General features: G+C 48.7%; 2 protein-coding genes across 9 annotated transcripts in view; both read left to right on the plus strand.

The window, feature by feature from the left end:
- The first annotated feature begins 842 nt into the window (after window positions 1-842).
- On the plus strand, window positions 843-36096 carry ACVR2B (activin A receptor type 2B). Of its 4 annotated transcripts, XM_027088200.1 has the most exons (11): window positions 855-1326; window positions 19394-19601; window positions 19911-20020; window positions 20175-20326; window positions 20409-20552; window positions 21049-21192; window positions 21516-21664; window positions 23104-23218; window positions 23859-23997; window positions 24091-24221; window positions 25805-36096. In XM_027088200.1, the coding sequence occupies exons 1-11, from the start codon at window positions 1275-1277 to the stop codon at window positions 25997-25999; spliced, it is 1539 nt and encodes a 512-aa protein (XP_026944001.1). In that variant the 5' UTR covers window positions 855-1274; the 3' UTR covers window positions 26000-36096. The 4 variants fall into 4 exon arrangements, with proteins under 4 accessions (XP_026943998.1, XP_026944000.1, XP_026943999.1 ...); XM_027088199.1 differs by lacking the exon at window positions 25805-36096 and having other exon boundaries at window positions 848-1326; window positions 24091-24819; XM_027088198.1 differs by having other exon boundaries at window positions 849-1326; window positions 19394-20020.
- A 3290-nt stretch (window positions 36097-39386) lies between these two features.
- The window catches only part of EXOG (exo/endonuclease G), a 30587-nt gene continuing 316 nt past the window's right edge, over window positions 39387-69657 (plus strand). Inside the window, exons 1-7 of one of the 5 annotated variants that reach the window (XR_003429043.1) lie at window positions 39387-39577; window positions 41385-41534; window positions 47034-47173; window positions 48673-48749; window positions 49575-49689; window positions 59992-61167; window positions 62054-62349. Coding sequence is in view for 4 of the 5 variants with exons in the window: in XM_027088368.1 (XP_026944169.1) it covers window positions 39415-39577; window positions 41385-41534; window positions 47034-47173; window positions 48673-48749; window positions 49575-49689; window positions 59992-60453 (1107 nt within the window). In the remaining variant the exon portion in view is untranslated. Of the gene's footprint in view, window positions 39578-41384; window positions 41535-47033; window positions 47174-48672; window positions 48750-49574; window positions 49690-59991; window positions 62350-69657 lie in introns of those variants that run through there. The other 4 variants (XM_027088369.1, XM_027088370.1, XM_027088368.1 and 1 more) reach the window with 4 other exon arrangements.

Genomic DNA, 69657 nt, shown 5'->3' on the forward strand with positions numbered 1-69657 from the left:
CGGAGGAATCTGAGACAGAGAACAACAGGCCCCCAAGGAGGAAGCTGGGGAGTGAAGAGGATAGCCGAGACATTCGCTAGACAAGTTCAACTGCGGGGACCAGAGGCAACTGAGAAGTTTTGAAGGTGCAGAGTGCAGGGGTGGGGAGGGCAGGTGGATGGCAGTGCTTAGAACATTTGGGGTAAGGGTAAAGAAGAAAGTTGCTATAGGCCTTTTTCCACCTGCTGCTGCTCTGCGGGGCGGGGCTCGCACCCTCTCTCACTTGGATGGGTCCAATTCCAAGATCCCCAGCTGTGCCTTTGTGTGTGTGTGGGCGGGCGGGGGGTTGGGTTGCAGACGTGGGGGACCACTTGTCATTTCAGAGAAATCAGACTTTTTTCTGCCGAGTAGTTCATCCATCAATAAAGCACGACTCCTGTGGTTCACTGTGACCTCCATCTCAGGTGGGGAAACGGTGGCGTAGAGGGGAATTCAGGCCAGAGTCCGGGGGCAGCCCAGCACTCAGGGGTCGCACGGCAGGCTGCGTTCGGGAGCTTGGGCTCCATCCAGTGCGCGAAGCAAGAATCCCGGTGCCGCGGCCCCGGGGTCCCGGGGTCCCGGGGTCCCGGAGTCCCGGGCCCAAACCGCGATCTCTGCCAGCTCGCCCTGCCTCGCCCTCCAGTCCTGCGGTTTGCACGCGCCTCGGGAACGGCGCGGGCGTGGGGCGGGGCCTCCGTGTTGTTGTTTCTCTGGGGCCCCGCCCCTGAGGGGGGCGCGGACCACGCGGCCGGAGGGCCCGCCTCCCACCCCCTCCCCTCCCAGCTCGCCCGCCTCTTTGTATCCAACATCCGGGTTTCCCCGCTGGCTCGGCTCCGCGGCCGCGGCTCAGGAGCCATTTTGGACTCAGTTCAGCTCCCCTCCCCCCACCCCTCCCCCCGTTCATGGCCCCTCCGGACTCGGCCCCTGCGCCCCGGGCCCGGGCCCAGCCCCGCCGCGCTATGCCTGAGTCGGGCGCGCCCCGGCCTGCGCCCCGCCGCCGCCCCCCGGCCCACGCGTCGCCCCGGAGCCCGGGCCGAAGCCTGCGTCGTCCGCAGTGGCCCTGAGCCCGGCCCCGCCGTCCGGCCCTTGGAGCCTGCACGCTGCCCCGGGACGAAGGCTCGGGAAGCGCGCGGGGAACAAGACCGAAGGAAGGAGCGGGAAGAAGAGCGCAGCCGCCGCCGGGCCCTGCGCGCCCCGGGAGCGCCGCGCGGCCCTGCCCGCGGGCTCCGGGTGTCCGCGGGGCGGCGCCGCGGAACATGACGGCGCCCTGGGCGGCCCTCGCCCTCCTCTGGGGATCGCTGTGCGCCGGTAAGGACGGGGCGCGGCGTGGGGGGCGCGGGGCGGCTTCTGGCGCCGTGCGGTGTTTACCAACAAAGGGCGGGCCCGCGGCCTCCTCGCCTCACCACCTGCACCCAGCTTGCATCTCCCGGGGCGGGGACGGGGGGCGCGCGGGGCGCCCTGCTAGCTGATCTTGGGGGGATGATCTTGCCTGTGCGGCGGCCTGCGGGGCTCCGGTTCGCGGAGGCGACCCCAGGGTCGGGGTTCAGGCTACACAGGTGCGTGGAACCGAGAGAGAGTGAGAGAAAATCCCAAGCATGAGGAAGGTGGTCAAGCGGGGCAGGCAGATCTAATACGGGGGGTAGCGGGACTGTAGGTGCAGCAGCGGCTGGGGGCAGGATTGCTTGACCCTCAGAGCCACTAGGTGTAGCGAAGCGACGCGGGCCGCTTCACACAGCCCGGAGGAGTCACTTGCACCCCATCCCACCAGCGTCTGCGTGGTATTCCCCCGGAGGCGCGCCGTTGGCGCCGGCTCCTACCTGCGCCCGCTTTCCCTGCGGCGCCCGGGGACGCGAGGTGCGGCCACCCCGAGGGACTGCTTTGTTTTGGACTCCTGGGAGGGGAGGTGGGGCGAGAAGACAAACCAACAGGTCCCTATTCGTTCTGGCCACCGGGAAGCACGTGGCGGGGGTGGGTGACCCTCGCGGCCAGCGCTCGGCTCGCGTGAGGGTGTTTGAGGGTGTGTGGTTGCGGGTGTATAAAGCGGAGTTCCGCCGGGAGACCGCTTTTCCCCCAGGCCGAACCACTGATTTTCCTCTTCTAGCGGTGCTGGGACGCGCCCTGCTCCAGTGTGCGCGCAGGGACGGGCTCCGCGCTCGGCTTCGGACGGCTCCGGGTAGCCCTGGGAAGCGTGGGGAGCCGCGCATTAAAGCTCCAGGGAGAAGCCCGGGGCGGTCTCAGAGGCCGGTGTGCTGCAGCCCGGGAGCCTGGTCCTGCGCGTCTTTGTTCCCAGCCCCCATTACACTTGCAGCGCGGGTCCCCAGACGCCCGCGGTGGCAGCAGCGTAGAGTCTGGGAAACCCGCGAAGGGCGGGGCCGGGCGTGCAGGGGCGGGGCTGGGATCCCCCGGCTGCTGAGTGGGTGGGGAACGCGCATCTCCAGCTCATCCCCACTCCCACTCTACGCGCCTCCTTTGCAGTGTAGCAGGGTTTAGCTGTCGGCACCGAAGGCAAGTGAGTTCTCCGAGTGGGGCTTTGGAGCTGCGTAGCCTGAGTGCAGGGACCAAAGGATAGAGACCCCCTTAGTGGTACCTGGGCACAATATGGAAAGGGTGTCATGGATCTTTTGGAGACATTTCCTTTGTCGTAGATGCCGAGAGTTGGTGGTGTTGAACCTGTTCCTTTCTCTGCCTTTTAAGTGCTGCTTTGAGCTGCTTTTCCCCAAGAATGAGATCTCTGAAGTGAAAGGAAGGCATTGGCCTCTAGAGGGAAGGGCTGCAGCCTGACGACTTACTAGGCACGCAGCAGCTCACCTGACTGTCTGTGGATCCCTCCTGTAGGTGCTGGGCTTTTCCAAGACCATGTCTGCAGAGGGGGCCTCCTCCCAGGACAAGGACAGCCTCAGACCAAAACCCTCTCCCTAATTATCGCTGTCTGGCTTGGCCAGTCTCAGGTCCCTCCCTGATTATGCGGGCCAGGGCCAGGGTGGGATTGGACCCCTGGAAGGACTGTATTTCCCTTCTCTTCCCTGGCTTGGGCAGTGCTCAGCAGTGCATCTTGCAACGTGGGGCAGCCAGAGTTAGGACAGAGTCCACCAACCTGTGTTCCTGCCCTGGAGGAAAGTGGGGGTCACTGGGTGTTTCTAGTGGTGACACCAGCCAGTCCTTTGGTGGCCACTGCCCTGACTTGTGAAGAACTATGGGAAGAGCCTCGACAAGCCCAGGTGGGAGCAGAGCTGGCCCTCCTGTTCCTTTGACTTCCTTGATACCCTTCCTTCAAGTTCCTGGCTTGCTGTTTAGAAGTACCACCACTCCCTGCAGCACACAGTGCCCTTGTAGAAGGAGGATCTAGAACAGCACTGTCCAACGGAAATATAGTGTGAACCACACATATAACTTTAAATTTTTCTGGTATTTATGTTAATAAAAGGAAAAAGAAACAGGTGTGTCTTAGTCTCCTTGGGCTGACTGTGTGACTTAAACAACAACTCATTTTCTCACAGTCTGGAGGCTGGAAGTCTGAGGTCAGTGTACCAGCATGGTCAGGTTTTGGTGAGGGTCCTCTTCCTGGCTTGCAGATGGCTGCCTTCTCACTGCATCCTCACATGGGCTTACCTGGTGCTTGGGGTGGGGAGGTGGGGGGTTTGTGGGGTATTTTTTCCTCTTCCACTAACCCCATCATGGGGGCTGCACCCTCATGAACCAGTCTAACCCTTTGCAAAGGCCCCGTCTCCAAATACCATCGCATTGGGCATTAGGGTTTCAACGTACGAATTTTGAGGGGACGCATTCAGTCCGTGACAAGGTCAAATTAACTTTAATGGTATATTTTATTTAACCTAATGTATATAAAATAATCATTTCAACTTGTAATCAATATTAAAACAGACATTCTCCAATTTTTGTACTGTCATAAAAATCCACTCTGTATTTTATACTTACAGAGTATCCCAATTCAGACTTTGCACATCTCAGATGCTCAGTAGTCTCATTTGGCTAGTGGCTACCGTGTTGGATGGTGCAGGCCTAAAAGAAGAGGCAGAATTGATGCTGCAATAATGGTCCAGGGTACTTGTTACAAGATCAGTGTTAGTTAGTTTTGCACGTCTTCTGTATTCTGTGCCTGGCCCAGTGTCCTTGGGAAACAAGTCATCTGGCTCTTGCCTTGCAGTGGATATCCCAGACACACATCTGTGTATCCCGCAAGAACTCCTGACATCTGTCTCTGTACTTGAGGTTTAGATCAGGGCCTGTGGGTTGGAGAGTGTTCTGAGTGAAATGTCAGGAGCCGCTGGCTGGGGAGGAGGACCTGATTCCTGTCTGTCACATTGGGAAGTGCAGGCCTTGACTGCTCCAAGCTGTCCTCATAGGTGGGCTTCTCTCTGACTCAAAGATACTGTCCATTTCCTCAGGGGAGAAGTGTGTGTGGAATGAGTGAAGTGACCCTCAGGCCCAGTGTAGTGGTAGGTGTCAAGGATACGGACCACAGAGTCATGGGCTGTTGGTGCCCTTCCCCAGGGAAGGGTGTCCTCTGCTACCTGTCCTTGTACCTACTAAGAATTCCAGACTCTGCCCTGTCTGGCTGGCTGGGCTGCCCTTTGGGAGGAGTGGGCACCGTCCTCAGCTCTTAGAGATGCTTCCAAGGTAGATGAGGTAAGAAACTCACCCAGACTCCCTGGCTCTCCACCTGGGTGAGGACATAAGATCTGGAACCCCATGGCCTCCCACAGCTTGGGTGGGCTGCTGTGGTGCACTGCTCTGCAGGGTCTTTCTGGGCATCTTAATTCCCAAATAGCACCTGGACTTCCCCTGGCGCTTCGCCTAAGGAACTTCCTTTCTAGGGAGCCCAGTGAAGAGTGCCCGTCCTACACCATGGGCCCCTTTGAGAATCTCATGAAAGCTGTGGACCCTTCCCCCGCAGAAAACAAATGCAAATAAGAAAGAGAACCCATGTGAGAGTATGTGCATACGTTGTGCACACTCGCTGTTTGTACTGATACCAGCTAATTATGGCCCCCTGGATTGGACTCCGTGAAGGCCTGTCTGCCCTGGCTGCCCTGCCCATTGTACCAGTCCTGGCCGGGGGCTATGCACTGGGCAAGTTCCCACACTGCTGCCTCCACCTACCCTGTTCTAGCCACTGGGCATGACTTCTCCTTTACTTCTGCCTTTTGTGACCCTGCCCAGTGTTCACATGCCACCCCTGATCCACCCCCCACCCCCACCCCTTCCTTCAGGAAGCCCTCCCCTGAGTGCCTGTGTACTGCTACCTGGGAGCTTAGGGTAGTGCAAGTGAGGACCAAGAGACATCAGGTCAGAGTTTAGATCTACTTGCAGATACTGACCTGTTACCAGGGCCTGGGATCTGGCGGCTTAGGTCGGGGGGAGCTGGTCTGGGTAATACTTTTGAGAACGACACTGGGTAGACAGCCCTCAGGCAGGATCCTGGCTGGATAGACCTCATTCTAGAGCAGCGTTTCTACACCTTGACACTGTTGACAGTTTGGACCCCATGATTCTTTGGTGTGTGTGTGTGGGGGGGTGGAGGGCATCTTGTGCATTGTAGGATGTTTAGCAGTATCCCTTGGCCTCTACCCGCTAAATGCTAGTAGCACTTCCAATCGCGAAAACCGAAAATGCTCTGAGTGGAGGGGGCACAGATCACCTGATTGAGAACCTGATCTAGAATGTTCTCATGCCTTTAAAGGGACAGAGTTGTGGGCGGTGGGGTTAATGGCTAATACCACCCCCCGCCGCACACCGCCCCCCCCCCATCGGATTCAGGGTGGGAGGTTGGATTCTCAAAACCTAGGAGATTCCTGCTTCAGCCTCAGGGTTTGGTTCGAACTCGTGGTTTGGGAGTCCTGCTGGCCACCGAGGAAAGAATCCTGGCGTCCTTGAGTTTTCTCAGAAGTGGTTCGGGTTTCAGGGAGGCGGCGATTGTGGGTGGCCGGGCAGCCTGCCTGCCGCCCCCGCCCACCACCCTGACCGAGCCGCCAGGTTTGCAGCGCGCCTCGCCCGAGGGACCGGGGCCTCTGCGCCGCGCGGCGCCCCTGTGCGCGCACCTGGCAGCCGACGTGGGCCTAGCGGAGCGCCGGGCATGCCCTCCCCGGCGAGCCCAGCAAGCGGGCTGGCTGCCGGGCGCCCTGGGGAGGCGGCGCCGCCCTGGGCCTGGAGCTCCGAGCCCGTGGACCCTGGGGCGGGGGCGCCGCCTCTCCCCAAAGGTACGAGTGCGCGGCTCCACCCTGGCCGCGGGGAGGTGCGGTAGACTGCACGGCGGGAGACGGGACTGCGCCCGCACCGCGCGCGGGCCCAGACCCCGGGGTTGATCTCTACCGGCGCCTGTTGGTTGTGCTTGGCAGGCTGGCAGCCCGGCAGCCCGTGTTTGTCCTCCGCTCCTCCCCCCACCTACTCGTGGCTCGGCTGGGGAGCTTTATGGGGTCTCCTCTCTGATCTTGAACTCGGCAAAACACAGCTTGCTGAACTGGCAACGGATTACAGACGCTTCTTAGAGTAGGAGGAAGCACTCCCAAAGCTTCAGTTTCCAAGTTCTCCATGTCGCTGGTGTGTGAAGTGCTTATTTTAAAGGTTTTTTGTTTGTTTGTTTGTTTGTTTGCTGGGGTTGAGACTCTGCTTCCATCTCTTGGAGTCTTTCCAAAGTGGACTTTGTTGCCATCTCAGGATTCTTTATTTTTTTTCCCTTCCCTTCCACTCTGTCACCTGTTCTTTGTTCCGGAATAGACACCCACCCCCTTGTTTGGAGCTTCCTTTTTGGCCTTTCTCCACCAGACTCAGAGGCCTGCCATCCCAGCCCCAGAGGTGCCTGGTCCTTGAGGTCCTGGTGGTGCTGCTCCTGGAGGCCTAGGTTGTTGGGTGGGGGCGGGGATGGGGGAGAGTAGAGTCCGCTGCCCTCTTCTGAGTCTGTTTTTAAAGTTTCTCAGTGCTGTTTTTGTCTGAGACAATGGTAGGTACTGGAAACCAACTGGTAATGCAGGCCGAGGTTGTTTGGGGGTCAGCTGTGCCTCCCCTGGCCCAGGATCAGTCATGGTTTCCCGCATTTGGACAGCCCCATGCCTTGCCCTGGTTATCCCAGTCTGGCTATACACATACATGCACCTTTTTCAAACTCTCTCAGGGACTGGCAGCCCTAGCTGGGTGTTTTCATTCATGGGCACGTGATTGCTGGGACTGGGGGTTGGAAAGGAAGCCTGCCCCAGTGGGTGCATGTGAGTCCTCCTCCCAGGGGCCTTCTAGGGGCTGGGCCTGCCACTCAGTGGGACTTCTCTGCCTGGTTTCTGGGCTGGAGCTGAGGCGTTCTGTGAGGTGAGCGCATGTTCTTGTTTGCAAACGTTTCTCTACCGACTATTTCAGTTCCACTCTGACAACCAAGGAGGCTAAAATTAGTTCCGGGGAAGGAAAAGGAAGGCTGCTTGGAAACCCAAGCCCTTGGCTGGAGGATGGAGGAGGCTGCTTCCTGGGGCTTGGGCCCAGCATTTCGGAAGATGTGACCAGACAGCTGTTGTCTGTCCATCTGAGGAGAGGGAGGGGCCCCTGCTTACCTCCTAGACCTGAACCAGTGAAAACAGGAGGCTGACTTGGAAGCTGACGCTCTTGAGTGTTGATGCCAGGATGTTTTTTCCTTCTGGCTTGCAGTGGTGCCCAGTGTTTTTAGGTATGAGGACAATGCCTCTTAATGTCCAGTGTCATTGACGGTCCTCCTTCCCCCTTCCCCCTCATTGATTCAGAAAGCATGCATGAGTTCTCAGAGCCTTGGGCTGGCAATCGTGGGTTAAGAAACCCTTACTTTATATCCTGTTTGGGAATTTCCTTTTTACCCAAGTTTTACATTCCCTTCAGGTGCTCACAAGCCAGGCAGACCAGGGCCTTCCTTGGAACTGCTGGCTTGGGTGGGAGTGTGGGTGGGAATTGGAGGAGAGCCCTGTGGTCCAGGCCTCATAAGTAGAGCCCTTTGTGCCCTGGGGGCAGAGGAGATCAGGGTTCATCTGCAGCTGGGGCTTAGAAAATAGAGGGGCAGAGAAGTTAGGTGAATTCTGGTTTCCCTTCCCACCTGGCTGGCCCCTCCTGTGAACCCGCTACCTGAGAGTGGGTCCTGCAGGACTATGTGGGGGAGGAGAGCCAGGGCAATGCGGTCCTGTCTCCCCTACCCTGAAAAACCCCTCCCAAGTCTGCCCTCATCCAGGGGTCTCCTGGTTAGCCACCCTGACATATAGTTGAGTGGTGGTCACATTGGCCATAACTTCTTTTCCCATTTAAAATTTTATTAATTTTTAGTTTTACAAGTAATACATACGGATTCAGTTGCAGAAATTTAGATATTACAGATAAAACCGGGGTGTCTTTTACCAGCCTGGTCCGCCATCTGAGTCCTCCTCCAGAAGTGAGCCTTCTCAGGTTGGTGGATATCTCCTAGACGTTTGACATATGTATCTATAGAAGTACTTAGAGAAATAAAGCTTTTTTTTTTTAACCTAAAATGGTATTACTCTTTTTCAAATACTTAGCTGAAATATAAAATATGTATAGGATAGCGTAATTATCATAAGTGACATCTTGAGGAATTTTCACAAACTGAATATGCTGATATAATCAGCATTCAGATCGAGAATCAGAAATTTACTGCCCTCTCCCCAAGCAAGCCCTCTCTTGCTCCATTCCAGTCTCTACCCCTAAACCCCTAAGGGTAACCACTATCCCGACTTCTAACAGCATATGTTATTTTGGCCTGTCATTGTGCTTTAAATGAATGGAACGTTACAGGATGAACTGCTTTATGTCCATCTTTTGCTCACCATGTTTTGTGACTTGCGTCCGTGTTCTCGCGTGTCATGGCCTTTTTCTTTTAGCTGTGCCGTGCAGCATGTGGGATCTTAGTTCCCCCAACCAGAGGTTGAACCCATGAACCCTGCATTGGAAGTGCAGAGTCTTAACCACTGGACTGCCAGGGAAGTCCCTGTCATGGCTTTTTAAACTCAGAGATCTGTTCTGGCAATCTTGTTAATGTATATGGATCTACCTCAGTCTTTTTATTTATTTATTTACTTTTATTTATTTATTTTTGGCCCGCTGGGTCTTCATTGCTGCTCTTGGACTTCCTCTAGTTGCGGTGAGCGGGGGCTACTCTTCGTTGCGGTGCACTGGCTTCTCATTGCCGTGGCTTCTCTTGTTGCGGAGCACAGGCTCTAGGCACGTGGGCTAAAGTAGTTGTGGCATGTGGGCTTCAGTAGTTGTGGCTCGCGGGCTCTAGAGCTCAGGCTCAGTAGTTGTGGCGCACGGGCTTAGTTGCTTCGCAGCATGTGGGATCTTCCCGGACCAGGGCTCGAACCCATGTCCCCTGCATTGGTAGGCGGATTCTTAACCACTGTGCCGCCAGGGAAGCCCCAGGACATGTGTATTTTAAATTTTGATAGATATCGAGAAACGATTATACATGGTTATACTGTGTCTTGGTGGTGGTGGTGATGGTGGTGGTGTGTGTGTCCTGTGTAATGTTAGATTATAGAGGTTGGAAATAGCCCACCTGATGAAGGGTGCCCGGACAGGGAGGGTGCTCACTTCCACTGACCTGGTATCTCAGGAGCGCCAGAGAGGCTGCTTCCCATGTCTGAGGCTCCTGGTTACCGTGCCGACAAAGGGGAGGTGGCAGTGGACTAGCCAGGATATGGTCTGGGTTTGGGGTGGTTGTGCATGTGTGTGTCTGTGTGTGCTCACTAGCTAGGCTCCATGCTGCCTCCACCTCTCAGAGAGACTGAGGCTCTTGCCGAAGGTGGTGGGGAGCAGGGCTATACTGGTGCACCCTGTGTGTTTGACAGGCTCTGGGCATGGAGGGATCCTGAAGTCACGTGTGATGATAATGGTGGTAGGAGGTATGGGAGAAATTTGTAAAAGGATTATTTTAGAGTCTGGTGAGAGGCTTTTCACACCAGAACGGGTTCTGGTGAGCTTCAATTCCTGGCTGAGTGTGTGCCGCGTTTCCTCACACGATCTTCTGCCTTAACTGGCTGAAGAATTAAAGAAGACAATTTGAGACGACTTGTTCTCCAAAGCCCCTGCTTTCCTAGTCCCTTCTTCAGCATGCTCTCTACTCTTTCACTACCATTTTACTGGGATTCCTTGTGTGAGCTCCCATGTCAGGCCCTGCTCGTGGAGTTAGGTGGAAGTGGGTTAAGGGTACTGTTTCCAGTGTAAATGATGTCCCAGTCAGCTTTCCCACATGGTACAGGTGATGTGCACTGTCTGTGTATTAATCGGCTCAGGCTTCTATACCATGGAATACCACGGACTGGGTGGCTTAAACAACAGAAATTAGTTTTCACAGTTCTGGAGGCTTGAAGTCCAAGACCAAGTTGCTGTCAGGATTGGTTCTTGGTGAGTCCTTTCTCCTTGGCTTGCGGATAGCTGCCTTCTTGCTGTGTCCTCACACAGCCTTCTCTCTGGGTGTCTACACTCCTGGTGTCTCTTCTTCTTCTCTATAAGGACATCGGTCTTGTTGGGTTAGGGCCCCACGCATATGGCCTTAATTGACCTTAATTGCCTCTTTAGAGACCTTATTTCCTAGGACAGTCACATCGGTGGTTATGAATTTTGGAGGGGGACACAATTCAGTTCCTAAGGGTCTGAAATAATAAAGTTGGTAGAAAGTGAATTTTCCTCTTGAATTACACTTTGGAATGGAAGTTACTTTTTTCAGGACTCTGCTCTGGGGTCAGTGTTCTTCTCAATTGACACTTTCTATGGGTAGTCTTATCTCTACACTGGTATCTCAGTTGTTGTGTTTGTGTAGAGGTATCCCCTTTGGGTACTATATATGGTCCTGAAAATATATCTAAAACCTGGGTTAAAAGTAGATATGGTTAAAAAAAAAAAAAAAGTAGATATGGAAATTTCCTCTTTTGATGATCAGGACCAACCCTCTTTCTGAAAGCACCTGAAAAGATGGACAAACTGAGAAAACATCTCTGGTTGAAAGCATTGTACAGCTATCTCTCAATGCTGAGACCTACTAGGCCAGGATATGTGTGAGAAAAGAGGGCTTGGGTGGTGACTTTTACATTTGACTCTGTCTTCAGTTGCATACGGGCACCTGAAAAGCTGAGCCTTGCATTTGATAGCCTTGGGCTAGGAAGACAGGAATTGGAGTTCTAAAGAGAGGGTGGGTATAGTGAGCCCCTCTTTTTGGGTTGGGACCCCAAAGATGTAGAGGTGAGGGGGAGGCAAAAGAAGACAAACTCTAAAGTGGACTGAAGATGTGAGATGGTAGAAATCATGTTGCTTCTCAGCTTTCTCCACAGCCAGATTAGGAGTCTGTGTGATCAGTGGCCACTTGTTATATTTGCTTTCCAACTTCAGAACTTCATTTCTGTGGTGCTTTCCCGTTCTTTTTGTCCTTAAAAACCTTTTCTTTGCTGCGGTTTTAGTGGGGCTACAGGAGAGAGCAAAAATAGCATTTGTGTATAATCCTTGCCCTTCACCTGGAAGCTCTCTCACCACTGTCCTTCAGGAATGATGGGCCCTGGAGAAAGGCAAGTGTTTCAGAGAATGGCCCTGGACCCACACCTTGTTCCGTGGATGGTGCCAAGGAATTGTTTACAAAGTTCGAGGTTGGAAGTGACTTGAGGTGACCTAGCTTGATTCCTTGTTCCTAGGCTGATAGAGCTCCTTTCGTCACCCTTGGAGATGGCTCTTGAACTTCCATTTCTGGCAATAATAGTGAACAAAACAGCTGAAAAACCTCTTCATACAAGACACATAGAAATGCTGGATAAAGTATAACAAATATCCTTTTTACTTTTTTTTTTTTTTTTCTGCGGTATGCGGACCTCTCACTGTTGTGGCCTCTCCCGTTGCGGAGCACAGGCTCCGGACGTGCAGGCTCAGCGGCCATGGTTCACAGGCCCAGCCGCTCCGTGGCGTGAGGGATCTTCCCGGACCGGGGCACGAACCCGCGTCCCCTGCATCGGCAGGCGGACTCTCAACCACTGCGCCACCAGGGAAGCCCCAAATATCCTTTTTAAATGTATATGCATGATTGCATGTATAACAAAGTAAGGGACAAGCGAGAGTGGGCTGGAAGCTAGAGCTGTACTGCTTCACTGGTTAAAGCTGCTTTTTCCTGGGGGACTTTGCCTCTCTCCATAATTTAGAGATGTGGGTTTAGTAGCAGTGTGTGAGGCACAGGAGATAAGATGTGGAATTGAGACTGAGGCTCTCACATGATAAGACTTCCACAGCATTATTCATTCAGTGAAAGTATGGACTAGAGGGAACATTCTTTTGCTGATAAAGGGAATAGATAATAAAATTGTTGGTTGGTGGGGGGTGGGTAGTTTCACTTGAGAATTTGTAACTATAGATCTGTGCTTCCATGAGCTTGGAGTTGGAGTATATACCATCTGTGTTTCCTGGGAGTTAAGTAATTAAAGTGATTCCAGATTGGTAATGTCCTAGAGAATTTGGCAGAATTTGGCAGAAGCAAAAATATAAATTATCTCTGGAAGTTTGCCCCCTCAAACTTGGCTTCACTTTTTATTCCCACAGAAAAGGCCCCCACTGAACACAAGCGTATCCAAAAACAGAATCCAAAATTCCAAAACACACAGGGAAACAAGATACCATGAGTGAAATCATCAAAAGTAACAAGTGGCAGAAATAGATGTTCAGGAAGTTAAATTATGGAATTAGAAGTGAGGGATTTGGAAGTATGACAAAGAACAGAAGTATCAAAATTGACCAAGAAGGTTTTTTAAAAAATAAAACTTCTAGGGACTTTCCTGGTGGCCCAGTGGATAGGAATCTGCCAGCCAGTGCAGGGGACCTGGGTTCGATCCCTATCCGGGAAGATCCCACATTTTACAGAGCAACTAAGCCTGTGAGCCACAACTACTGAGCCTGCGTGCCACACTACTGAAGCCTGTGTGCCCTAGAGCCTGTGCTCTGCAGCAAGAGAAGCCACCACAGTGAGAAGCCTGCACACTGCAAAGAAGAGTAGCCCCCACTCGCCACATGCACAGCAATGGAGACCCAATGCAGCCAGAAAAAAAAAATATAGAACTTCTACAAATAAGAAAATAGATTAATTGAATTTATAAATTAAATAGAAGAACTAAACAGCAGATTAGACCCAGCTAAAGAGAAAATTAATGAATTGGAAGTTAGACCTGTGGAATTATCTGTAATGGTGCTTAGACACAGAATTGAAAATTGTGAAAGCAGAGTTAAGAGACTGGGAATGGTCTGATACTTGTAATAGGAATTTCAGAATCATAGAATAGGGAGATGGCAATATTCAAATTGATAAAAGCCAAGAATTTTTCAGGCTTGATGAAAGACATGAATCATCAGATTAAAAGCATATTCTTCCAAGCAGTACAAAGAAATTTAAACATGGACTTAGACACATAGCTCATAGTGAAACTGCAAGAAGCAGCTCTAAGAAAGCAGCCAGAGGGAAAAGATAGAGTATGTACAAAGTTAAACTAATAGTAGACGTTTCAGCAATAATGATGGAAGCCAGAAGACAGTGGAATAATATTTTCAAAATGCTGAGAGAAAATAACTCAACCTAAAAGTTTATGTTCTTCTAAACTGTCAGTGAGGAAAAAGAACAAACTAACATTTTCGGAAAGATGAACAAAGGCTTCTGTACCAAAAGATCTTTACTGAAGGAAGATGTTCATCAGGAAGGACAGTGGTCCTAGAAGGAAGAGTGGAGCTCTTCCTTCTAGGAAGGGTGAGCAGGCAAGCTGGAGAATGTATGGACTAATAAGAAAATGCTGGGCTTCCCTGGTGGCGCAGTGGTTAAGAATCCGCCTGCCAATGCAGGGGACACGGGTTCGAGCCCTGGTCTGGGAAGATCCTACATGCCACAGAGCAACTAAGCCCGTGCGCCACAACTACTGAGCCTGCGCTCTAGAGCCCGCGAGCCACAACTACTGAGCCTGTGTGCCACAACTACTGAAGCCCGCACGCCTAGAGCCCGTGCTCTGCAACAAGAGAAGCCACCGCAATGAGAAGCCCGTGCATTGCAACGAAGAGTAGCCCCCGCTCACTGCAACCAGAGAAAAGCCTGCTCGCAGCAACAGAGACTCAATGCAGCCAAAAATACAATTAAATTAAATTAAAAAAAAAAAGAAAATGCTGACTTTATAAAACACAGATAATATCTGCTTTGGGAGGCGGATAAGAAGAACAACTGATTAAATGTGGAACACAGATATTATGTTAAACTAATTTAATGTAAGTTGGAAGGAGGTAATTGGAGTTAGAACAATTAAGTTCTAATGAGGGATGGAAGAGATGTTGATTAACTTCAGGCTTTTAGCATAAATGTACATATTAAAACTTAAAGGCTAGCTTATAATAGGATAGAAATAGGGTACATTACTTCCAGACCAGAAGTGGCTGAAATAATGGAATTTAAAAAGATAATCCAAGGTGGTAGCAGTAGAGAAAAAACAAATTTAAACATAGTGGTAATCATAAATTTAACAGGAGTCAATTCTAGGATCAAAGACAGTGTTAGATTGAGTTGGGATAAAAAAAGATACAGAAAGATTTAAAATAAAAGTTGGAAAAAGATAAACTGGGAAAATACTACAAGAAATGTCATATAGCTATGCTAGTGTCACATAAAGTAGACTTTCTGGCAAAGAGCAAACAAATAAATGAAGGGGGTTACTATGTAGGAAGAAAAGTTTTATTGGAATCTGTAAAAACTTTATATAACCCAAAGGAAAAGCAGCCCAGCAGAAAAATGGGAATGGGTGCGAACAGGCAGTTCTCAGAAGGGGCTGATGAACACAAACATGATCACTCTCACAAGCAGTCAGGAAATGTGGATCAAAACCATGATGTATGATTTCACCCTGACCGGGTGAGCACACATCGGGCTGACGGTGTGGCTCAGGGGGGCTGGAGTCTGTTGGGCACATAAATTGGTACATCCACTTGGGAGAACAGTGTGACTGTATCCAGTGAGTTGGAGATGCTCATCCTTATGTCCCATATCTCTAACGTGTGGCTGTATTTCCTAGAGAAATGCACGCTCGTGGGCACCAGAAAACATGCAAAAGAGGATTCAGGAGGGTTCACAGAGGCAGTGCTTAAGTCAGTAAATGTTGTAAATGACCTAAAGGTCCAACAGGAGGATGGACACTTAGTTTGTGGTCAGGCCATACAGGGGACTGTTCTGTAGCACTGAGAATAAAGGCGTCACAGAGCATGTAAAGGGCATGTACTCTAGAGCCAGGCTGCCTGGTTTCAAAACCTGGTTTTGACACTTAATAAATAACTTGGGTAGAGTTATCCTCTTGTGTGAAAGAAGTTCAAAGAAACGTAGGCATGTTTAGGATTCTTTTCTGCCTCTTGTATGTATGTGCCATTCCACCCTTGCGTGTCCACACACACGTGTGTGTGTGTGTGTGTGTCTGTCTGTCTCTCTCGTGCTCTAGCCCTCCCCTTCGCCCCCCCCCCCCCCCCCCTTTTGGTTCCCCTTATTTCCCCCCCCCCCCCGCCCCTGCCACGGGCCATCCTCACTCTGGTCGTGGGAAGATGGTGAAGATGCTCCTGTGTGGATTGGGGGAGGTGGAGGCATAAACTTGGATACAGACACTGTGGCAGGGAGCCCTCACCTTCAGGACCCTTGGCTCCTCTGGAGGAACCTGCGGGGACAGCAGGTGTTCAGCTGACGGCTGGGCCCCCTGAGGGGGCAGGACTGGGGAGCCTGAAGCAGGGGCTCCCGGGAAGAAAGCCTGGCCGCTGTGTGTGTGGGACTGCCCCTCCTCTCTGGGCAGACCTGGGTGCTGGACCGTGAGGGAGAAGGCTAGGCTCGCCTTGCGCGGCCCCCTCTCGGGCGTGGTGGCTCCTGGGGGGGTGCGCTGGTGCAAGGGGCCTGAGGTGGACGTGGTGGCGGCTGGCACCGCATTCTCACCACTCTACAGTGTAGGTGGGCTGTGCCCGCAGGGAGGCGGGGGCTGCCGAGGGGCCTCCAGGAGCCAGGGGCAGGGTGCAGTGGCCCACTGGCTGCTGGGGTCCGCGCTACCTCTGGGAGTTGTTGGCTAAGTTAGATGCACCCCAAGGCCAGAGCTCGGGGGACCCCAGGGGAGGCGTGGCCCCTCTAGCTCCAAACCCTCCCACCAAGGCTCTGCCTCACCTCTTCATCCCTCTTCCTCTCCCTACTGGATTTTCCCCTTGTCTCCCCAGTGCAAGTCAGGTACATCCAAAGTCAGCTGGCCTGGGAAATGGACCTCAAGTGTCAAAGCCCATCATTTAGGTTCATCCCGCTCCTGGAATGTGGGTTCTGAGTAGAATCTGCATATATTCTTTCTTTTGGTGGTGGTGCGTGTCCAGGAGCGGGGTTTCTCTGTTCTCCCTGGACTGGGGGCTAAGGGAGCACTGGGGGCATCTTTCTGCCGAGGTGTAGGCCCCTTGGAACATAAGGGCTGCCTGCTGGGGACACTGACGCTGGTATACCTGCTTCCTTTGGAGGCTGCCGGTTGGCTTGGCTGGTGCTCAGGGGTAGAGTGAGCCCCTTGCCCAGGCGTCTGGGGGGAGGTTCCCCACAGGGCTCTGAGGCAGCACGTGAGAGGGATGGGCGAGTGGGCTGGGATGGGGGAGCCTCCTCTGCAGGGGGCCCCGGCTCTGTGAGTGTGGGCAGGAACCCTGTGTCTGTTAAAAGGCGGAGGCAGCCTTGTGGTTGGAGTGTTGCCAGAGGCTATAAATAGCTGAGTGTGTGCAGAAGCGGAGTGCCAGGGAGGAGGGGGAATCCCTCTCCAGCTGGCAGCAGAGTCTGGGTGTGGTGAGGGGGGGCATGGAGTCTCCCAGTCTCCCCTGGTCCCCCTGGGGCTCTGAATGCAAAGCTCTTTCAGGTTGGGTATGCACACTCCCAGCCTGACAGGGCAGGGAGCTTGTGCTGTGATGAAGTGGCATAGGCAGCAGGGCGTGTCAGGCTCTAATGTAACAGCCAATGTGCCAGGCATTGTGCTAACCAGCATTAAAATGCCTTAACTCATCTTGCTCTTGGAACAGCCAAGGAAGTAGGTTCTGTTATCATCCCCTTTTCATGAGTGGGGAAACGGAGGCACGGGGTGGCTGGATCACTTGCCAGTAAGCATCAGAACCAGGACTTGAATGGGGTCATGGGCACCTTTTGTTTCCAGTTGGTCTGTAGGAGGATCTTGTCAGGTGGGGGTCCAGTGTCATCCTGAACCCTTGGGTCCTACCTGGAGCCTTGAGATTTGGACTTCCCAGCCCTGACCACCTGGGTCCTGGCCACACGGTAGTGGCCAGAGGGGTCTCTGCCTGATCAGCAGCTTGGAGAGAGGAGCTGGGCCAGCCTTGGGCCATTCCTGATGTCTGCTGGCCTCTCTTGTTCGGACTCCTTGCCTTATGCAGGGGGTGGGGGCTTGTTGTCTGAGTGGAGATGGAAGCTCCCCTGAGGACCCTAGGGCTTGGGCTGCAGGCTGAGGCCACCCCTCCTGTTTTCCCCTCCCTTCAGAATCCTGCTGTAGCCAGGAGATAACTCTGTCCTTCTGTCCTTCTGTCTGGTCCTTCCTTCCTTCATACATCCATCCATCTATCCGGTCTGTGTCTGGAACTGGTTCTAGTACTCGAGACAGTCAAGGCTTCTGCAGTTAAAGCATCAGCTTTGCAGTCCTGTGGGGGAAGCCTGACATTTAAAAAGCAGTTGTCAAGCGCATTTGTAATGATTTGTCTCTTTCTTTCTTTTTTTTAAAATTATTTCTTTTTAAAATTTTTGTCTGTGTTGGGTCTTCGTTGCTGCGTGTGGGCTCTCTCTAGCTGCGGCGAGCAGGGGCCACTCTTCGTTGTGCTGTGCGGGCTTCTCATCACGGTGGTCTCTCCCGTTGGGGAGCATGGTCTCCAGGTGCACAGGCTTCAGCAGTTGTGGCTCGCGGGCTCCAGAGCGCAGGCTCAGTTGTTGTGGCGCACAGGCTTAGTTGCTCAGCAGCATGTGGGATCTTCCCCGACCAGGGATCAAACCCGTGTCCCCTGCATTGGCAGGCGGATTCCCAACCACTGCTCCACCAGCGAAGTCTCTGTTTTGTTTCTTACATGAGTGTTCATTATGTTATTTTCTCTGGGGAGTTATCTTTGGTTACATTATTTTTACACTTCTTGAATGTCTGAAATAATCCTTTAAACAACAACAGGCAATTAGTCAAGGGTGATAAATTAGGTGATGGAGGAAGCACAAAGGCCTGTGGAAGTAGAGAGAGAAGAGCCAAAATATAAAGGAGAAAGTTGTGAGCGTCTTGCAGCCAGAGGTGATAACTTGTGCTAAGCCCAGAAGCCCAGCTTGGGGGTCTGCCCCGCAGGTCAGGTCTCCTGGGACCCGTACTAGAATTGCTGCTGTGGATGCAGTGGGCCCCCTGAGCCCTCTGGACTGGGGGCTTTGCAGAGCACAGCCGCCGAATGCTGCTGCAGGTGGGCAGGAGCCTGTGGGCATTGTCGGCGTCAGCCTCGGCCCTGCGGCTGGTGCTCGCTTAGCCGTTGGTCTCCGAGGTCCACCCCATCCCCTCAGCCCTGTTTCTCACTAGTGGAGCTGCTCTGAGACAAGGCAGAGACAGCGGCAGGAACCTGCCCTTCTAGTTTCTCAGACGTGGTCCCAGAGGTCTGCATCAGAACCACCCGAGACAGAGGGGGTTGGTTAAAGACATAGATCCAAGGACTTCCCTAGTGGCACAGTGGTTAAGACTCCGCGCTCCCAATGCAGGGGGCCCGGGTTCGATCCTTGGTCAGGGAACTACATCCCACATGCATGCCGCAACTAAGAGTTCTCATGTCACAGCTGAGGAGGCTGCCTGCCGCAACTAAGACCCGGCACAACCAAATAAATAAATTAAATGAATAAAAAAAAAAAACGTAGATCCTGCCCCCACTCCAAATGGATGGGTCTGGGCAGGACCCAGGAATATGCATTCTTTAAAAAAATTATTTGGTTGGGCAGGGTCTTAGTTGCAGCAGACAGGCTCCTTAGTTGCAGCACGTGGGCTCCTTAGTTGTGGCATGTGAACTCTTGGTTGCGGCATGCATGTGGGATCTTGTTCCCTGACCAGGGATCGAACCAGGGCCCCCTGCACTGGGAGTGCGGAGTCTTAGCCACTGAGCCACCAGGGACATCCCAGGGATATATTTTTAGCACCACCCTCCCGCCCCACCCGGATGACACAGTGATTCTGACCGTGCCCTGGGATTTTGAGGCCCCCTCCGTTCATTGCTGTTGCTGCAGGGAAGCAGCCCCCCTCCCACCCAGGAGCCCCCCACTGTGCATCTGGCTGTCAGTCTGGCCCCCTGCCTCGCTCGTGGGCCTGGGGCTACTCGGCAGCAGCTCTCTCCCCCGCCACAGGTTCCGGTCGCGGGGAGGCCGAGACGCGGGAGTGCATCTACTACAACGCCAACTGGGAGCTAGAGCGCACCAACCAGAGCGGCCTGGAGCGCTGCGAGGGCGAGCAGGACAAGCGGCTGCACTGCTACGCCTCCTGGCGCAACAGCTCAGGCACCATCGAGCTCGTCAAGAAGGGCTGCTGGCTGGACGATTTCAACTGCTACGACAGGTGCCAGTGCCCCTGGGGCTGGGTGTTTGGAGCTGAGGCGGGGACACACGGGCTCTCGTGGCAGCCTGGGCGAGCAGGGGTGGTGCTGGGTCCCTGCCCCTGTTGCGAGGTCCCCAGGAGGGCTCTGGGTGCATGCCCACCCTCTGTTGTCCCTCCTGACCCTGGGTCCCGCTTTAGGAGAAGTGGGCTCACACTCCCCCTGCCCCCCGCCTGGTTCCCTGTGGGGTTCTTTGTGGGGAGGGGTTTGGCTGGGCCACCCCGGGGAGGCTGTCCCACACCTGAGGAGCGGATGGGAAACTGTTCCTCCAGGCAGGAGTGCGTGGCCACCGAGGAGAACCCCCAGGTGTACTTCTGCTGCTGCGAAGGCAACTTCTGCAACGAGCGCTTCACCCACCTGCCCGAGGCGGGCGGCCCGGAAGGTGAGGAGGGGGGAGCGATGTGGGCCGGCCTTGGCCCCCCACCGAACGCTCAGCTCCTCTGTGGGGTGGGGAGTAGCCACAGGGCTCTTTGGTCTGGCCCTGGAGGTGTGCGGGTAGGCGGACTGTGTGACGCCGGGCTCCGTGTATCCCCCAGTCACGTACGAGCCACCCCCGACAGCCCCTACCCTGCTCACTGTGCTGGCCTACTCGCTGCTGCCCATCGGGGGCCTCTCCCTCATTGTCCTGCTGGCCTTCTGGATGTACCGGCATCGCAAGCCCCCCTATGGCCACGTGGACATCCATGAGGTGAGATGGGGTTGGCTTGGGGCCGGGCAGGGTAGACGTGGGGAGGCCAAGCCAGATCCTATTAAGCCCTCGATCCCCCCAGGATCCTGGACCTCCACCCCCATCCCCTCTGGTGGGCCTGAAGCCACTGCAGCTGCTGGAGATCAAGGCTCGGGGGCGCTTTGGCTGTGTTTGGAAGGCACAGCTCATGAATGACTTCGTGGCTGTCAAGATCTTCCCACTCCAGGTGCGTGTGTGCCTGCGGGGCCCAAGCTCTCTGCCCCAGGGCAGTCCACATCCTGTACAGCTGGGATGAGAGAGGAATGGGCCCCATTGGGGATGGTGATGTTCACCGTGGGCCTAGGGTAGGGCTTCGCAAAACTTTGATTTGCAAAACCTCAATCCAGTCTGGTTTTCAGGGTTTTGTTTTGCCATCAGGTTCTGCTTAGGGGCCCTAGACACCAGGCTACCCCGAGCAGTTGCCTGGGACACTTGGCAAAGCCAGGCCTGCTCTGCTTCTCACTGATTGTGTGGTCCTGGGCTCCTCACTTCTGTCTCTGGACCTCAGTGGCCCCCTTTGTAAATCAGGTGCTGGCCTTGGTGATCTCAGGGGTCACTGTTGGTCTGGGTCCTGGGCCTGGCTCAGTCCTGCTCCACCTCCCTTACAGAGGCTGAGGTTGGGGTTAGTGGGCAGCTGCAGGGTGGCATGGCTGTGGTGAGGTTCAGCCGCATCCCTGCCTCAGGACAAGCAGTCATGGCAGAGTGAACGGGAGATCTTCAGCACACCTGGCATGAAGCATGAGAATCTGCTGCAGTTCATTGCCGCCGAGAAGCGAGGCTCAAACCTGGAGGTGGAGCTGTGGCTCATCACGGCCTTCCATGACAAGGTGAGCACACCCTGTGGACCCTGCTCCCACGGGAGGTGACCGTGGGCCTCACTGGCCTTCCCCTGAGGTCGCCCATCATGGGTGTGGACACGAGGGTCTGCAATAAGAACCCCTCGCCCTGGGATCAGTTCTTACGAATGGGAGTAGTGACTTCATGATTATCACTCTCTGACGACTCCCCCTTCCCAGCCCCTCCTGGCCTCATGAATTCCAGCATCCGGGGGTCGGGGGTGGGAAGCCCAGCCAATGGTCCATGGAGATGGCCCTCCAGGGGCTGGGCTGGATCCTGTCCTCCTGTGCCGAGTCTGTGCTGTCCCCTCTAGGGCTCCCTCACGGATTACCTCAAGGGGAACATCATCACATGGAATGAACTGTGTCACGTGGCAGAGACAATGTCAAGAGGCCTCTCATACCTACACGAGGATGTGCCCTGGTGCCGTGGCGAGGGCCACAAACCGTCTATTGCCCACAGGTACCTGGGTTAGCAGTTGCCCTCTCTGCGCTTGACCTGGAGCTGCAGAGAGGGTTGGAGGGTGAGAGCAGGGCCTGGGGGTCTCAGTTTCATAAACGTGGTTAGCTGCTCTGTGGTGTGTCAGAGGCAACAGCACAAAACCCTTTGCCCACCTGACTCTTCCCCTGCCTTCTGCCCGCGTCCCCTGCAGGCTGTGGCCTCGCAAGTCAGTTCTCTGGTGCCCTCCAGTGGCCGCAGGAGGAAGTGCCGACTGCTGACTAACTTTGGAGAGTTGATTTAGCAGGTCTCAAACTTTTTGGTTAGGATCCCTTTACACTCCTGTGGGTTATGGCTGTTGATATTTGCTGTATTAGAGCACACATATTCCATTAACTGTCAGAATGATGACATGTGTGTGTAGCCTCTGGAAAACTCTATACTCTTGGGAGAATGAGCTTAAAAAAAGGCAAATAACAGATTATTATGAAAAGAATGCTGACCTTGCAGATCCCCTGAAACAGTCTCAGGGATTCACTGGGGTCCTTGGATGGTGCTTTGAGAGCCACTGTGCCACCTCCTCACCACAGTGGCAGGCACTGCTCTAAGGACTTAGAAACACCAAGTCATTTCAGCCTCATTACTGCCCTGTGAGATAGGTACTGTTTTTCTCTGCCTGTCTTACAGGTGAAGGAACAGTGGCACAGAGAAGTAGACCTAGTGTAGTGTGGTTCTGTGGCTGTGAGGTAGGGAGTGAGCCTCGAATTCCAGGGTTCAAAGCTGAAGGGCCCCGATGGTAATAACATTAATGACATAGGAGGTTGACTGTATGAAATTGCCATTGTTGTAGGTCAAAAACGGTTGAATGTCGACTCTTCCATATGGTTCCACCTAACGGTAGTGCATAGTAAGTGTGCCAGGGGTGTCCCTAAACATTCGTCCATCGGTTTAGCCCTCACGGCAAGGCTGAGACAGGCGCGGGGAGATTGAGGACCTGCTAGGGAGGGGCCGGGCTGAATGCAACCTCAGCACCCGCTCCGCTGCTCCCGTAGCGGCTCGAGCCTCGGGGGCCTGCTCGGAACCCAGGCCAGTTCACTGAAACTTCTCTTTTCACTCACATCCCAAATAGTGTAAATTCTTCCCAGGAAACTCACATCCCTGGCTGCTATGCCCCCTCCTCAAGCCCTCTGAGAATGTGAGGGCTGGCCTTCGATGCTGGGCACCGGGCTGGGGTCAGCGTTGCCGCTCTGGTGGGAGTGCAGTTCTGGACTCTCACACCAGTGGAGGGAGGCGTCCTAAAGCTGCCTGCCCGTGTGGCTTCATGGAACTCCACCCTGGCGCAGACCCTGCTCCCCACGGGTGGGATGGCCTGGCCTGGGGTCTCTGGGAATCAAGGTGGGAAGCCAGGAGGAGGGTCAGTTGGACCACATGTTCGAGTCTGTCTCAGTCCATTGTCTCCACAGGGACTTTAAGAGCAAGAATGTATTGCTGAAGAGTGACCTCACGGCCGTGCTGGCTGACTTTGGCCTGGCTGTTCGGTTTGAGCCAGGGAAACCTCCGGGGGACACTCATGGGCAGGTGACGAGCCTCAGGGGGTGCGAGACGTGGGGGCATGGGTGGACGCTGCCCTTCTGGTGCTCAGCTGGGAGGGGGCAGGGGTTGCCCCGCGAGCTCAGAGCTGTCTGAGAACTCCAGGAGCAATGCTCTCTTTCACCCATGGGGAGAGCGAGGCCTGGAGGGTGGTGTGGTTTCCCAGGCCAGCCAGTGGGAAACAGATTTCCCTTCCTCTTTCAGTTGTAATTATTAAACAAGATAAAAATAAGATAAATAAGAGTATACTAAGAATCCAAACCAGAAACCTAGAAAAAGTAACCTAAGGTTAAGCCTAAGCAAATCGTCCTAAAACAACGGCTATTACTATTTTTAAGTATTCTCCCCCTTCTGCTTTTGGCGTGCGTCTCAGTGAAGTACACATCATCTGTGTAGCCCCTCGTGGAGCTGATGGAGGCAGCAGTTCATGGTAGATTACTGCTGTCTCGAATGACACTTTACAGTCGTCATTACTTCATGACCCCGGGGCCCCCCGGGGATGTGGTGCGTCAGGGACGGCCGTCATTGTCGATGGCCCTGCTGTGCACACGGCTGTAGCTCCTGTGTCCAGCTGTGAGTGCATTTGTGCGTGGTTGGTGACTGCAGACCCTCCCCTGTCCCCGTGCAGGTGGGCACACGGCGGTACATGGCCCCTGAGGTGCTCGAGGGAGCCATCAACTTCCAGAGAGACGCCTTTTTGCGCATCGACATGTATGCCATGGGCCTGGTGCTGTGGGAGCTCGTGTCCCGCTGCAAAGCTGCCGATGGTGAGCAGGACGGGAGCCCTGAGCATTCTGGGTGTGTGGGGGGGTGTGGCTGGGCGTTAGGGTGACCCCGCCGGGCTCTCTCTCCACCCCCAGGACCTGTGGACGAGTACATGCTGCCTTTTGAGGAAGAGATTGGCCAGCACCCGTCACTGGAGGAGCTGCAGGAGGTGGTCGTGCACAAGAAGATGCGGCCTGCCATCAAGGATCACTGGCTGAAACACCCGGTGAGGGGCCTGGGGGGCAGAGAGGGCAGCCCCTCCCATGTGTGGCAGGGTCAGAGAGAGGGGCCGCAGGCAGCGGGACAGCCCCTCCGCCCCTGCCTGGTCAGAGGCCACTTGGTGCAGTGCCTCCCTTCCACCAGGGGAGCGTCTGGGGAGGTTAGTGCTCTGCAGGGAGGTGGCTCTGGTTTTGGCCACAGAGAGCGATGGGGCCTGACAGCTCCGTCAGAGCCCTGGTTGCCCCCGTGGAGCACTGGTGCAGTGGAGCCCACTGGCCCTGGGCCTGACACATGTTGGTTGGAATCCTGGATCTGCCGGTCAGTAGCTGGGTAACTTCCGGCAAATTGCTTTATGTCTCTGAGCCTTTGTCTCCTCAGGATAGTAATAGATTGAAGGAGTTACTGTACATCACCAGGCAGGACACCTATCACATAAGTGCTTAATATGGCTTAGCTCTGTGGCATCTGGGCCCCACCAGTCTGGAGATACCATACAAAAGACCCCAGCTATGGGCTTCCCTGGTGCGCAGTGGTTGAGAGTCCGCCTGCCGATGCAGGGGACATGGGTTCGTGCCCCGGTCCGGGAAGATCCCACATGCCGCGGAGCGGCTGGGCCCGTGAGCCATGGCCGCTGAGCCTGCACGTCCGGAGTCTGTGCTCTGCAACGGGAGAGGCCACAAAAGCGAGAGGCCCCCGTACCGCAAAAAAAAAAAAAAAAAAAAAAAAAAAGACCCCAGCTATGTAAATCATTACCTTTCTTGGAAGGATATTTGCCTCCAGCTTCATTGAGTCCTTCCCCCTGCTACCCCAGGGTTAATTCAGAAGAGGGACATCCTTGGGGCCAGTGGGAGCTAGCGCTCTCACCATGTGGTCTGGGGTCGAGCTGTGGAGGCCAAGTTCAGCTGCCATGCTGCTCCCTGGAGCCCAGAGCCGCAAATGGAAAAATCTTAGGCATCAGGAGAGGGAAGCTGGGCCAGGAACTTACCTTCTGCCTCAGAGACCTCCTCAGTCTCCCAGGGCAGAGAAACTGGGGTTGCCAGTCCAGTTGCCTGATGAGGAGCAGATCCAGAGAGGTCTGAGTGTGTCCTATGCTGAGCAGGCCGGATTGCCCCTGGGTGTGGGCATTTTGCCCATCCTGCTGCCTTTCCCAGCTGCACACAGTTGGTTCCAGCACAGGGTGTCACGCCACGTTCCCTGGACTCTGGGGAGGTGTCCAGGGCTATGGGGGACAGGGTGGGATGAAGCCTTCCTTTTTTCCCACTGTGACTGCACTTTGGGCCCTTATGTGGTTTAGGCTTGGCGTAATAAGATTTCGTTTGAATATCACTGCTCCGCGGCAGCAGCCATGTCTGCCCCCGGAGGGCCCTGGGTTGCCCTGCTTCCCACGTTGAGGTTCAGTGGACCCTTCGTCAGCGCTGTGGAGGAGGCCCGTGGCCTCAGGCTGGTGACTGTCGGAAGGGGAGTCTCCTTCAGACCCCTGCAGGTGGGCTCGTGGCTCTCCCTGGTCCTCAGGAACATCGTCAGGTTTGCTTGTCCTCAGTGAGGGCCACCGGCAAGGGCATCTGTTTCCTCTCTCCCGCTGGTGTGCAGGGCCTGGCCCAGCTCTGCGTGACCATCGAGGAGTGCTGGGACCACGACGCAGAAGCTCGTCTGTCCGCGGGCTGTGTGGAGGAGCGGGTGTCCCTGATCCGGAGGTCTGTCAATGGCACTACCTCGGACTGTCTTGTCTCCCTGGTGACCTCCGTCACCAATGTGGACCTGCCCCCGAAGGAGTCGAGCATCTAAGCCCAGGACATGAGTGGATCTCCAGACTCAGTGGATCTGAAGAGGAAAGGAAGAAAACAAAGTAGTGTTTTGTTTTGGAAATCCCGTAACACCAACAAACACGCAAAATGCAGCTGCTACTTTACCTTGACTTCTTATTATTATTATAATTATTATTATTATTATTATTAATATTATTTTTTGGATTGGATCAGTTTTTACCAGCACATTGCTCTACTGTATCACAAACAGCGGACACGTCAGCAGGCGTTGAGGTGCTGAGCTGTGAATGCAGAACCAGCGCCGTGCTGAAGAGCCTCGGCCACCTCCCGCCCTTCGGGGTTCATTTTTCCCTCTTTCTCTTTGTTTGTTGTCTCAGAATCTGTGACACAAAGAAACCCATCTCCTGTCTTAGGAAACTTAATGCTGCAAACTCTACCTAGAGGAACCTTTGAAGACTGTTACATAAGAACACATCTTCCTCAAAAGAGGAGTTTCCCTCTGCCCTCGTCCTCCACCCCCCACCCCCCGCCTTTTACTGTGTTTTTCTCCCTTTTTAGACAGTGAGTTTAAGAAACAGCAGATGTGTCTTTCACGGATTAACGGGTGTTGTCCTGACCGAGGAAAAACTGGGCTGAGGATGAGGATGGTTTGGACCGGAGTTGGAGGGGAGGACAGAGCTGGGGGTGGGGTTTGGTGCAGAGCTACACTGGACCCGGGCACATTCGGAGCAACATCCTTTGCTATGAGACTACTTCTCAGGTAACCAGGAATCGAGGGGAAGGAGTGTGTGGAGGCCAAGCGTTAACGGCAAGAGCAGGGTTTGGAGAAAGTCTGAAATCAGGTGTGGCTCTGACCCATCTGTTGGCCCTGACCAGTTTTTTCCACTCACTTGGGCTTGGGCATAGGACAGAACATTTTTTCTGCCCTGATTTTAAGGTTAGGTAAGGGTATAAATCATCACGGTTTAGTGAGTACATTCTTCATAAGACATGATACTGTAAATATCTTTAATGAGGAAAAGTTGAAATATGTACATTGCTTCCTCCTGGAGCAGTTCAGGGAAATGGCCACAGGGGGCGCTCTGCACAGCCAGGGCGGGAGAGTTTCCTGGGTTGGGCCTGCCGAGAAGGCCTGCCCCTCTGGAGACCCCCGGAGTCCTGCAGTGCTGGCTCTGCCCTGTGTGGTGACGTTATTGTCCCTTTCTGTGGCTCGTGAACACAGCTTTCTCCAGACCCTTTAAAGAGGTGCATATTCGAAAAACAGTTTCTCTGTTTTGCCATAACCTTGCTCTCGTCAGTGAATGTTCCTAATGCTGCTGTTTCAACATTTGAATTTTTTTTAATTTATGAAACATGCAAATTTTTTAAAAAAACAAAACACACACATCCACACATACACGCTTTGCTATGTGGCTTCCGAGGTTTAAATTTTGAAGAGTAAGAGAATTAAAACTTCACGACCACAGACCACCTCAAACCAGAAATACCTCAGAATTTTCTACTTGTGTAAGTTTTATTATATATTTTATTAGTTGTGTTGTCTTGTAGTAAGTATATTTTAATGTAAGTTGGCTTTTATGACAAGAAAGCTTAAAAGAAATAGAGAAAAAGAGGAAAAGTTGTGAGTCTTCTAGGGAGTGCTACCATTTTTCTTTGATAACGCCCCCTTGTAAATAATCGTCATCAACTGTAGGTTGGCTGTCTGGGCCGAGTCTGGGCATTCATCACTCTTATTTGTGAAGACTTTTCCTTCCCGTTTCTTTAGACCATTTTATTTAAAAACTGGATCTCTTCACCTTGCGGGTAGGCGAGTTGGTGGACGATGGGGAGAGGTTGACTGGCGTGAGAAGGGGAGGGGGAGCCTCCTCCTGAGTTATTTGGAAGTTCAAGTGTTTCCCTCGACTTGATTGGTCATTGTTCAGGATGACAGGTGACCCCACTTTAACTTGGCAAAACTGTAGCCTTTAGACCCACGTGAGGTAATTGTACTCGAGACTTAATTTCTTAAGCACATTGGCAGCAGTGATAGCGGAGTTGAGCTGTAGGCCTCTGGGTCCACACTGCTCGGGGCCGGTCTGTGACGGCACGGCTTGGTGGTGAGGGCTCAGTGCACCGCCACGCGGGGGTTCTGGGCCCCTGGCCCGTGTCCTCCTCTGCGTGTTCGGGCACGGGGTGTGGTAGGAGACGAGTTTGCTTCCCTCTCAGAGCTCAGTTTTTGCTTCATGGGTCAAAATGTGGGCTGGCCAAGGTGGCCACAGGGACAGGTTTTTGTTTTTGTTTTTTGGTAAGTTATTTGTCTTCTGACTTTTCCTTTTTAAGCTATTTTTTGCTGTGGTATTTTTCTTCCCTCGGAATAATTTTTAACAGAAAAACAGGCCTTACAGCAGTTGCTTTTCTTTTCCACTTATGTCTTTCAGAAGCTTTAAAATATTTATTGAAAAGTGCCATATCTGATTTCTCCAGCTTTCTCCTCAGGCAGGGCTGGGAGTCTCTAGTTTTCAACCCTCAGAAGAAACGAATAGAATAAACCAGTAACAAATGTAGCTCATTTACCATAGGCATGATTAGATCCCTGATCCCAGCCCGTGTGGAACACTAAACCCCAGCCTCTGTTTGGTTTTAGATTTCCTCTGGGCAGTTTTTCTTTTGTGTGCTGGCTTGATTCTTCTGGGAGCACGTTTTGGCCCTGCTGTGGGACCTGCGGGGCAGGATGCAGGACGGACAGGGCAGGCCTATTGTCTGGGGATGCTCCCTCTTTGCTGACCCAGTGCTCAGCCACTGTCACTCCCTTTGGGACCTTGGCACCAGAATGAAGTGTCCAGAGATGGCCCCATGGGGTGTGGCCGGGCAGAAGGCTTCCGGCGGCCCTTTCCCCGCGTGCTAGGCTGAGTGTCCCTGACTGCTCGTGGCCAGGAGGTGGGCATCTCTCTCCCCGGCATGCTGCTGGGGCCTGGGTGGGTCTTCCGCCTCTGATAAAGTTAGGTTTACTGTCATGTCTTCTTCTCCGGGGAGTCAGCCATCCAGAACTCTGATTTGTGTCGATGGGGTTGGGGGCCTCTGCCTGTGCTCTTCTTCACAAAGATTTGTAGCCTCCACTTCCGGAGATCTCAGATCACTGCTACATTCCCCCCCCCCCCCGCCCCGCCCCGCAAAGCTCTGTGGAAGACGCGGCGGGTGGGCAGGGAGGGAGTCTGACATTGCTTTCCCTGCCTCATCCAGGGTGAGAGGGTGGCCAAGTCAGGGGACAGAAGTGGCCCAGGATCCCTGCCCCTTTCTTCCTAGTGTACTGTCGTCCGGGCAGGCTTCTGGCTGTGGGGTGGACTTGGGGGAGAGTGTGTTCTTTTTGATCACTGTGGGGAGATCTCCTGAGCCAGAGAGATCCATGGGAGGGAGCAGACACGTGGGGACAGAGGCCACCATGCCACAGTGTCCTGCAGAGGACTCTTCATGACGGGCAGCCAGAGAAGGCCATGGATGTAGTCGTTAGCTCATGCTGGGGCTGGCATAAGCTGGGCTTTTGCCTGGGGCCGTTGGTCCCTATCAGGAGTCCTTCTTTGGTTGATTACTTGGGGTGTGAGGGCTGAGAATGGACCCTTCTTAGGAGGAAGCGAGACCCAGCTGTGCATAAATGTGGTGAGCGCCATCAGCCTGGTGTTCAGATGGCCTTCCTGTCCTGCTGGCTTTCAGTAGGTGCCCGGAGGGGTCAGTCCTGCTGGGGAGGCTTCCCCGTGTGTGCCAGCTGCTTCTGACTCAGGATTCACTCTTTCTGGATGTGGTGGCACGTGTCCAGAACACGAAGGACCTTGTCCAGCCTTGAACATCCTCAGGATTCTTGAGCCCCCAGCTCTCATGTTCTCAGCCAAGGGAAAGATCTGCCATCTCCAGGCCACTGAGGTGGTCCTTCCCCTGCCCCTGGGGCCAGGCTAATCCTGTCATGCTTTAGGGAGCTGAGCAGGTGACCCTGCAGTTCTGTGTCCCCTTTCTCTCCAGTTGGCCACGTTCTTGCTGGCTGCTGCCCTGCCCTTCTGCACTGGGTGCTTGGGTTGCATGTGTGGTGTTTCCTTGGTGGCAAGCCCAGCTGTGTACTGAGGGTCCACCGTGTGCTACGTGTGGCGCAGAAAGCCCATCACGTGGCCCCTGTGCTTGAGCCATGAGGGCGGGGAGGCAGCTGCTCCATCCAGGGTGGGAGGACTAGGTGACCCTCTTGCAAATGGAATTCTGCCTCTTTTTAGAATGCAATGTGAAGTTCCCCACGTCTATTGGTAATACAAGGATTTGATGTTTTTTTAGTAATATAGTGAGCGTATGTATGTAAGTTTTTACAAGTGGTACTAGAAGTTGAACAGCCTGGCATTATTCCGGAGAACTTGGCTCCCTAGAAAAATATCTAAATTGGAAAGCATTTTTCAGGAGAAATCAGTTTACTCAGTCTGTCAGTCCCAGCTATTTCAATGGCCTGTTGGGTTCTGAATCTTTGGAGAGACAGCCAGCCCTGCCTGGTTCACAGCTCAGGGGCCCTCAGACCACATTTTTCCAAGAAGCACAGGGAATTGACTCTCTACACGCCCCCCCCTCCCCCGCTCCCCCAAGCAGCCAGAAAAGGAAAGAGGACAAGATGGCTTTTTCTCCTCTTTTGGGTGATTTGAATTCTCCTAGGTCGATGGCTGTTCACAAAACCTGAACTAATAAAATGCTCAGCAGCTAATGTGTTCAGCCTAGTAATGATGAGTTTAAGTCTCAATCAGGAGTAATGTTTTAGGCAAAGAAACAGACCCAGTAATTCAGTTGATGAACTGTTTGTTTATTTTCTCAGTCTAGATTTGTAAACAATGTATTCAGGGTTATAGGCATAGTTCTTTAAGTAAGACTCCTGACAGTTCATTTGTAACCAGCAATTCACGTATGAATGTATCCCAGACCTTTAGGAGGCTTGGGGAAGTTTTAAAAGATGATTTTAGTTTTGTAGCAAAAAGAAATTGAAGCTTAAAATGCACCCTCTCCCTTGGAAATTAATTTATTTGACTCAGCCACACTTTAAAAACAATTACAGTCGGCCCTCTGTATCCACGGGTTCCTCATTCGTGGGTTCAACCAACCTCGGATCAAAAATATTTTGGGGGGAAAAATTACAGAATGTTCCAAAAATCAAAACTTGAATTTGCCACCTACTGGCAACTCTTTACATAGTATTGACATTGTATTTACAACTATTTACATAGTATTTATATTGTGTTTGGTATTATAAGTAATCTAGAGGTGATTTCAAGTATAGGGGAGGATCTGTGGAGGCTATATGCAAATGCTACACCATTTTATGTAAGAGGCCTCTGCCTCGGTGGATTTTGGATTCCCATCCCCCTGCCACACTCCTCCCCCATACAGAGGGACGACTGTAGTGGGTCCAGGAGACCTATACATTATCATCAAGTAAAAGTCCAAATTATCTAGTGGGGTATTTTGAATATTCCTATTTTAAACTCATTTTGGGTCCACTGTAAACTTTGGTTTGGACAAGATTTTGAATTTAAAGGATTTACCACTATTTAAATTTTTACAATTTTTACCAAGCTTTTACATTTCTGTGATGGTATCTTCCAGGTATGAATGAAGCAGGACCTTTTGATTGTGGTACTCCATGTATCCCTGTAGTGCCAAAACCAGTGATATATCATTTGCTCCTATGGCAGCTCGTAGCGATAACACAAGTGTTTTTTCCTCATGAATTAAAATGCATATTCTCTAAACGCCAGCATGTGGAGATGGGCCCTGTGCTGCCCTTTCTTCTCCAGGAGTGTCTTTGGATTGTCTGGGGCCTAGACAATTCTGAGAACTACTGCAAGCCAGTTACAGGACACTAAAGAAATATACACACGGACACGTGTGTATGCAGTGGATTCTACAAACGTGGTTTCTTGTGGACATCTACAGAAAAGCGTTTCATTCATTTGCAAAGTTTACATTTTTAAGCTGACGGTTATAAAAAATACAACGCATTAGCTAATGCTTTTCAGGCAGGTGAGGATGGGTTTTTTGCAAATGGATGAGTTCCGTCTTGAGTCCTGGGAATTTCTGCTGTTGGTTGGGAGTGGGCTCATTCCCTGATTCTCCGAATCATGTTTGCATTGTAATGTTGTTAGGTAGCATTGTAAATAAAAGTATAGGTTATATAATAGAGTTACAACACTTGAAATTTTACTTTAAAAAATCTATAGCACTACATATATATTTAGTTATATCACCTGACAGATTTCTTCTGCACAGTGTGGAGATTGTTTTATACCACAGATTATTTTTATAAAGTCTAGTGAGTTTCGAATAAGAATGATTGTCTAATCAGAGTAATGAGCTTTACCTTTCAAGATAAACATACACTGGAGTGTAAGTGGTGTGGCGCTGTCACTTAGCGCTCCTGCGGATTCTTGTTGATACACTGGCAGATTACAGACCATCTTTGGGTCTCGTTTGACCAAAACTCCACTCCTGGCTGTCTGTGTGGGACGGTCTGTGCAGGACAGGGGTGCTCAGCCCTGCTCCTTGCAGACCTGGAGGAGAGGGGCTGGGAGAGGCAAGTGGAGCCTGCAGTGTGCTTCACAGTCGTGCTTCCTCCTGAGGTTTCTTTTGAACAAAGGGTTCTGAGGTGAATAATTAGTTTCTAAGTTACTCTCATGGGTGAAGTAGTATGAAGGTGTTTTGGGGAACAGAAATTGCATGGGTGCAGGTTGGGGTGGGTTGGGACTAGAATAAGATTCAGGCTGCGAACACGTGAAAAGAGGATTTGGTGATTGGAGAAATCTGCCAAACTGAATTATCTAGGACCAAGTTATCCAGTTTTCAGGACAGAATTCCCAATGGAGTAGTTATTCGGAAAGGGGGAGGGTGGTGTGTGGACATAGTGATCAGATTATACGGAGAGCTGTCAGACACATGTTATCTTCTCTGTGAGGGCTGTTTGGAGGCGAGAGGGGCTGCGTTGGCTCGCCACTTTAGTCTAGCGAGTAACCCAGGAGCCTGTGGAGGAGGCTCAGAATCCTGTACCAGCAGAGCATTTTTCCAGCATCTACAAGGTTTTCCCGCTCTTCCTACAAAGGTCAGCATCACTGCCATAATCTGGAAGGCAGTCTTCATGTTAGCCTTTTGAGTTTTTGGGTAGAGAGTGGATGGCTATTGGGTAATGAGCCTTTTTGTTGGGGATGTATAGGAAGTATACATCATGTATACTCATCTATGCTCAAGTGTAGAGTCATCATGTAGCTCATACTCTAGCCGTAATGGCTGAAGGCCTGTTCCCCAGCCCCTGCCTGCTGGCTTCAGCTGCTGCGTTCGGAGGTGTTCTGGTTGGGACAAAATTGTCAGGAGAGTCCCTAATGTGTCATGTGAAACCAGCTGTGCTTTTATTCGGTCTGATCGAGAGTCAAGTTTTACGCTACCCCTTTTATACTTGAATGAATTGAGTTTTGGCAGATCCAGGAGCACTCTGGGAACCAACCATCCGTCATTTTCCTGTTCCCCATCAAAGAACATTTCTCTGCTCTCCAGCCACATGTCTTGGAATGTAATTCTGTTGTGCCTTTGTTTTTGTCACCTGCCTCCCCCCAAAAGCAACTGCTGTAAGCTTTTTTCTACTTGTCTTTTCTAGCCCGAAACCCCACCTTTTTCCTTTTTCCCAGCTGTATTTTCTGGATGCAGTTCTGTGCTCCAGGTGTGTTAAGAACCAGTTACCTCAGACCTTGTGTTGAACAGTGTCACCATCTGGGTCCTCTCGAAACTGCAGGCTTGTGACATACACACGCAGGAACCCTGCCGAGTATGGGTACTTATTTGTTTTAAAGTAAAACTCTTCCCAAGGATTGCAAAAGGGGCTTCTGGCAAGCTCTTCATGGCCCTGCGGTGGGATGGGTCTCGAGTGCCATCTGAAGGGTGCTTTCCGCGCTCCACTTTGAATTCTGCCATTTTCAGTATTCTGCTGTCTGAATAGGCAGAGTGATTCAACTGGTTGGCCTTGTACACAAATGAGTTCCGAAAATGAGCTCTTTGTAACACATTTCCAGTCACTAAAGCTCAAATGAAGAACATTCCCTCAAATGGCAGGATTGAAAACCCCGCCCCCATCCACCACAGTGCATTTCGGGAAGATGTCTGTAGCGTATGTTGCTGTGAAATTAGGCCTTGCGGGTTATGGCTGTTTGTCATTTTGATGTATTTTAAATAAATATATATATATTTTTTAAAGAGCCTTTTTTACCAGTTCAGAAAGTTTAATTAACCAGCAGTCACCACATCTGAATTTTTGTCGCTGGGGCATAGATGGCAGACCAACATTAAAGTGGTAACTCAGCCCTACGAGCATGGGCTGCCCACCTGGCCTGTCCTGCTGACCGTGGGACACCAGGGTCAGTGTGTCCCCACCGGGTCCCAACTCAGCCCTCGAAGTGTTCGGTCTCTACTCTGTTCAGGCGCTGTTTACTTCAGTCTCTGCAAGGGCTTTAGCCCAGCTGGGGTTTTCTCAGAGCCCTGCCACGAGTTAAGTGTATGTTGAGCCAAATAATTTCTCCATGAGGGAAAAACACGCTCATCGAAATTTTACCAGCAATGACAGAGATGAGAGTAGGAAAGGTTAGGCAACATCTGGGATTTGATTTGGAAAGTGTCCAAGTCATTGTCAAACACCGTCTGAGAGCCAGTGACCGTACAGAGATTCTTAGGAGACCTCATCTGAGAGTGTGAAGACCTCCTGTGAGGGGAGGAGTTGTTAAAATGCCAGCGTCTTTTTCCTCCCTTTTTTTTTTTTCCCTGGAATTCTGTAAAAATGCAAAGAGAATTGGGTGGTACTTGAGAATTGGGGGTGAGGGTTACCGCAGATGAGAAACATACTTCTAGATTTCAGTTCCACGCCACAAATCCACACAATGCCGTTTTTCAACTGTACAAAAGAATCTGCTTATGAATTTGACATGACCTTAATGGTAGCATCAAAGGCCGAATTTTTCACGTGTTAATATTTTTTCCACATTTGTCCTTGAATCTGAAGAACTTCATACAGTACTGTAAATTTAACTTACATTGAGTTTGATGTCAATTCTTGTGAAAAGAGCTTCTGCATGTAACAGACACACAGTTAAGGAACACAGCAGAGTACAACATTTGCAGGACCAATTCTGGAACCAACAGATGTCACCTCTCATTTGCCATCTTATATGTCAGTGTTACCAGCTCCTTCTAAATGTGTGTATTATTTGTAAGGAAAAGAAGGAAAATCCTAAGACTTGTCTAATAACTTAGTGGAGAATGTGTGTGTTGGGTTTAGGATGGATAGCAAAGTCTTTTTGAGCTGTGTTATCTAACTTGTATATAAAACTGTAATTAAAAGTTTGGATTCACCTGTTTCTCACGGTTTACAATGATGAATCATTTGAAAACTCTGGAAATGTGACTAGGATATGATTTAAGCCTGTAGAAGTGAAGAAGCTCTTCAAGTGCTAAAACTAAAGACTTCTAGTTTTTGGCTCAAATTCAGTAAGTACTGTTTGTATGCCAGGATATGTGAGATGTAAATGTAATAGGTCACTTTTCACCCTTGTAGCTATAAAATAAAAATTTTGTAGAACAGAAATAGATTGTACTACTGAATTAACAAAAGTTATACTAAAGTATCATGTTTAAAAATATATATAGATACACACACACACACAGAGTTAAGCTTGTTGCTGTTACCCTGTCTGGATTTGAAAAGTGTGCTGATTTATATATATATATATATATATAAAACACACACATATATATATATTATATACCCGCACACATCTAAAGTGGCCTAAAGCAGACATCCATGTAATTACAGTTGCAAAATGAAGACATTTTGGAGAGAACATTGTATCATAGTTCATTCATTTGCAGTGGATCTTTGTTCCTTTTTACTGTGGTAATTTTAGAAATGAGTGTCAAGTTTGGAATTAGATCTGCTAAGTTGGGGTTTTGCTGCTTGAACTCTGCACTGGGTCCTCAAATAAACCGATGTGAATGTAGTTTTTTCCCCCTGTGTGAAGAAGCAGCCACACCCCAACAGATAGGAGGAAAAATCTAGAACTGTTTCAAGTTTTATCTTTTTGTATATGAAAATAAAATAATAATAATAATAAAAATCCTGTTGTCTCTCTTAATCACACGGCAGGGGGTTGTGTTCTCCCACTTACAGGGCCAACTTGAGCACCTCCGTGAATTCCTGCTTGGACGACATGCAGTTAATGGCCGATACCTAGGCTGTCAAGGTCCTGTGGGTGGACCTAAGCACAGGTCTCCAGGTCTACCCTTCAGAAGCTCAGGACTTAGTTCGAGACACTGTGGGCTTCTCCTTAATGGACTGTCCTGGGACTTTGGGTATGTTCCTGCAGGACAGGGGTGTTATTTTCCAAATCCCCAAGATCCCCCCACACACAACCCTGCTCCCCAATCATATACTTTGCAGACAGCCCTGAGCAATATTTTTGTAAGTGCAGCAGAGAAACCTAGAAAATAAGTTATATTCAGGACTACTGAGAATACAAGCGCTGCCATTTCCAAACATGGCTGAGTAGCTGGGTCACTTGCTGAGCTGTTAAAAAAATACAGTGATGGAGCACCACCCCAGATCTGAATCAGCAAGCCAGATCTCCCGTTTGGGAGCTCCTGAGTTATCTCACTAGATGCAAACGTGGTTCCCTGCTAATAAAATAATTATAGTCTCTACTACCTAATAAAACAGGAAAGACGCAGAAATCACCTCACTGCTTTCTGCAGTAACATAAAAGATTTTTTTTGGCCTCTGACTAATATTTGCTAAGTGGAGAAACAATTGCTTTGAATCCTTCTGGTGGTGTCAATGCCTTTTTATTCACTGTTTATTATGAAGATTAAATAACCTGCTTGGATCTCTTTGGAACAATTTTTTTTTTTTTTTTTTTTTTTTGCGGTATGCGGGCCTCTCACTGTTGTGGCCTCTCCCGCCGCGGAGCACAGGCTCCGGACGCGCAGGCTCAGCGGCCATGGCCCACGGGCCCAGCCGCTCCGCGGCATGTGGGATCCTCCCAAACTGGGGCACGAACCCGCATCCCCTGCATCGGCAGGTGGACTCTCAACCACTGCGCCACCAGGGAAGCCCTGGAACAATTTTTGATGAAGGGGCCCTCTATTTAGGAACCGGTTGTCCAGCTTTTGATCCATTTTGTCTTCTCAGAGTTAGAAAGTTCACCTTTTATTAGTGAGTGCCCTTGATGAGAAGGAGAGGAAGACAAAAGGCTAACATTTTTGAATGAAGACCTTAGTGCTAGCAACACTGGAAGGTTGAACTGCAGGGACCATCTGGTTGCTTTCTCTTCGGCAAAGGGATTCTTTCAGTTAAAACAAAAAAATAATTGGACACAGAAGCCGGTTCATAAAAGCAGGCTTGCCCAAGTTAGCAAGTAGAAGAGGGCTCAGGGGCCATTCAGCCTTCCCTCCCACTCCTTCCCTTAATTCTCAAGCACCCCTATGGAATACTAGGGTTCCCCTGATGATAGTTTTAAAACTACTGGTCCTTCATTTTAAAGGTGGACAAACAGGCCCAGAGGAGGTACCCTACCCAGAGTCGGGCAGACTTTACTTCTAATTCTTGACTCTTGGGGCCCAGTGTGGGGTTCACTGTTGTTTCCAAGTACAGGATGTGGGAGAGGAAGAGTCACCCACCATTTCTCTCTCTTTCTGGTGCTTAGCACAGTGCATGGCACTTAGGAGGGCCTTGAGAACTACCTCTTAAGTGAATGTGTGTATTTAGTAAATTCTGATGGAAGCTGTCAAAGCAGCTTTGAAACCTACAGATACCAGTGTTGCCTGGTTGTATTTGGACTCTTGACTGCACATGCCAGACACCATTAAACAAAAAGGGGGCTTTGCCGGAAGGATCCTGGGGCAAGTGGCCAGCCAAGCCTTGGGTAAAGGGCAGGATGTGTCTGGGCTTCTTCAGGAGCCTCGGAAGCTGGGGTCAGCATGGCACGCCTTCACCCGTGTCTCAGCATCTGTTCCACTGGTGTTCTGTGCAAGACCAGATGCATCTACTCTTTGTCTACTTAGCAAGAAAAAAGGCTGTAGACAGAGCGGGAGTTCCATATGTCACAGCTGTGCTATCTGGAGAAAGTTCCAGATCGAAAATCCTTAGGAAGACTCTGGTTGACTTAGCTCAACCAGTTAGTGTCGGAAGCCCTGGGGATTATACAAAATGACTTCATGACAGGTATTCCTGGGAGGGCGTATGGAGCCATGAAGCTGTCAAAACAATGTATACTTTTTTTTTTTTGCGATACGCGGGCGTCTCACTGCTGTGGCCTCTCCCGTTGCGGAGCACAGGCTCCGGACGCGCAGGCTCAGCGGCCATGGCTCACGGGCCCAGCCACTTCGCGGCATGTGGGATCTTCCCGGACCGGTGCATGAACCCGTGTCCCCTGCATCGGCAGGCGGACTGTCAACCACTGCGCCACCAGGGAAGCCCAAAACAACGTCTACACTTAAGTTGGTTGTTAGAATTGGCCTCCTGCTTAGTGAACTAAATCCACATGGAATGCTGGAGATTATGCTGCAAAATGAAGAAGACCTATTTATTTGTGAATGGGAGTACATAAAACATATAACCTTCCTTTGACAGCAGGCATTCAGCAATCCGGATTCCATATTCTATAAAGATAAAGTAGAGCTGCCTAAATAAAAATTGCTAATATTAACAGAGCACTTAACGACATGCCCCAGGTTCTTCCCTAAATGCTTTACATGGTTAATCTCCTTTAATCCTCACAAGAACCCTATGGTCTAATAAGTATTATTATTATTACTATTATTATTCCCGTTTTAAAAAGAGGAAACAGAAAGGTAGAAAGTGGTTGAGTGGGGATCCAAACCCCTGTGCTCTGATTCAGGGTCCTAAAGCACCATGGAGTACTGTCTTGTCAAGAAACTCCTTAGGAGATGCCAAGCTATCTTTAGAAGTTACGATTTGTGTACCATGCGATTTCAAAGCCACGTGTCATGAGGCCATCCAATGTGGCAGAGGTTTTAGAATCAGACCTAAGTTGGAATCTCAGTTCTGAGGACCTTAGCGTAAGCATGCGCAAGTGGTTTACTCACCTATTAAACGGGACTAAGAGTATTTTCTTCTCAGGACTGTATGTGCACATACCGAGCCTTCAAAGCGTCATGCTCTCACCCATCACCCGGCCCAGGGGACCAGGGATGGAGCCGGGACGCTCCTGGGCCTCCAGGTTTGTCACCAGGGGACGCGCTCTTGCGCTCTGCCCTCCGGCGTCTCCTGAGAGGCTCAGGGCCAGCGACTCCAGGTAGCGCATGCGTGTCTTGGTCCCGCGGTTGCGATTGGCTTTCAGGCGGCTGACTTGGAGTGCGCAGGCGCTAAGGCAAACAGCTAGCGTCTCGGGCAAGATGGTTGCCACAGCTTTTGCCTCCCGCTTCCGAGGCTCCCGACGTTTCTTGAGTGGCTTCGTGGCTGGAGCCGTCGCGGGCGCTGTGGGAACCGGGCTAACTGTCGTGCAGTTCCTCCGGAGTCAGGACGCTGAGCCAGCGTTGGCGGTGAGGGAGCCGGACGGTGAGTGTGTGGGCCCCCAGGTCTCGAGCCCGGGCTGCTACCTCGGTCAGGAGCCGTAACCATGGACGCGCGCTGTCTCCACTCGCCAGGCCCTTGGTCGTCTGCCGTGCAGTCTCCCGGCTCGGCTTCCTCTCCCGGCGTTGCGTCTCACCTGCCTGCTCCGTGTACTTCCTTCCCCCTGGGGATATACTACCCCGACATGTGTGTTTTTATTGTCTATGTCTTCCCCTAGATTGTTAGCTCCATAAGCGGTCGGACGGTGTCAGTTTTGTTCTCCACCAGCCCGGTACCTGGTACATAATTGGCATCCAGTACGTATGGATGAATGAACGAATGAACACATAGTTTTAGCAGATCAGTTAACTGTCCTCAATTTATCATCGTTCAAATGAAGAATATCTGCTGGCCCTTCTTCAAAGTATGTAAATCCGCAGGTTACCAGGTGTACCTTATATTTGACAAAGTAAATGAGCTCATGCTCGGATACACTAATTTAACTTGCTCCTCCTGATACTTGGCATTTAGGAAGAGAGCAACTCTGGTGGGTTGAAGCCTGGAGAGCGCATCAGGAGAGAATTATTTGGAAACCGACTCCCTGTTCCGTGCGTGCTTGGTTTCTCCCACTAGGAGAAGCAATACCAGTTTTACCACTGTCTTGCTGCAGCACACATCTCTGCTTCAGTACCAGAACATTGAGGAAGAGTGTCAGTGAACGATGGTCTTTTTTTTTTTTTTTTTTTGGCTGCATTGGGCCTTCGTTCCTCCACACGGGCTTTCTCTAGTTGCGGCGAGCGGGGGGCTACTCTTCGTTGCGGTGCGCGGACTTCTCGTTGCAGTGGCTTCTGTTGTTGCAGAGCACCGGCTCTAGGCGCATGGGCTTCAGTAGTTGTAGCACGCGGGGTCACAGGCTCAGCAGCCGTGGCACACGGGCTTAGTTGCTCCACGGCATCTGGGATCTTCCCAGACCAGGGCTTGAACCCGTGTCCCCTGCATTGGCAGGCGGATTCTAAACCACTGCACCACCAGGGAAGCCCCTGAACGATGGTCTTTTAAAAAAATTTAAAAGGCTGTGCTTTTGTCCCCACGTTAACTCTTAGAACATAATGAGTACATAGGCTGTCGCGCATTTAATCATATCAATGACTAGTAATGACAGGAGTTTTCCCTTTGCTGCTTTTGTATACACTGTACTTTGTGGGGCAGAGATTTGAAAATTTGATGTGAAAGACCAGCAAGATCAGGTCCTTATTTAACAGTTAATGAGGTACTTCCCTGGTGGCACAGTGGTTAAGAATCCGCCTGCCAATGCTAGGGGACACCGGTTCGAGCCCTGGTCGAAGAATATCCCACATGTGCCGCGGGGCAGCTAAGCCTGTGCGCCACAACTACTGAGCCTGCGCTCTAGCAACAAAAGCCACCTCATTGAGAAGCCTGCACACCTCACCGCAACTAGAGAAAGCCCGCGGGCAGCAAAGAAGACCCAACACATCAATCAATCAATCAATCAATAAGAAAATAAATAAATTAGAAAATAAATTGGAAAAGTAAAAAATTTTTTTAAATTAAAAAAAGAACAGTTAATGAAATAGCTACAGTTTACCTGGATAGAACTATACAACTGATTATAGGCAAAACCAGTATTTTGCCTACTGTCTCTTTTCTTTGCTTTATAAGTAATTGCAAAAATGAGATCACCTGGTTGATTAAATTGTTGAGTCAGTCCTTTGTCTTACCCCCTTCCTTATAATTTTTTATTCCTAATAATAGTCACTAACTGTTATTTTTTTCCCCTGTTTTTCATTTTTAGGTTCTTCAGAAAGGGCTCTCTTAGAACAATTTGGATTCCCTTTAACTGGAACAGAGACAAGGTGCTACACTAACCATGCCTTGTCTTATGATCAGTCAAAGCGGGTGCCTAGATGGGTTCTTGAACATATATCCAAGAGCAAGATAACGGGTAGGTGGTTAGAAGCAAAGGCGTTGATGAAAGATGTTTCCAAATTTAAAACAAGGAGGATTATTAATAATTTCAACCATCTCTACTTTACAGCACGTTTAGAAAATGATGGTGTTTGTCTGGCTCACTAGATAAATGGACCCTGCCTGGCAGCCAGGGCACCCTAGACCCTTCCAGGCTGTCTCAGGGGTTGAGAGGATCTGTATCTTGACACATGAATTGGAGGCTTTGTCATAAATATTCTTGGAATGAGCACCACTCATTCATTACGTCCACAAATGCTTTTTTTTTTCCTGCCTCAGGTTTATTTGTACAAATAGCACAGGAGGACACCAGCCCCATGCAGACAGCAGCCAGGGGTCACACCAGTCCTTCTGTCCTCACATTGGCAGACAAAGGTCTCTACTCCAGAGCCTTTGTGGGGTTCTGGGCACCTTTGGGAGCCTGAGCTGGAGCTGGAGCAGCAGCTGCACCTGCAGCCTTGGCCTTGGTTTGAGCCTTGGCCTGGGACTTTGGCCGGCAGAGCCTGAAACCGTTAGCGATGCAGGCATGAGCACGTTTCCCGAGCTTGGGGTGAGCAATGTAGGCAAGTTGACTGAGCTTGCGGCTGCCACCTGTTGGGATCTTGGGCTCGACCTCCTTGGGCTTTACGAGAGCCTTTTTTTAAAATTAATTAAATTATTATTATTTTTTGGCTGTGTTGGGTCTTTGTTGCTGCACGCAGGCTTTCTTTAGTTGCAGTGAGCGGGGGCTACTCATTGCGGTGGCTTCTCTTGTTGTGGAGCATGGGCTCTAGGCTAGCGGGCTCAGTACTTGTGGCTCGCGGGCTCCAGAGCAGAGGTTCAGTAGTTGTGGCGCACGGGCTTAGTTGCTCTGCAGCATGTGAGATCTTCCCGGACACGGGCTCGAACCCGTGTCCCCTGTATTGGCAGGCAGATTCTTAACCTCCGTGCCACCAGGGAAGTCCCTTTACGAGAGCCTTTATAGCCTCAGCATGTGCACTTATGGCCTTGGCGTTGTTGGCCTGCATCTTCTTCAGACCCTTCCTTTTTTTTTTTTTTTTTTTCTTCAGACCCTTCTTGTTGTGCTTCTTGGCAAAGCGCATGTTCCTCAGGAACTTGGGGTCCACCCCCTTAAGAGATTCATATTGTGATCGGGGTTCCGTGATGCCGTTTCTGTGCTGCTTTCGGGACTGACTGTGCATGGTGTGGTTCTTGGACTTGGCCAGGTCTGCACCGGGGCCTGCCCACAAATACTTTTTTTTTTTTTTTTTTTTGCGGTACGCGGGCCTCTCACTGTCGTGGCCTTTCCCGCTGCGGAGCACAGGCTCCGGACGCGCAGGCTCAGCGGCCATGGCTCACGGGCCCAGCCGCTCCGCGGCACGCGGGATCCTCCCGGACCGGGGCACGAACCCGCGTCCCCTGCATCGGCAGGCGGACCCCCAACCACTGCGCCACTGGGGAAGCCCCACAAATGCTTTTTAAATGCCTACTTGTGCATGGCTCTGTGCTGAGCCTTGGGGTTATATCAGTGACCAGAGTAGATGGTCTCTACCCCCAAGGCACTTTGAATTGGGGAGGGGGTTGGGTGGACCTATCAAATAATCATAAATGTATAATTACAATTGGCAATAACTGTTCTGAAGGAAAAATGATTGCAAGTTGGGATAGTATAATTAAGGAACAGTAAAGAATACGATGGGAGATTATAACAGGAGAACCCGATACTGATTAACGAGGCTTCTTTGAGAAAGTGGCCTGAAGAGTGGATGGCAGTCACTCAGGCAGAGGAGTTGGGTGGGCAGCGGGGGTATGGAGAAGAGCGTTCAGGCAGGGAAAGAGAAGCACAGTTGCATCTTTCAAGGCCCCAATGTGAAGAGTTTGGTTCGGTTATGGAACTCAAAGAAGGCCAGTGTGGCTGGAGCAAGGGAGAACGTGATGTGAAATGAGACTGGAGAGGCAGGCAGGTGTGTGAGCCTGTTCACCTGTCCTCAAGTTTCTTGGTGCGTTCCTGTAATTAAGATGACCAGATCTTGCTATTCAATGTCAGATTAGCTTCTAGGTAGCCTACTCCAATTTACACTCCCACCATCATTATTTGTCCTGTCTCTCCCAGCCCTCACACATAATGAGCATTATTGAGCTTTACCAATTTATTAGTTGATTTTATTTGCATTTATTGATTACCAGGGAGGGTTAATATTTTGTGAATTATTCTTTCTTTGTGAATTTTTCTTTACGATTTTCAATAGGGATATTCTTTTTTTTTAATATTTATTTTATTTATTTATTTTGGCTGCGTCGGGTCTTAGTTGAGGCATGCAGGATCTTTAGTTGTGGCATGTGGGCTCTTAGTTGCAGCATGCAGACTTTGTTGCAGCATGCAGACTCTTAGTTGCAGCATGCATGCAGGATCTAGTTCCCTGACCAGGGATCGAACCCGGGCCCCCTGCATTGGGAGCACAGAGTCTTACCCACTGGACCACCAGGGAAGTCCCAGGGATATTCTTTTTTGAATTTTGTAGGAGTTCGTTTTTACATTAAGGATATTACTTTTTGTCATAGTTGTTTTATTCCCATTCTCTTATTTGCCTGTTAATTTGCTATATGGCCCACAGATTATTTCTCCATTGCTTTACAGTGCATGCTATGCTTAAATATATTAAAATGCTGATACTAAAATGAGTGTGTGCCTTTATAGAGTACACATTAACCAGCAGAATGGCAGGAGGCTTGGAATATGCTTGCCGCTAGAAGGAAACTGATGGAAGCAGAAACTGTGTCCTAGCAGGTGAAACTGATCATGAATTTACATCAAGAGAAACTCACTTGATTTAAGTCTCAAGCCTGATAAATTTCCTTTAAATACAAAAGTTTTCCCAAGATGGAATTTCAGCTTTACTAATTTTATCTTGCTGTTAAGTTATCATTTTCAGAGGCATATGAAAAAAGCACTGTTTCATATTGTACGTCACACGAGCTGTGTAATCTTGAGGAGGTAAAATAGAGCTAGTTAATATTTGAAAACAAGAAGCAATGTACCCGTGATTTGCTTATTTTAGTGTAAAGCATCTTCTGTTTTAGTTATGACAGACTAAGTTATTTAGATTAACTCTCCTGCTAAAAACAACAAGAAATGTTATTGGCAGTATATAAAAAGTATATATATTAAAAAAAATCACTAAAAAAAAAAACCATGAAGAGGGACTTCCCTGGTGGTCCAGTGGTTAAGAATCTGCCTTCAAATGCAGGGGGACCCGGGTTTGATCCCTGGTTGGGGAACTAAGACCCCACATGCCGCGGGGCAGCTAAGCCCACGCGCTCTGGAGCCCGTACACCGCAGCTAGAGAGAAGCCCATGTGGCCCAACGAAGACCCAGCGCAGCCAAAAAAAAAAAAAAAAGTCTCAGAAGCCAGATTCCTGGCTTCTGATCCTGGCTTTAAAAACAAACAAACAAACAAAGCATGAAGAGGCAACATGATAGTAGAGCTTTCTTTGCCAGGCCAATATTTGGGGGAACGCCAGAATCCAGAGGGGTAAGGGTGGCCCGGGTAAACCAAAGCCACATTGCCTTTGGTTCTGCAGCCTTATGGGGTGAGGGGGACTGAAGGCAAGACCTAGGGCTCAGCCAAGGTAGATTATCTTACCGGAGACCCTTCCCACGTTAACCTGGAACCCCAGAGGGCTGCACCCTCGGGGATGGGTGAACCAGAACTTACTTGCCTGCCCACCATAGGGAACTACACAGAAGGTTGCCTTGGCACTGAGCAGATAAGGATCAAAAAGGAAAATAAAAAGTTTGTTCTAGAGAAGTTGAGACCACAAACTGGCTGTCATGTAGACTTGTAGCCCAAAGCCATGTAGCCTGTACAGATCAAGGAACCTTAAACCCTGAGCTTGCTTTACTGTGCTCCTCCACTGCTAATGCCTCCAGACACTGGACAGAAGTAAGTTTACATCCTCTCTTCAGGAAGGCATCTTCATCCTAGGATTTTGGAAATTCCCACAAGTGATTTTTCTTTTTCTTTTTTTTAATTTATTTTTGGCTGCGTTGCGTTTTTGTTGCTGCATGGGAGCTTTCTCTAGTTGTGAGCGGGGGCTACTCTTTGTTGCGGTGCACAGGCTTCTCATTGCGGTGGCTTCTGTTGTTGCGGAGCATGGGCTCTAGGCGCAAGGGCTCAGTAGTTGTGGCTCTCGGGCTCTGGAGCACAGGCTCAGTAGTTGTGGCGCACGGACTTAGTTGCTCTGCAGCATGTGGGATCTTCCTGGACCAGGGCTCGAACCCGTGTCCCCTGCATTGGCAGGCAGATTCTTAACCACTGCGCCACCAGGGAAGTCCCCCCCCTCCCCCGCCCCCAAATGATTTTTCAAGGGCAGTGAGCACCAGATAAAGAAAACCAGACATACCAGGAAGCGATTCCAATGGTAATGACACTTAGAGAAGTTTACTAGTAATTCTCTATTTACAGTTATTATTATTTTTTTTTATGGGGTGATTCTAAGAAGCTAGACATTAGATACTTTACTCTGAACCTTGGGGTCTGATAATTTAATTTTTTTCTTGATTGAATGAAAATGACATTAGAATCAGTAACTTCATTAATCCCCGTTTTACACTTTTTTGAGTAGCAGCCTGAGTATATTCCATTTGTCCTCATAATTTTTGTAGTTTAACAAGGCCTGTCCTAATGACAGTGGAAAACATAGTGTTAGGATTCGCTGGTGTCCACGGTGGCAAACTACTCTGGAGGTATCAGAATATAAGCAAACTTGAGATTTTGTCTCTCCTGTGTGGTGCTCAGATATTTTGTGTCAGGAGTTTCTGGATTGATCTCATAACCTAAATGTTTGTTTTGTCACGGCTTAAGAGGCAGTAAGCAAGATATCAGAGGCACTCTCTCCCTCCTCTAGGCTGTGCCTGCCCAGAACAAATTGTTTTGTGTCTATATATCCATTATTTCAGTAGGTATAAACTTGTCAAATACCGTTGTACAACATACAATACATGGGGGTCTTTTTTTTTTTTGTGGCTGAGCCACGCGGCATGTGGAATCTTAATTTGCTGAGCAGGGACCGCACCCACGCACCCCACACGGAGTCTTAGCCATTGGACCTCCAAGGAAGTCCCCGTGGGGGTCTTTTTTAAAAAGCAAGAGTGTATTTAGTAACTAAGCTTTTTGTACAGCTCAGCTATTTGATTGGTCATTGCTTTTACATAGATACCATCCAAGGGATTTTTCCCTTTAACTTGAAAGGCCAGAAACAAAAGTATATGAGATGAGATAGCTGCACTGTATGAAAAACATTCTTTCCTGGACTAGTCCTTGCTAAATTCAGGTGAAGTAGCCGAACTATCCCAGGAACTTGAGACATGCGTGCTGTCACTAAGTACTAGCTGCTCAGAGAGCTACCAGCCAGCAGCAAGCCGCTTGCCTTGCTTAGAGAATCTTGAGAGAGATTTGACCACTGGTAACTTACCATTTTGTGTGTTTTTCTTCAGGTGATGCAGACAGAAAACACTGTAAATTCAAGCCAGATCCCAACATCCCTCCAACCTTCAGTGCCTTCAACGAGGACTATGTTGGCAGTGGGTGGTCACGAGGCCACATGGCTCCAGCAGGAGATAACAAATTCTCATCTGTAGGCATATTTTTTGGGAGGGATGGGAACACAGGGCTGGTATTATGTGTACCATGGGACTTGGAAATTAAAAACCTAGGAGCCAAACCCTAACACTTGAGAGTTTTCATACCCTATTTTGTATTTTTCTTCCTGACTTCACTTCCTTTCTTTGCTTAGATGCTCGGACATTTTTAAACAGGTTGAGGAAAACTAAATGCTATGCAAAAGGGAATTGGAAAGCCAATAGGAGCTAAAGCTACTCATTCATTTTTATCTTGAAAAATTTCAGACCTGTAGAAAAGTTGAAAAAAGAACACAAAAAATATGTTGACTTGTAGAAAAGTTGAGGATAGTACAGCGAAAACATTTTGATACATATATTTTATATATGCATTTTTTTAAACCATGGACAGTGAATTGCAGACATTGTAACACTTCATGCCTAAGTAGATTGCTCGGGAGATTGTATTGTCTAAAGATGAGGATATTTGAATATATGTCAAGTGTATCATTATACCAAGAAATGTGTACAAGTGTATTTTTGTATATTTGTACAATAATATCCAGTATACAGTTCTCACTCAGATTTGCCAAATTTTCCTAATTATGTCCTTTACAACTTTTTTTTGGATTCAGTATCGAATCATGAATCATATATTACATTTAATTGTCATGTCTCTCTAGCCTCCTTTAATTTAGGATAATTTCTCTGCCAAAAAAAGGTGGGAAATGTCTTTTCTGACATTGGCATTTATTGCATGAATTGGTGATTATTATCATTAAGATAGTGGTTCTTAACCTTGGATACTCATTGTAACTACCTTGGGAAGTTTTAAAAAATCCTGATGCCCAGACCTGTAACCCAGAGCAGTTAAATCAGAAATTCTAGGGGTTGGGACCTAGGCATCGATATTTTTGAAGCTCCCTAGGTTATTTCAATGTGCCTTCAAGGCTGAGAACCACGGTTTGACAAGAGGGTATTTGGTGGCCTTGGCAGTGTAGATCAATGAAAGGAAATCCAAAGACAGAGCCTTGGGTTTACAGGTCAGAAGTGTGAGAGGAATGAACACATGGTGGCTAGAAATTCAGAAGAATAGGACTTTTTCTGTGCCACTCTTGAACTAATGTGTTTGCACTGTACTACTTAAATACTACTGTGCTCCTGAAAGCTGCCCTTTGTTGAGAAACCCTCTGCCAGAGGCTTAGCACTAGAATTCACCTTTTAGCTTTATACTGGAAATTTTTCGTTCATAGTCTACATTATTGGTTTGAATTTTATAAATTGTGAAGAAAAGCAGCACACCAAACTACTTCTTTTGTTATAGTACTTATTCTGAATAATCATTATTGAGCTTTTTGTCAGGAGTCGCTGTGGCTTTCGTTTATCTAAACAGATAGTTGCTGTAATTGCCTGGAGCTAAGGTATGGAAGAGGAGCTGGTTATCTCTGCTTTGTAAAATCTCTCTCAAAGGGAAAAGTATTTCAGTGCAAGTTACTGTTTTTATTTCTTTTCACAGAAAGCCATGGCTGAAACCTTTTACCTTTCTAATATCGTGCCTCAGAATTTTGATAATAATGCTGGTTACTGGAACAGGTGAGGGGTGAGAGTTTTAAAAATGTGATTCTGTGGGAGATGAGTGATGTGACAGGAGTGTGTGTGCCTAGCATCTGTTTCTGCCTTTGTTTTTTCAAATGTTAAAACTACTGAAGATAAATATTTTGGACTAGTTTTCTTTGCTAGATTTGGAAGTATAGACTTCAGAACATAGCCAGCCATTTTGGTCATGTTTCCTCTGGTCAGAAGTCAAGTTCTGGAAGAAACTACTAAAAATATTATTACTGAGACAGTAGAACACTATGTTTATAGGCAGAGGATACTGTATTTTTCTCCACTTGTATTGAAAGTATTTCTCCACTTGTATCTCCACTTGCATCATTAAAATATTTATTCAGTAAAATAATTCTGGCCCTTGAAATTTATTCTAAGGAATTAATACAATGTTGCATTATTTAAGAAATGTCAGGATAAACCCAGTTGTCCTACAGTAGGAGTAGTTACATAAAAACGATATATCAACTTTTTGAAATGATATGCAATTCTTGAAAAAAGTTTATTTGAGAACTAGGGCATAGAAAAATATGAGGAAACAAAACAAAATTTCAGTTCTAAACTGTACATTGAATGCACACACAGGAAAATGTAGGTAGTTGTATAAATGCGTGTATTTTTAGAGTTTTTCCATGCAGTAAACACACTGGGAAGAACATTGCTTATATGCTTGTAGTGTTTTGTGCCATATTCTCCTTACACTGATTTCTCTAATATTCTTGGTATCTCTCCTAAGGACTTGATACGGTTTGCTGCTTTTTCTACATTTACGTGTGAGAATATCACACATCTTTTTGCTTTGTTTCTCAGAATGGAAATGTACTGTCGAGAACTGACAGAGAGGTTTGAGGACGTCTGGGTAGTATCTGGACCGCTGACCTTACCTCAGACTGGAAGCAATGGAAGGAAAACGGTTAGTTACCAGGTAGGAACGTGTTTTAATATTCAAGCTTATGTTATTTGCGTGAGATTATGATCTCATTCTTTATTCTACTTTTAAATTTCATTTATTCACCAGGATTTATTGAGCACCTGTTGGAATGATAGGCATAGAGGATAAAATGATGGGTTAAAAAGCAAGCATTGACTTCAAGGCGCTCACAGTTTAGAAGGGGAAATAGACATGTTATCAGTTAATTATGTTAAAGTGTGATCTGATGTATAAACGCATAGATGAAGTGGTGTCGGAACGAACTGACCAACCCTATTTGTGGGGGTCAGGAAGACTTCACAGAGGAGGAGATGTTTTTTTCTGGCCCCGCTGCATGTGGGATCTTAGTTTCTCGACCAGGGATTGAACCCTCATCCCCTGCATTGGAAGCGCAGAGTCCTAACCGCTGGACCGCCAGGGAAGTCCCCCAAGGAGATTTTTGAGCTAGATCTCGATGGGTAAGAGTGAACTGAGTCAGGAGGGAAGCACGGGGACTCCAGAGGATGGACGGTGTGAGCGCAGGACACTTAAGATCAATAGCAGAATTCTGGGGTTTAGGTATCGTTACAGACGCGGGCTGAACTCAGGCAGATGGAGTGAGGAGGAATAGAGGAATACAGGAAAGAGTAATCACAAATTCACTTTTTGGGTGAAGAAGAGGGAAAAATTCAGGAAGACATCCAGATTGCAGTTAGTTGAATAAATGGGAGGAAAAGGTTTTCTTCTAGATGCTTGGATTTTTTTAAAAAGGTGAAGTTTTTTTTTTACATGCACGATATATGAGAACTTTATGAACTAAAGGAAAGGGAGATTGAAGATATAAGAGAGTATAATTAGTGATGTGAGAGCTGTAGACAGCTTCTGTTATGCCTGAGATTAAGGATTCTGCCAAGATATATGGACACCAAGGGGGTAAAAGGAGGGTAGGATGAATTGGGATATTGGGACTGACATATATACACTAATATGTATAAAATAGATAACTAATGAGAACCTGCTGTATTGCACAGGGAACTCCACTGTACAGTAGAAACTAATACAACATTATAAAACGACTATACCCCAATTAACAAAAAAAAAAGAAAAAAAAAGGATTCTGCCAAGAGGGTGGCTGAACTGATGTACTGTGAGATCTACAGAGGGTCGGGAATGAAGTGAGGTGAGGAGGAAGAAAGGTGATAGAGTCAGTGAAAGGAGAGGGATTGAAGGACTTCCTGGAAAGTCAAAGAGGAGGTGTGTTGGGGGGGAACATCTAGTAGTAGATGTTTAGTAAATGCTGCTTAGGTTACATGGTTACTTAAGGGGGTCTGTGATAAAACTGAATGATCCGAGAAACAGGAAAACGAGAACAATTTTCGGGTGTATTCTGTCCCACTGGACTGGCTTATCATCAGCCCGTCTGGCTCTGATGAGCAGTGATGTGTAAGTCTCCAGGTGTTCACACAGGTGCTCACGCCCTCAGAGTATTCCAGGGGTTCATGTGGGAGTGAAGGAGTGACAACGGAGTTAGTAGTCCAAGCAGAGTAATCTCTCTCATCAACTTGCTATTTTCATATTTTTTGTAATACTAGAAGGAAAAAGTGCCTTGAAGCTCCCTGTGTTCTCTTATTTTTCGAGTACTAATTATTCTTGAGCTCTGGTAAGTCCTCTTTCCTCTTACTTTTGGAAAATAGGTTCTCCCAGCTTTCACTTCCACACCTTAAATGATCAAATTACAGTTTCGTGTGGGCTTTGTTTTCATAAAATTGAAAGATTTGTATGACTAGCTTACTGTGTGGTAGAAGAAAAATGTATACAAGGTTTAAAAGGGACAGTTAACCACTAGTTAAGAGCATTTCACGAAACAGCTTTTTTGTGTGTGTGTGTGTGTGAGTGAATATTTCTGTTAAATATGTTTTGGCCACATGTTGTCATGGGAAGTATATTGTTTTTCTTAAGTTGGATATAATTTTTATTATCTGTCTGCTAAAAGCGCCTAGAAGCAGTGATATGCTATTAGCAATGAGTGTACCCTGAGACCAGATCTTGGTTTCTAAAAAACCACCTCCTGCTGAAAGAACCCAGCACTTGCAGAAATGGCTGATTCCAGGGATGGTGCAGGGAAAGTACAAACTGGAACATCTTGTGCCAGGAAGCAAGTAAGTACTCAAAGAAATGGTGAGGACATATCAAAAGAACACAGGAATCAGCTTTATGGAGTTCTAACTTAACGTGTCTGGAACTATTTGACATCAAAATAAAATGGATTATAGAACTAATAAATAGGAATCCATATCTTAATACATAAGTAAACACATGGGTGTAAGGAGAAGCTTCTGTGTACCATGGACGGTCAACTAATAAGTTTGTAAGAATGAAAGAGAAAAATCATTTTGTAGCCATCATGGTAATGTGTTTCAAACAATCATCAGTGGATGTTAAAACTAGAGACTAGAAGCTTTATGACGAATAGGACATTTATATAATCTAAAAGAATCCCTCCGCAAATTACTTATTGATAACAAAGCAAGAAATGGTAACTTGACAGTAGAGAAACCCCCCCCTTAACCGAGTGATCAGAGTTAATATTGCATGTATGGGACTTACTGATAAATTGTACTTGCTGGTGTGATGCACTAAGGATACAATATCACTTCTGTGATATTTCTGCCCCAAATGCATAATGTTGAGTCTCATCATGCAGAAGTATCAGGCAAACCCCAACTGAGGGACATTCCGTGAAAGAGCTGACTTACATTCTTCAAAAATATTAGTGTTGTCAAAGACAAAGGCTGAGAAATTAACTGTTCCAGGTTAATGGAGACTAAAAACTAAAGACTAAAACGGCTGAAAACAAAATGCATTGTGTTACCTTACATCAGATCCTAGATCAGAAAAACAAAAGTTGCTAAATAAGACTTTATTCAGACAATTGGTAACGTTCGAGGTCTATAGATTAGATAATTATATTTTATCAGTGTTAAATTTCCTGATTTTGATCACTGTACTGTGATTATGTAAGTGAATGTCTTTGCTCCTAGGAGACACATCCTGAAAGATGTGTCTATGACTTACTTTCAAAAGGGTTAGGGAAAAAGTAGAAAAAGAGAGTGATAAAGGGAATTGGGCAAAATGTTGAGTTGATGAATCTGGGTGAAGGGTGTGCCCGTGTTCCATATGCCATCCTTACACATTTTAAATTTGCAGTTAATTCAGAATGAAACAAATATATATGTATATACCTTTTAGTATATCTTTTCTAGACCAGAATTCTTATTACACTGGAATATGTAAAACTAACCACTAAAAAGACTTAACCTTACTTCTCCTAAATCGTTGATTCGTGAATGATATTCAGGCATGTTCAAGTAGCCTTGAAGAGAGTTTCAAAAGAGACCTGTCAGCTCTTCTTACCCTAACTAGTGTCATAATGATGAATGTGTGAGGGCCGTCAAGATCAGCTTCCTGAAGAGTATACCTTGAGTAATGGTCTTGTTTTTTTGTTTTTATTTTAAAGCATTATTGGTCTTAGGCCTTTTCTTTCAGATTCTGGGCCTCTGAACCTATATCATTAGTTTTCCATGTCTGTATTAATTGATAGGACCTATTCATGCTCACACTGGCAAATCTTTAATTTGGCAAATCTTTAAGTACCTGTCGTGTGGGAGGAATGTATATGGAATTATAAATGACATGCTTCAAACTACATTCTTGATTACTTTCTCCCTTCTTCCTCTATTTCACATCCTGGGAGTCATCCCTCTCTCTTAATTTCTTTGAGCCAACAACTTTTATCAGTTCTTTTACTTAGTAACTTGTACTCAGATTTTGCAGAAGCTCTGAATACCTATAATATTGAGGAGGACTCCACCAAGTTTCTCTGCACTTCCTACTTTCTGGCATAACAGGATGTTCCAGACTCATCTTGGGCAAACTCTGGAATCATCCATTTCTCTTGGTTCATTTTAATGGGGATCGGTATTTAGAAACCAAGATCTGGACAAGTTGATTCTTGAGTACTCGGTCTGCTGTTTGCCTCGTCATGTGTGTTCACCATGTTTATTTTTAGCTGTTTTTAGTGGGTGGAGAGAGCCCCAGAAAACATAGTATGTGAATTCTATTGCCTTTAGTGGCACACTGTTGGGAAGGCCTTTTTTCTCCATCTTCGATATTCCTATGCTTTTTAAAAATTTAACTTTATTTATTTTTGGCTGCATTGGTTCTTCGTTGCTGCGCACAGGCTTTTCTCTAGCTGCGGTGAACGGGGGCTACTCTTCGTTGCACACGTGCTTCTCATTGCGGTGGCTTCTCTTGCGGAGCACGGGCTCTAGGCGTGTGGGCTTCAGTAGTTGTGGTACGTGGGCTCAGTAGTTGTGGCTCGCAGGCTCTAGAGCGCAGACTCAGTAGTTGTGGCACATGGGCTTAGTTGCTCCGTGGCATGTGGGATCTTCCCAGACCAGGGCTCAAACCCGTGTCCCCTGCATTGGCAGGCGGATTCTCAACCACTGCGCCACCAGGGAAGTCCTTCCAGTGCTTTTTGAGAAGGAGATTTGTAGACCCTGGTCATAAAGGAAGCAGATAACTCTGTGTGTTATGTATGTGTACATAAAGTTGAATGTTGATAGGAATCTATATTCCTCGATGGGTATGTAGTTTTTCATCTTTCTTGGAATCATATCAAAGTGACATCTACTTTTATATACATATTTATATTTTTCACTAACAATTTCTATTATAGCTTTTGTTAGATTTGGCATCAAACTTGATTTCAGGTGGAATTTTAAATTTAAAAATCTTTAGTATATTTATTAGCATGAAAGCAAAATAGGATACTTTAGTAAATTAAATTGGAAACACTGTCTCAGAGCTCACCATTTTAGGAATTTAGTTGGGCCAAAAATATTATATATATGCGTACAAATATATACACGTATAAACTTGGGTGAATTTGGTTAAGGAAAACAGACGTGGGAGGCAAAGCTAGGCAAGGGGAAGGGGTAGGAAAAGGTAGGATGTATGCCGAGAAATAGTAAGTCCCTTAGACAGTTGGATTAGAGCACTTGTATAAGGAATAAGACGAAAATAAAAGGAAAGGACAAACAACAAGGACCTACTGTATGGCACAGGGAACTATATTAAATATCTTGTAATAACTATAATGGAAAAGAATCTGAAAAAGAATATATATGTGTGTGTATGTATAAAACTAAATGACTTTGCCATAAATCCGAAACTAATATAATATAACATTATAAATCAACTATACTTCAATAAAAAGTTGTTTTGAAAAAAAAAATAATAAAAGGGAAGGTTTGCATCAGGTGTTAGAAACCTTGAATGCCCAGCTAAAAATTCAGGTTATTTTCTAGCAATTCATAACAAAATCATTGTGGATAAAACCATGTCCTTTAGTAATGCTGAGAAAGGAGACACAGCATTGCCCAGCCCTCGAGGTGGGTCTCTTCCTCTCAAGGAATTAATATGTATTTGAATCATGAATTCCTGTTTCCCAGAGAATATCTTGCAATTATGTGTGGCAATTCATGTTTTGTTTTCTTAAATCCATCCATTTAGTATTTACTTCTTGTTTACAACTATACTCTGAACCTTACTTTAGGAGGATGTGGCTAATAAAAGCGAGGTATTAATTTACTTTTCTATCTACGTAATGAAGCATGTATGTGTATACTTTGGAGGAAGTGAAGCAGATGAGCTGGTATTTATCGAGGGCCATATATACCACCCAGTATGTAGGTAGCTTTGTTCACGCCATCCCAGTCAGTCCTCACGAACAGCTCTTACAAACAAGTAGTGGTTATCTTCTTTTATAGGCAAGGAAATTGAGGTTTTGAGGGGTCATGTCCAAGTCACATCGCTAGTAATTGTCAAGGGGGAAATCCGAAGGTGGGTTTCTCTACTTGTATGAGAATTGCCAGTCATTCGTAGCATTGTTCTTTAAGCTCTCAAAAGTCGACAGTGAAGGGATTGCTGTGCTCTTCATATATAGAAGCTTAAGGCCAGGAGGTAAAAAATGGTGTGGATGGAGAGCAGTTACAAGTGATATTTACTAGCCTGCAAAAATAAGAACAGAAAATGGGCCAAGAGGAGGATTCCTTATAGCCAGGCAGAAGCGTCTGCTAGAATATGTAGGAAGGAATCACAGCATCATAGGACTTGAGTGAATGTGAGCCTGAGGGAAGATTGGTAGCAGTGATTTTATCAGTGAGTCATCTGACAGCTCTAATCAGAATCACCCCCTTTATTATAGCTTAGGTCATCCATGTGCCTATTTCTAGAAAAGATTGAATCAAGACAAGTGAAACATACTGAAGATCCTGGCCTGAACATTATAATTGACCTGGTAAGAAAGTGAGCTTCAGATTTGACAACCCTGTAGTGGTGGTGGTGGTGATGTTAGAAGTACTTATCAGTCTGTTTTCCTTCTACAGCATTATTTTCCAAACTTCTACAACTCCTGGAGGGGGAGGAAGTCGAAAATATGCTTCCAGGGATCTTGAGGTATCAGCTATAGTGATCAGGAATTTTTTTTTGAAATCTCCTCTTTTATCGTTATACAATCTTCATTTCCATATCTATTAGTTTTAATTGAAATAAATTCTTTTATGTGTTAAATATTTCCTCACCCCCATCCTAAATTGCTCAGTAGAATTGAGAGTCTGGGAAGTTGTGCTTGTTTCACTGGCTTGGCATCTCCCACCCCTACGCAGGACAGGTGCCTAGTGTGAGAAGCACTGTCTCCCAGGGTTTGAGCTCCCGCAGAGGCTTTACCGGTAGCACACGGGGCTGCCACACCCCTGTTGACTCCCCACCCCTGTGACTCCCTCCCTTTTTGTTCCTCCAGCCTCTCAGGTAGAGATTCCCTGTTGATCACACTGTCATGGTCTCTTTCTTTCACTTGATTGGCATGACCCTTATTTTAAGGGCTTCATCTCTTGATGTGTCCAACAGTTTTATTTTTGGGATTTCTTTTTTTTTTTTGTCTTACCAGGGGAACGTAACCAGATACATTACATCTGTCTGAGTCTTGCAGGTACATATTCTTTCCTCACGATGCTGCTTGCTATTTCACTTAAGGCACAGTTGCTGCAGATATGACATGACAGAGGGCAGGCTTAGCCTGGGTGCCGTTTGCGGCCAGTCTCTGCTGGCACTGAGTCAGCATGAAGGCCCAGCTCTGTGTGTGTGGAGTTGGGGGTGGGATGGGGGAGCAAATTGTCATCTCTGTCTCTTGGATAGGAGGGAACGAGCGCAGGCCAGCACGTACGGAAACTAATTTCAGGTCGCGAGCAAGTGCCAGCTTTATGATTGTTATATATGTTGTATTTTCTAGTGATTCCCAGCTTTTGTTACAGCCTTGACAAGAGTTGTTGAGTGCTGTTTGGTAATTTAACAGCAGCAAGGATTTCCTTTGTATTTTTATACCTAAATGTTATATGAAAAGGATTATTGCTGATTTACTGATACTAAAGACTTGGTTCACGTTAAGCTCTCGAGTCCTTTGTTTAGGGCATCATTTGGGTCCAACCTGTTTTCTTTTCCTGAAACCCTATTGTCCACCTTGAACTGGTCTAATTTTGCTTGATCCCATGTTTCCCTACTGTCCCTCTGCAGAACCATCTTTTGTACCAATGCAATTGCATTTCTGTCTTTTGAATGATATCCACTACAAAAACAGCTTTTTTACATAGGCCTTGCAGGTTTCAAAATCTTTTTTTTTTTTTAACGTGTCTTTATATCTTCAGAACTATTCTATGAGATAGACTGCTTGGCGATTGTTATTACCCATTTTATGAATGAAAAAAGAAGATACCAGTGGCTGTGACTTGTAACTTCGTGCAAAGCCTCAGGTCTGTGGGGTTTCAATCTGCTGAACCATTCTGCTTCAGTACCCTAGTTTCTAGAAACATTTTCTGAAAGTCTTCTAATTTTCCTGAAAGTGGGAAGGATTTATTATGTAGGTTGAGTTGTTTACAGAGAAGAAGATAGCTTTAAAATATTTCAGGATTTTTTTTTTAAGTTTTAAATTCGAGGAAGAAACGATGAGGGTTCTGAGTTTCCAAATAGGACTGGTTCCTATATTAGGCAGATTAAAGATGTTTACTTCCTGAGAACAAAGCAGACTGAACCAAAGAAGATAGTGGCTAAGGTTTCCATTATTCTCTTTATTTCTGGGAATAATAGTGTTTTACACCCCCTTTGTTGAAATATTCTGAGACCGTCATGGGTGGAAGAGTCACACTTTGTGGTTCGTACTAGGAATTTCTGTGTCCGTGAGGTTTCTCGAAAGTAATATTAGAGGTTCTCTAGCTATGTGAGAGTTTTTGAAAATCTAATAGAAATGGTACATTTCCATGAGGTAAAGCCATGAATCTTCATATGTCAAGCTTCTTTACTTTTGGCTGGAATTTAATAAACCTGGTTAGAAGCTCTGGTTGGCAGCACATGGCCTAACCAATTAATTATTTTTGAGAATTGTCATTTGTAGACAGAGTCCATGAGGAGAGAAAATAATCAAGTGACTGGTCTCCTGACAGTTGGAGTCTGAGATCTGTGCTGCCGTGATGGAGGATGTCCACCAGGGGGCACCAAGGATTTGCTTAACTGTTGGCTCCCCAGCTAGTTAGTTAGTGCCTGGACCACCTGAAGCCCATTTAACCGCCCTCCCCCCCCGCCACCCCGCCTTGTAAACTATGGCTCAGGTGCAGCCACACCGTCAGTTCCGGTCCCTGACTTCCCCTGCACCCACCCCCTCAGCACTGCTGCTGATGCTCCGTATCAGCGTCTCACCACATTCTGCCTGCAGTGAAGGCTGTGGGTGTTGACTCCTCTCCTGGATGGGAAGCTTCTTGAGAGCAGCGCCAGCGGCATTTACTTTCAAGATTATTCCTTTCCGTATTTCCAGCAGTGCTGGGCACAGGACCTCTGAGTTGCAGTGTTGAGTTAACATCTCTTGGTGATCTGTGGGCTAGTTGTGTACTCCATCGAGCTCACCTTCAGCGTGTTTTTTGGTCTTGAAGAGCATGCATAAATGACTTCTTGGGCGGCAGCGGGGGATTTTGTGTCTGTAGGTTGTGTAGTTTCATAAACCTTACTCTAAACTGCACCCTGACCAACCACTTTCACTAACTTCCAAGACAGTTACAGAGATCATTCCTGTGGAATGATGGGTCTTCCCTGCAGCCCTGCAGTTGGCCTTGGCTGTGGGACTTCCCTGCGTGTTAGGCAGCAGATGGCCTTGGAGTTGTTAGGCTGTGCGCCGTGTGGGTAGGAGCTTGGGAAAAGCAGAAAAGAATCCTCTGTAGCTCTGGTACTTTAGCTCTGCCTTATCTGGGCTCCCAGCGGGGCCTCCCACAGCGAGCGGGCTTGGCCTGGAAGGGAGGCCTCTTGCCAAGGAAAGGCCGGCCCAGGAGGAGCAGTAGTACCACAAGCATATTGTAGCTGGATTGTGTCATTTTATTGGAGACCATTAAGGAAATGGACGTTCATTTTTTTCTTTTTCAGAAAGCAGATAATGGCTTCTAAGCCAATTGGAAGGAAATTTGAAAAGGTTTCATAACAGTGTTATTTCATTATTACAGCCAGCCTCCACAGGCAGCCAAGTTGTTTTCAGGCCTGACCCTGGCTCTGGCTTTTTCGTTGTGTGGATACCTTTCCAAAGTGTCTGATTTGATGACACATTCAGGGGTTCTGTGTTTGATAGCAGACCCAAGAGTGTGCAGAACTCTGAGCAAACAGCATTTACATTTACCTAATGTAATTTAAAAATGAGCCACAGTCTAGGTGATACTGGAGATAGTAATACTGATGTGGTGTGTCTGGGCGTTTCTTGAAAGGCTGTTTTTTTAGCTCCCTAGCGAATTTGATAAACCAAGGCCATATTTTTATTTCTAGAGCTGGGAGTTCCCCAAGCTGGCCGTTTTGACCTTTGAATGTTAGGAGCACCAGAAGTTCTGATTATGAGACAGAGAGAAGGTGACACCTTTTCATGTCCATTAAAAAACCCAGGACTCACTCCTGACACCCCTTTGTCCTACAGACGGGGCAGAGAATGGGACCCCTGCTCTTTGGGGTGGTGTTGCTTTAAAGACAATCAGAATCTACCTGTTAAATGCTCATCTTCTCTGTGAGTCTGTGTCTTGGTTATTATTACCTTTGGCAGCTGAATTTAAATCCATTGGGGATGGGGTGGGGTAGTTTGTAAGTACATTTTCAGAAATGCATCTTAAAGCTTTTCAGGAAAACTTTGGGACTTGCTAGTGCAAATTAGCATCGCAAATATGGCTGCTTTGCTTTTAGGTGATCGGCGAGGACAATGTGGCGGTGCCCTCCCACCTCTACAAGGTGATCCTGGCGCGCAGAAACCCGAGGTCTGCTGAGCCCCTGGCACTAGGGGCCTTCGTGGTGCCCAACAAGGCCATTGGCTTCCAGCCCCAATTAAGTGAGTTCCAGGTGAGCCTGCAGGAGCTGGAGAAGTTGTCAGGACTGGTGTTTTTCCCTCATCTGGATAGGACTAGTGACATCAAGAACATCTGCTCGGTGGACACCTGTAAGCTCCTGGATTTCAGGGAGTTCACTCTGTACCTGAGCACAAGAAAGATTGAGGGAGCCCGATCGGTACTCAGACTGGAAAAGGTCATGGAAAATTTGCAGAACGCAGGCATTGAACCTGATGAGGAGTTCATGACTCGCTACAAGAAGAAGCTGGAAGAACTCAAAGCTCAGGAGCAGTCAGGAGTCCTGGAGAGAAAGTCCTCGTAGTTCACGTCTCAGAAGCGTGATGTCATCTGTAATGAAGCAGGTGCGGCCTCTTCAGATACTGTATTTTAGTGGCTTTGTTTTAAAATGATGGAATCCTAAATTTCGGACTAAATTTCTCCCCAAAAGATGTCAGATGTTTTGGTTGGTATTTTATTTGACGTGGGAAACTAAGGAAACTGTTAACGCCTGCAGATCACGGGCTGGTCTTGTGTCAAGTTAACAGGAGGGCTGTCTGCGGGATGACGCTGTGTGCGTGTCTCTCTGGATGTATTGTATGTGAAGGCGTTATATTTTCTGCCTCCAAATCGTACAGTGTCTTTGAAGTATCTGCTCAGCCTTCTTGGAACCCAAGATTGTACGTGTTGTTTCCCTGGGACTTGAGCTGGTCTTAGAGATGGCTTTTAGATAACCTCTATGCATTGTCCTGACCACGTGTATCATATATTTGTTTCTTGTTCCTCCTCTCATGGACCTGCTGTTCCTCCTCTTCTGTTATGCAGAAGCACTCAACAACTACATTTTCTGCTCACTTAGTGTGTTCTGTATGCTAAGCTAAGTGCTTTCCACGTATTATCCTACAGCTACCCTCTGAGGGAAACACCACTATCCTCATTTTACCCATGAGGAAATTGAGGCTTAGAGAGCTGAAGTATTTTGCCCAAGGTTCATCTTCCCAAAGAAGTAATCCACAAGGAATGAGGCACATAACATGGGGTACATTAAAATCTTCCCTGACACAGAGGCTCAAGGACATACGTCCGTGGGTGTCTGTGATCCTGGGGCTTGCTTGGTAAGAGGGGTCTGGTTTCTTGTCTGCAGTCGAGCCATAGGGACTTGAATGTCTTCTGACTTGAACTCTCCTTGTTCTTTGGGAAGAAACAGTCACAGGTATTTGAACGTTAGAGGACAGTGCTTCCGGGGGTTTATCTGAGTCCCTGCTGGCCTTCAGAAATGCAGTTCTTCTAGTGCCTGGCTGGTGCCAAATCGATGTGTTCCTTGCTTTCCAGATGGGCTTTTTGTTCTACAGATTGAGGAACCTTAGAAGGGTCTGTGCCCACAGATTCACCAGCTCATGGCTTGCTCGCCTTTGTGCCTGCCTGTCTACCTGGTTGGCCCAAAGACCCAAAGACAGTTACCTCTGGGGGAAACAGTGGCTGTTTTCTGACCAGATCTCTAGATTTGGGTTTGGAATCCTTTCATGGGCTGTCATAAGTGCAGGCAGTAATATATCTTCAAATAGAGCGCAGGAACTTGTCTGACTGTGTCCTGTCAGTACTGTCTTTCCAAGTGGTGTTACCAGAACAGTTTTTGTGGTGTTTTTGTGTTTGTCTCTAACAGAAATGCCAAGGTGTTAAGATAAAGGTAAGATGAGAATGGTTGATCTTGTTCTGCTTTATTTGGGTAAACAAGAAAGAAGTTGGGGGGTCAGAACACTTCAGTCCGGTTAATACCGGCCTGTTTTATCCCACTGTTCCCCATTAGCTTGTGCCAGTCTTTTTCTTCTCAAGGAGAAAGAGCCAAAGTGTCACTGTGACCAAAAAAATCTGTTACTTTTTCTCCTTCTTGAAGAGGTGACAGTGGGGTCTGGGTGTTTTTCCAGGAGCCCGAGGGCGGCTCTGTGGGAGAGGTCCTACCGCCCATCTCCAGAGGTGAGTCCCCGTCCACTGTCCCCCGAGCCCGTCACTACGTTCTCCTCTGACCTCAGTATCCAGCAGCCTTGGGGTTATTCCCATGCTGTTCTCACTCCTGTGCCTCCACCTCGATGGTAGAAAGTCTTGATTTTTAGATCAGTAAATTAAAATGTCTTAACACATTTTTAGTTCCTGTGAAAAACGCTACCTGGTCATTGTGAAAAAGAGGTAACTACTTACAATAAAAAAAAAATGCGTCTCCCAATCCTCATTATTATATGTAAAAGTTTTGTTGATATACAACAAGTGATGCTTGAATTGTCTCAACACTTCCGCTAAGAGTCCCTCCAAAACAAACATTGAAATGTAAACACTGGGTAGAGCTCAGGACTTTCCTCTGGATCAGATCACTTCCGCCTCCCCCGTGGGACCGTTGAGTACTTGGACTCAGACGCAGCAGAGCCCTAGGCCTCCCCCCAGCATCAGGTGTGTCCCTCTGGTCAAAGAAGGACCTCATTACTGACCTGAGCCAATCACCATCCAGCCGGGCCCTCTCCGGGTCCTGCCGCGGTCTCAGGCTGCACCTGGGACTCTGCCTTCCACTCTGTTTATGCTCAGGGAGCCCCTGGTCTGAGGGAGGCTGCCGAGGGAGAAGGACCCAGGCTCTGCTGCTGGGACCCCCCTCTGGGGGCGAGGGACTCACTCCCTAATCTCTCTCTACCTGCAGTAACATCTTTATTTCGAGACTTCAGGCTCTTTGGTCTGTGGATTGAGACTATTTCGCCTATATCGTATGCAGCAAAGGGGGACCTTACACAAGTGGCAAAGGTAGGATGGGTGTGCTAGCCCCTTAAATACCTGCTAGTGTTTCTGCACTTGTGACTCCATCTTCAAACGACTGAAAACCTCTGTCCCTCCTTCAGGACTTAGAATAGAGCCCAGCAGGAGATACAGAGTCTGATCTCAAGGGAATGAATGGCTTCCTACAGAGCTGGGCTTAGCCTGCAGCCCTGCTCTTGGAGTGACTGTGAGTATTACCATGTCGTCTGTGTTCCCTGCCCTGATCATGAGTCCATAAATGTCATTGGCATTAACGTGACGTATCTCCAATTTCCCGTCAGCGGCCTGTCCCTGACCCCAGGGTCCGCTGCTATGTTCCCTGCTAACTCCCTACCACGTCCACCCCGTGTGCCCTTCCCCTTTCTGGGCCCTCACTCTCCTCCTTGAGCCTCTAATTCATTCTGGTGGAGCTGGTCAGGGGTGGCCTCACATCGACCATGGAACCCCTGCTCTTGCCCACGCCCATGCCCAGCTTCTTCGTCTGGCCTGCTTTTCTGGGTGTCATCATGGAGATGGTCTATCACGGGATCCAGTGCTGTTTTTCCAGTCCAGCCTCACCTTCAGGGACCAACCCTCAGGTCATCAGAGGGCCAAGTGGGATGCACTGCACTCTGTATAATTTGGGGCAAGGGGAGATGGGGTGCTTGGATGGGCTTCTCTTCCATGTTCTTGAACTTGACAATTCGGCCAAGGGCTGGTCCCCTCTGAGTGCACAGCACTCTGAGTGCATGGCACTCTAGGGGTCAATGTGGCCTAATGCCACACTGCTGGGACCCCACCCGAACACAGAGCCTCAGTCAGCAGGCTCTCAGGCTAGATAGGACAGGAGGGTCATCTTGTCCAGTGCGCCTCATGTTTGGCTCATGTCAGAGTAGCCTAAGGAGTTTAATCCGCCCCCCCTCCAATTTTATTTTGAATAATTTCAAGCTTTCAGAAAAGTTGAAAGTGCAATGAGTGCCCTCCCTCAATATTGTGTCTCATTGGTGTTCTTTTCTTGAACCATTTAAAAGTAAATCATCGTCTAAAAAAAAGTAAGTTGTAGACACAGCACTTCACTTTTTTTGTTGTTGTTTTATTTTTTATTTATTTTTTTTTTTTGCGGTATGCGGGCCTCTCACTGCCGCGGCCTCTCCCGCCGCGGAGCACAGGCTCCGGACGCGCAGGCTCAGCGGCCATGGCTTACGGGCCCAGCCGCTCCGCGGCATGTGGGATCCTCCCAAACTGGGGCACGAACCCGCATCCCCCGCACCGGCAGGCGGACTCTCAACCACTGCGCCACCAGGGAAGCCCCTGTTTTATTTTTTTTTAAATTGAAGTATAGTTGATTTACAATGTTGTATTTCTGCTGTACGGCACAGTGATTCAGTTACACATATATATACATTCTTTTTTTATATTTTCCATTATGTTTTTTTTTAAATTAATTAATTTTTGACTGCCTTGGGTCTTCGTTGCTGCACACGGGCTTTCTCTAGTTGCGGCGAGTGGGGGCTACTCTTTGTTGTGGTGCACGGGCTTCTCATTGCGGTGGCTTCTCTTGTTGCAGAGCATGGGCTCTAGGTGCGTGGGCTTCAGTAGTTGTAGCACATGGGCTCAGTAGTTGTGGCTCGCAGGCTCTAGAGCGCAGGCTCAGTAGTTGTGGCACACGGGCTTAGTTGCTCCGTGGCATGTGGGATCTTCCCGGACTAGGGCTCGAACCCGTGTCCCCTGCATTGGCAGGCGGATTCTAAACCACTGCGCCACCAGGGAAGCCCTCCATTATGGTTTATCATAGGATATTGAATATACTTCTTTGTGCTATACAGTAGACCTTGTTGTTTATCCATTCTATATATAATAGCTTACGTCTGCTAACCCCAACCTCCCACTACATCCCTCCTCCAACCCCCTCCCCCTTGGCAACCACAAGTCTATTCTCTATGTCCGTGATCCTGTTTCTGTTTCATAGGTTCATTTGTGTCATATTTTAGCTTCCACATATAAGTGATATCATATGGTATTTTTCTCTGTCTGACTTAACTTAGTATGATAATCTCTAGTTGCATCCATGTTACTGCAAATGGCATTATTTTGTTCTTTTTTATGGCTGAGTAATATTCCATTGTATGTACCACATCTTCTTTATCCATTCATCTGTTGATGGGCATTTAGGTTGCTTCCATATCTTGGCTATTGTGAATAGTGTTGCATTGAACATTGGGGTGCATGTATCTTTTCAAATTAGAGTTTTCTCTGGATATATGCCCAGGAGTGGGATTACTGGATCATATGGTAGCTGTAATTTTAGTTTTTAAAGGAGCCTTCATACTCTTCTCCATAGTGGAGAATTAACTCTTAAATAGAATAGGTCCCCAATGAATCATCCACCCTGCTTGCCAAGTACTCTTTGGGCCACATGTAGGAGGCCTGAGGGCCAGCCCAGGAGGTGGCCTGAGGAGGCCTCTTGCCTCTCGTGGCACCTTCCTTGTCCTAGTCAGAGACACCTCCACCCACTCTTGGGTGCTCTGTCCCCCAGTTTTGCATCCAAAATTGCTCCCAAGTTTTTCACCCTCCACTGTCCCCATCCTATTCCAAGCCCCATCATCTCTCCCTACAGAGACCACCTGACCTGTTTCCCCTCATCTATTCTTATGCCCCACAGATCTTTCCCTCAGAGCAAGAGGTGGGATCTTTCTAAAGTACAAACCCAGATGGCAACCGTGCCCCTCCCCCAAATAATAAAAAAGCATGTACAGCAAGGCACCTCTTTGTGTGCCCCTGGGTCACGTCCACACTCCGCTCCTGGCTCCCCCTCACTCCCATGCCAGCCACGTGGGCCATCTTTCCCTTCTGGACCAGGCTGCGACCCTTCCCTCTCTCTGCCTGGCAACACCCACCTCAGTCAACAAAAATGCCATGTCTTCATCAGAGGTCTTCCCTGATGCCGTCCCCTGGATATTCGTACTCGTACTTTGTCCCCCACCCCCTCACTGTTTTGTAATTCTAAAGAGCCCTGGTTTGTGGATTTTGAGGTTAATGTCTGTCTCCCCAGGATGGCATGGGCCTCCTCTGTTTGTGCTCATTTTTTTAACTCCAGAATCTGGGAGATGTTCAGCACATGTTTGCTAAAGGAAGAATGGACAGATGCCTCGGTTTCCCCAGCTGGTCCCATGTGTAGGCTGACATCACTTAGCAGGAGTGAGTGAGTGAGGAAAGGGACTCCTTTGGCTCCGGGGCCTCCTGTCCCTCGCGCCTGGGGAGTCCCGCTGCCGTCAGGCCCGCTGGCCAGGCTGTGGCCCCACTGCTCTGTTTTTATTTATCCCGCAGACGTCAGAGTCTCTACAGGAGGAGGAGGGTGGTCACGCAGCAGCTGAGGCTGACGGGAAGCAGACACATGGGGCCAGGTGGTCCTCAGCCGGGTCACAGGAGCAGAGAAATCAGCACGGGGGGCTCTGCATCTGGGGCCTGGCGGCAGGTGGGTGGCGAGGTCTGGGTGGGCTGCCCATAATCGAGGAGCTGACAGTGCGCGTAAAGAGTCCACTTAGTGTAAGCGAAATGGAGGACTGGGGGTGGGAAGTCCAGAGCTTCAGCACCCCGACCCAGCTGTGACCCTGGCCTATGGTCTTCCTCACGTCTCCTGTACTCCAGCCCCTCACTGCCTCCTAGTCTCCCTGCTCTGGGCTTCTAGAACCCCCAGGCCCCCAGCCCCTGTGACGCCCTCTGCTCTAGCAGCCTCCCTGTCCCTCAGCTCCCCAGTCGCCACCTCTGGCCTGTCCTGCCAGCGGCCTGGGCCCTGCTGGCCAGCCCCCTTCTCTCACCTCCTTCCACTCCCTGTGGTGCCCTGGTAACAGCCCCAGGTCTGTGTGGACTGATTTCCCGACACTCCTGTCCTCCCTGCCCCACACCCCCAGGGAGGGGCTCTCTTGGGGATCCAGCTTCCCCCAGAGGTCAGGTGGGGGGAGGGTGTGGCTGACGGAGGGCCTGGTCCCCCGCCACCCTGAGCTGTGGAGCTGAGCTAGGGAGAGGGTGGTGTGGGGAGAGGGAAGGGCATGCGGGGCCCTGCGGGGCAGGGGATGGGGTCCCAGAAAGGCCACACTACCTTCCCAGCTTCCTTGGTCTTGCCTGGCGCCATCTGCCCTTCCCAGCTCTTCCTCAGTCTCCACTGTCCCCCCCGGTCCTTCCAGCTTCTCACGGTCCCTCTCATTGGTGACTGAGGAGCTGGGGCCTAGGCCATTCTGCGTGTCAGGAAGGACGGGCTGCAGGGAGCTTTCTGCTGCATTGTGTGTGTAACTAGTGTCCCGGGGGGTGGGTGGCTATCGGGGGTGCCCCTGGGTGGAGGAAGGGACCTGTGAGGGGTGTGTTAGTAAACAGAACAGTTCAGGAAATCAGTGAATGTTACTGTGGAAGGGGCTTAGAGATTGTCCCTAACCATTTACAGATGAAAACACAGGGCTCTGGAAGAGGGAAATTGGATTGGCATGAACAAGTCACATGGGGGCTGGTAATCATGCTCATCATTATCATGCTGGATATTTATTAAGTGCTACTGTGTACTAGGGATTATTGTAAATTCTTTATGTGTCTTAGTTTACACAATCCTCACACTACCTTAGGAGGTAAGTATTGTCATGCCCATTTTACAGATGAGAAAAGGGAGACTAGAACAGTGAGGTCAGTTTCTCCAGATGATACAGCAAGCCCACGCAGAGCGGTGGAATGTTTTCACACTGCACAGGGAGTTTTGCTCCTTCAAATGGTGGCATATGTATTAATATATAAAGCATTTCTTTAGAGCTCCTTAAAAACAATAGCAGACATTTCACCAAGGAGGATATAGGAATGGCTAATAAGCACATGAAAAGATGCTCAACATCATTTGTCATCAGGGAAATGCAGATTAAGATTATAGGACACACCCACCCAATTGGCTAAAATTAAAGGAAAAAAAAAGACTGACAGTTCCAAGTGTTGGCATGGATATGGAGCAACTGGAACTCTCTTTTTTTTTTTTTTTTTTTTGTGGTACTTGGGCCTCTCACTGCTGTGGCCTCTCCTGTTGCGGAGCACAGGCTCCGGACGTGCAGGCTCAGCGGCCATGGCTCACGGGCCCAGCCGCTCCACTGCATGTGGGATCTTCCCAAACCAGGGTGCGAACCCGTGTCCCCTGCATCGGCAGGCGGACTCCCAACCACTGCGCCACCAGGGAAGCCTGAGCAACTGGAACTCATTGCTGGTGGGAATGAATGATGAACAACCACTCTGGGAAACATTTGACAACTTCTATAGAGTTAAACATATACTAATCAGATGAAACTGATTAGTTGTCCCCTGAAACTAAATTTCTAGGCATTTACCCAAGAGATAAAAACATATGATCACACAAACACAAGTACACAATGTTGATAGCCGCAGCTTTATTCCTGATGGCAAAAAACTGTAAACAACCCAAATGTCCAGTCCATCAACTATTGAATGCAAAACCAACCATGGTACCTCCATTTAATGGAGTACCTCTCAGCAATGAAAAGGAACAAACCGACACACGCAGCAACACGGATGAGGTTCAAATGCATTATGCTAAGTGACAGCAGCCAGACACAAAGGCTATGTGCAGTATGATTCCATTCAAATGAATGCTCCAGAAAAAAGCAGAACTACAGGAACAGAAAACACCTCAGTGGTTTCCAGGGACTGGGGCTGGGAAAGGGGTTGAATGCGAAGGAGCATGAGGACGTGATGGAAATATTTGATATCTTGATTTTGGTGGTGGTTATTACTGCTTATACATTTGTCAAAACTCACCACACTGCGCAGTTAAAAAGAGTGAATTTTGGGACTTCCCTCGTGGTCCAGTGGCTAAGACCCCAAGCTCCCAATGTAAGGGGGCCAGATTTGATCCCTGGTCAGGGAACTAGATCCCACATGCTGCAGCTAAGACCCAGCGCAGCAAAAATAAATAAACATTAAAAAAAGAAAGAAGGGTTAAGATCTTAAAAATAAAAAGGATGTATTTGTTACGTGTAAATTATACCCCACGGAATGTGATCTAAGTATAGAAACAGTGGGCTGGAGAGGATAGAAAGTACGATGGTCATTGTTGCCTCATTGCGAAAGTGACATCCGAGGAAAGAGGGGCGCCATGCACTCTCTGGGAGAAGACTGTGACAGAGAGGGAACAGCCACTGCTGAAGCCCTCAGGTGAGGCGTGCACGGCCTGGGCAGGAGCCAGCAAGGAGCTGGTGTGGCTGAAGTGGAGTAAGAGCCGGGGTTGCAGACGGGCTCAGGCCCTGGGGAGCGGGGTGCATTGGGGGGCTGCAGAGGGCTCAGGCTGTTCTCTGAGTGTGATGGGGGCCACTCGGGGGTTCTGTGCAACTTGCCTTTTAATAGACGCCACTGGCTGCTGTGTTGAGAACGGTCTGGGCCAAGGACCGACCAGGAGGACTTTGTAAGAATCCAGGTAAGAGGCGTTGGTGGCTCAGACCAGCACGGCGACGGTGGTGTTGAGGAGTGGTCTGACTTGGGATATATTCTGAAAGCAGAGCCGGCAGGATTTCCTGCTGGATTGGATGTGGGGTGTGTGAGAGAGAGGAGGTAGGGATGATGCCAGGGTTTTTGGCCTGAGCAGCTGGAGCTCCAGCTGAAAACCCCATGGGGGCTGCTGAACGGTGTTACCTGTCCCCTGGGGCCTGTGGCTGAAATCAAGACGGACACAGGGGAGGGCTCGGCACTGCTCCTGGCTCTGGGGCTCGGGATG

The sequence above is a fragment of the Aethalodelphis obliquidens genome, unplaced genomic scaffold, assembly GCF_003676395.1.
Source record: "Aethalodelphis obliquidens isolate GAN/ISIS:26980383/991018 unplaced genomic scaffold, ASM367639v1 scaffold62, whole genome shotgun sequence".
NCBI classification, from domain to species: Eukaryota; Metazoa; Chordata; class Mammalia; order Artiodactyla; family Delphinidae; genus Aethalodelphis; species Aethalodelphis obliquidens.

Bases quoted from the DNA above. Each gene is read 5' to 3' on its own strand.
- ACVR2B (XM_027088197.1), top strand. From the start codon at position 1,275: ATGACGGCGCCCTGGGCGGCCCTCGCCCTCCTCTGGGGATCGCTGTGC. The intron at 20,553-21,048 runs GTGCGTGTGTGC...TCCCTGCCTCAG, and splicing joins TCAAGATCTTCCCACTCCAG to GACAAGCAGTCATGGCAGAG. The intron at 21,193-21,515 runs GTGAGCACACCC...TGTCCCCTCTAG, and splicing joins TCACGGCCTTCCATGACAAG to GGCTCCCTCACGGATTACCT.